The sequence below is a fragment of the Hemiscyllium ocellatum genome, chromosome 37 (genome assembly GCF_020745735.1).
Source record: "Hemiscyllium ocellatum isolate sHemOce1 chromosome 37, sHemOce1.pat.X.cur, whole genome shotgun sequence".
In the NCBI taxonomy this organism is placed as follows: Eukaryota; Metazoa; Chordata; class Chondrichthyes; order Orectolobiformes; family Hemiscylliidae; genus Hemiscyllium; species Hemiscyllium ocellatum.
In genome coordinates, this window is record NC_083437.1 from 27,831,771 (window position 1) to 27,903,289 (window position 71,519).

General features: G+C 45.6%; 2 protein-coding genes across 3 annotated transcripts in view; one reads left to right on the forward strand and one right to left on the reverse strand.

The window, feature by feature from the left end:
• The first annotated feature begins 6,600 nt into the window (after positions 1-6,600).
• Positions 6,601-50,671, forward strand: ccdc187 (coiled-coil domain containing 187). Of its 2 annotated transcripts, none has more exons than XM_060852318.1 (12): positions 6,601-6,636; positions 8,217-8,318; positions 24,672-24,734; positions 25,647-25,776; positions 29,898-29,988; positions 39,439-39,544; positions 42,271-42,431; positions 43,644-43,706; positions 44,897-45,025; positions 45,714-45,829; positions 46,466-46,563; positions 46,737-50,671. In XM_060852318.1, exons 2-12 carry the CDS (start codon positions 8,270-8,272, stop codon positions 46,889-46,891), a joined length of 1,161 nt encoding a protein of 386 aa, XP_060708301.1. In that variant the 5' UTR covers positions 6,601-6,636; positions 8,217-8,269; the 3' UTR covers positions 46,892-50,671. The 2 variants fall into 2 exon arrangements, with proteins under 2 accessions (XP_060708301.1, XP_060708300.1); XM_060852317.1 differs by having other exon boundaries at positions 6,625-7,077.
• A 4,011-nt stretch (positions 50,672-54,682) lies between these two features.
• Positions 54,683-71,519, reverse strand: part of LOC132833778 (tumor necrosis factor receptor superfamily member 9-like) — a 19,245-nt gene continuing 2,408 nt past the window's right edge. The window contains exons 2-7 of the mRNA XM_060852329.1: positions 68,963-69,073; positions 66,948-67,091; positions 62,168-62,255; positions 59,959-60,110; positions 57,305-57,442; positions 54,683-55,367 (exon numbers count right to left, since the gene is read on the reverse strand). Coding sequence (XP_060708312.1) covers positions 55,249-55,367; positions 57,305-57,442; positions 59,959-60,110; positions 62,168-62,255; positions 66,948-67,091; positions 68,963-69,073 — 752 coding nt within the window. The 3' untranslated portion in view covers positions 54,683-55,248. The remainder of the gene's footprint in view (positions 55,368-57,304; positions 57,443-59,958; positions 60,111-62,167; positions 62,256-66,947; positions 67,092-68,962; positions 69,074-71,519) is intronic.

Genomic DNA, 71,519 nt, shown 5'->3' on the forward strand with positions numbered 1-71,519 from the left:
CTCGAAGGTAGAAGATAGAGGGTGGTGGTGGAGAGTTACTTTTCAGACTGGAAGCCTGTGACCAGTGGAGTGCCACGAGGATCAGTGCTGGGTCCACTGCTTTTCATCATTTATATAAATGATTTGGATGTGAACATAGGAGGCACTGTTAGTAAGTTTGTATATGAAACCAAAATTGGAGGCGTAGTGGACAGCGAAGAAGGTTACCTCAGAGTACAATGGGATCTTGATCAGTAAAATAGGCCAATGGGCTGAGGAGTGGCAGATGGAGTTTAATTTAGATGTGAGGTGCTGCATTTTGTAAAGGCAAATCAGGGCAGGACGAATAAACTTAATGGTAAGGTCCTGGGGAGTGTTGCTCAACAAAGAGACCTTGGAGTGCAGGTTCGTAGTTCCTTGAAAGTGGAGTCACTGGTAGATAGGATGGTGAAGAAGGTGATTGGTTTGCTTTCCTTTATTGGTCAGAGTATTAAGTACAGGTGTTGGGAGGTCATGTTGTAGCTGTACAGGACATTGGTTAGGCCACTTTTGGAATATTGTGTGCAATTCTGGTCTCCTTCCTATCAAAAGGATTTGTGAAACTTGAAAGGGCTCAAAAAGATTTACAAGGATGTTGCCAGGGTTGGAAGGTTTCAGCTATCAGAAGAGGCTGAACAGGCTGGCGCTGTTTTCCCTGGAGCATCAGAGGCTGACGGGTGACTTTATAAAGGTTTATAAAATCATGAAGGGCATGGATAGGGTGAACAGACAAGGTCTTTTCCCTGGGGTGGGGGAGTCCAGAACAAGAAGAATAGGTTCAGGGTGACAGGGGAAAGGTTTAAAAGAGACCTAAGGTGCAACCTTTTCATGCAGAGGATAGTGCTTGTATGGAATGTGCTGCCAGTGGAAGTGTTGGAGGCTGGTAGAATTACAACATTTAAAAGGCATCTGAATGGGTATATGAATAGGAAGGGTGTAGAAGGATATGGGCCAAGTACTAGCAAATGGGAATAAATTAATTGAGGATACTGATTGGGGTGGAAGAATTGGATCGAAGGACCTGTTTCCTTGCTGTACATCTCTCTGACTCTACGAAGAACACTTTCCAAGCTTTTCAAAATTTGGAGGAAGCTCCATCACCATCAATCAAACACCATCAATCAATACATTAATCAAACACCATCAATCAATACATCAATCAAACACCATCAATCAATACCATCAATCAGACACCATTAATCAATGCCATCAATCAAACACCATCAATCAATACATCAATCAGACACCATTAATCAATACCATCAATCAAACACCATTAATCAATACATCAACCAAACACCATTAATCAATACCATCAATCAGACACCATCAATCAAACACCATCAATCAGACACCACTAATCAATACCATCAATCAATACATCAATCAGACACCATTAATCAATACCATCAATCAAACACCATTAATCAATACATCAACCAAACACCATTAATCAATACCATCAATCAGACACCATCAATCAAACACCATCAATCAGACACCACTAATCAATACCATCAATCAAACACTATTTCCTTTCCTCAGCAAATTCCACAGAAGTCCAATTATGTCACTTCCTAAGATTTCTAAATATTGTCTGTAATTTTCTGGGTGGAACACTTTTGTATTATGTAATACTACCTTAACTGTATTACAAGCTGCAGACTAGTTATCTGAAAAAATTGAATAAGTCTCCAATAATTTTCCTACCAAAACACTTTGAATTGATTTGCCCAATTGTTGATGCCACTGTAATTCATAAAAACGTTTTATTTGAAATAAAATAAATATCAACTACATCCTGACTGAAATTAGCCACTGGGTGAATAATTCAGGAGGTAAACCTGACAAAGTTAAAAATCACACTACACCAGGTTATAGTCCAACAGGTTTATTTGGAAGCACTAGCTTTCGAAGCGCTGCTCCTTCAGGTGTTTGTGGAGTATAAGATTGAAAGACACGGAATTTATAGCAAACGTTTACAGTGTGAGATAACTTAAATTATATAATGAAAAAGACCTGGATTGTTTGCTAAGTCTCTCATCTTTTAGAATGAACATGTTGGTTTCAGTTCTTTCATATAAAAAATGAGGTCTGCAGATGCTGGAGATCACAGCTGCAAATGTGTTGCTGGTCAAAGCACAGCAGGTTAGGCAGCATCTCAGGAATAGAGAATTCGACGTTTCGAGCATAAGCCCTTCATCAGGAATAAGAGAGAGAGAGCCAAGCCGGCTGAGATAAAAGGTAGGGAGGAGGGACTAGGGGGAGGGGCGATGGAGGTGGGATAGGTGGAAGGAGAGAGGGACTCACTGAAATCCTTGTAGAGGGAGGAAGAGAGCTTCTTCAAGGAAGGCATCCTTGTAAGAGGATTCGCAGTAGGTTAAAATCTTCGAGTAAAAAATGAGGTCTGCAGATGCTGGAGATCACAGCTGCAAATGTGTTGCTGGTCAAAGCACAGCAGGTTAGGCAGCATCTCAGGAATAGAGAATTCGACGTTTCGAGCATAAGCCCTTCATCAGGAATAAGAGAGAGAGAGCCAAGCCGGCTGAGATAAAAGGTAGGGAGGAGGGACTAGGGGGAGGGGCGATGGAGGTGGGATAGGTGGAAGGAGAGAGGGACTCACTGAAATCCTTGTAGAGGGAGGAAGAGAGCTTCTTCAAGGAAGGCATCCTTGTAAGAGGATTCGCAGTAGGTTAAAATCTTCGAGTAAAAAATGAGGTCTGCAGATGCTGGAGATCACAGCTGCAAATGTGTTGCTGGTCAAAGCACAGCAGGTTAGGCAGCATCTCAGGAATAGAGAATTCGACGTTTCGAGCATAAGCCCTTCATCAGGAATAAGAGAGAGAGAGCCAAGCCGGCTGAGATAAAAGGTAGGGAGGAGGGACTAGGGGGAGGGGCGATGGAGGTGGGATAGGTGGAAGGAGAGAGGGACTCACTGAAATCACTGAACTGAACTGAACTGAACTGAACTGAAACCAACATGCCCATTCTAAAAGATGAGAGACTTAACAAACAATCCAGGTCTTTTTCATTATATAATTTCAGTTGCCTCACATTGTAAACTTTTGCTATAAATTCCATGCCTTACAATCTTATACTCCACAACTACCTGATGAAGGAGCAGCGCTCCAAAAGCTAGTGCTTCCAAATAAACCTGTTGGGCTATAACCTGGTGTGGTGTGATTTTTAACTTTGTACTCCCCAGTCCAACACCGGCATCTCCAAATCATAAACCTGACAGATTGTCAAATCTGTCACCTCCTCCCTGCTTTTGTGATTAAGTATCCTTACATGCAGTTCAAAATCCCTCTCTTTTGCATTGAAAAGCCTACCCTTCCCCTTACTCTTTGAAATTCTAATTCAAGTTTTCACATTTCCTTTATTCTTCTTGCTTTCCCTTACTCTTTCAAGTTCAACTTAGTATTTCTTTTCTATCTTTTTCGAGTTCAGATATTTCATTTGTGACTGAATTGTAGCCAGTTATCTAGATTACCCTTGACTTCCTCAAGATTAAAATGTTAACACCTTAATTATTTTCAGCTTTTTAGTACAAACATTTAAATCCTTTTCTATTTTTCTGCCACCGCCTTTAAATTCCTATTATTAAATGTTGAAAAACAACCACAGACAACTCCTGTCTTTCAAGGCAGCTTCAGCAATAGATATAGGTATGTTAATGTTTCTAAACTAAAGGTCACTGTGAAATCTTGTTTGCTATGAATCCCTATAGAGACTGATAACTTTTAAAACGGTGTAGCTGAACGGACAACATGATCAAAGTTACACATTTTAAGATTTTTACTGCAACAAGTAGATTGATAACACTATTGACTCAACATTTTTTGGACAACCAATTATCCAACTATCTAAAATCTCACTATCAGATATGTCTTGCACTGTCCTTTAAATTGGCATTCAGTTCTTCGAGAATCAGTCCAAAATGCTTCTTAGCTCCCAAGGATTTATTTTGATCTTTTCCCTTCCCAGCGTAGTAACTTCTAACCCCAGAACTGTATTCCATGTTGAAAGTTTTACCGGAGATCCTTTGTCTAGCTCAAGCTAAGCCAATCAACCTGATTTTAACTCCTCACAGATTATCAATATGAATGTGAGTTTATAGTACAGTGAACTATAGCCAAATTATCCAGTGGCTGAAGTGATCCAGTAATGATCATTAGCCTATTTCATGATGAGGAGGTGCCAGTGTTGGACTGGGGTGGACAAAGTTAAAAATCACACAACACCAGGTTATAGTCCCACAGGTTTATTTGGAAACATTAGCTTTTGGAGTGCTGCTCCTTCATCAGGTGGTTAGTGGGGCAGGATCATAAGAATCAAACTTGGATTGCTGTAGGTTCTGTGTCATATCCCACTGTGTCTGATCCCTCCCCAATAGCTACCTAATGAAGGAGGAGCGCTCAGAAAGCTAGTACTTCCAATTAAACCTGTTGGACTATAATCTGGCATTGTGTGATTTTTAACTTAGCCTATTTCAGACAGGGTGGTATTACAACTGAGTCCAACATCTACCTATGAGCATTTCTAGGAAGAAACATTCGAGGACTGGAAATTGAACCCAGTGATATTAGGTCAGCAACAACAATAGCTTATATATTGTATTGCATGTTTTTTTTATTCTTTCATGGGACTTAATCTCTAGCCAGATGTCAATTGTGACCCAATAGTGACAGAAAAGAAATGGTGACACACTTCCAAGTCAAGATGCTGGATGACTTGCAGGGGAGTTCAGCAAATGTCTCAAGAAACTTTTCATGAGTGTTATTGTACAAGATTTGACAGTGGGATATGAGGACTGGTGACTATAAACTTTATCAAAGAGGTAGGCTTTAAAAGATGGTTATGAAGGATGAGGCTGAGAAGTTTAGGCAGGGAATTCTAGGGCATTGAGTCTCTGTCTTCAGCTGCTAAAAGCAAAGTGATTAAAATCAGAGGTATCCAGGAAGTTAGAACTGGAGAATCACAGAGACCTCAGCCAGTTTCAGAGATGGGCAGAAGCAAGGCCATTAAAATCAAGCAATGAGAAATTTAAAATAGAATTGTTGCTGGATTGAATGTCGAAGTAGGTCACTGAGCATGGGGTAATATCCTGGGTTAACGGGACTTAGTGTTATTAGAATATGGATAATACTGGTTTGGATGAGCTCAGATTCATGGAGGATGTATTGGAGGACAATAGCATCTGAGATGCTGAGGAGAAAGGTCATTAATCAGAGTCAGAGTCACTGAGGGTATAACCTGCAACTTTCATAAAGTCCATTTCATCCTTTAAAGCTTACCTCTTTGTCCAAGTTTATGGCAGAAGAGGAAGCTTGATTGAAAGAGTTCACACATGGAGATGTGGGAAAGATGTGCACAGATTTTTAAGAATTTGTTTGATGGATGTCCCACATGAGAACAGGGAATGCTGTGTAAGAACAAAATTATAGAAGTTTTCCTGCTCTTTCCAAAACTCAACTGTTCACGATTCTGCTCATTGGGGAAGTAACAATTGTCACATTATTGAATCTGAGTCCAACATCAGGATGGAATGGGCACAAGATGGTGCTGTTCACTCTTTCTGAAAACGCAACTGAATATTAAGATTTAACACCTCTCAATGCAGGTTTGTTCATGTTTCAATGTACCATAAATCAGGGAATGGCTGTCATTTTTCTCAGGGCCACATGTCTGTCTTTTTGAGGCTTTAAGGCTTTGGAAAGGACTGTTCCTAAAACAGTTGCCTCATTGAAGAAATGGAGTTTAAAGAGAATGTCAATGTAATTTTCATTGTTGAATCAAGATGTACAGTGGGGCCCAAGCCCTTCCTTTCCCATCACAGGAGCTGTCTATTTTAAACTGACAGGATCATTTTTAAAAAATTGTCATAGTTGCTACCAAACTTATTCCCAGAGCCAGACAATCCAGATATTGTGAAAATCTCTCTTTTCTTCCTAGCTGACCTGGAACCTTCTCCATTCTGGAAATTTGAGCTCATTCACTCTGACTGCCTGATTTCTAATTCACACCAAGTCCTATTCACACATCAACGGTGTGCTCGCTATCCTACACTGGTTCAAGTGTAAAATTCTCATCTTTATTTTCAAATTTTTCCCTGGTCTTGACCACTTCACTGTAACCTCTTCGAGCTCTACAGACCCTCATGATCTGCAGATCTCCGATACTGACCTCCTTTCCATCTCACACTTTGGGAATCTCCCGTGAAACATCTCCTTTCAGCTTTTCACCGATTCATTGCCTGCTCTAAGGTCACCGTACATAGTTTGTTGTCACTTTCTGTAGGGAATTTTACTACTCTCATGGTATTGCGTTAATTTTAAGTTGGGACTGCTGTCGAACATTGGGCAGGTTTCAAAAGACCTTTATGTCTGTTTAGCAGTCTGGCCAGGCCAGGCCTCAGATGTGTAGCTGTTTGTGAAGCTGACAGTCAGCCTTGTGTTCATACTCTCTGGCCTTGCTCCCTCCCATCGCCATGTGCAGATGTGTGGACAGGATTTTGACTGTGGTTTGGCAGTGCCTGCGCTCCGTAGTTCCAAAAACAACAGCTGCTGGAATCAGAGGTGGAGCATCAACAGAGACAGAGAGAAAGAAAGAGGCAGGGTGAGGAACAAACAGAGAGAGAAACACAGGGAGAGTGAGGAACAAACAGAGAGAGAGAGAGAGAGAGAAAGAAAGAAACAGGGAGGGTGAGGAACAAAGAGACACAAATAACAGGGAGGGGGGAGAGAGACAGAACAGAGAGGGGAAAGAACTAACAAAATAACGGAGAGAGGAGGTGAGGAACTAAGAGACAATATCAGGGAGAGAGTGAGAGACAAAAACGGAGGGGGTAAGGAGCTAACAGAGTGACAGGGAGGGAGAGACAGAAACAGAGGCTGAGAAACTAAGTGAGAAAGTAATAAAGAGAAGACATTGATGAACTAACAGAGAGACAATGTAACAGAGACAGAAACAGGAGGTTAGGAACCAACAGTCAACAGAGAGAACAAACCGAGGGAAAACCCGAGAGAAGAGAGAAACAACGAGAAAAATAACAGAAGGGTGAGAGAAACTTAGAGAAATACCAAGAGAGACAGAAACGGAGAGGAACTAACAGGGAAAAGAGAAAACAGAGGGAGGAAAATGAAGATGTGTTAAACTAGCAGGGAGAGAGAGAGAGATGTAAAGAAGTTGCGCGGAGTGAGGGGAAGGGGTGGGGGCGGTGGGAAGGAAGGAGGAGAAAGAGTCTGTGTATGTGAAGGAATAAAGAGGGAAACGGATTGAGTGAAGGGGTGAATTCAGAGAGGGGGGGGACACAGAGCCAGGATTGGTGACAGAGGCAAGTTCGGCTCCTGAACCCTTCAGCAGAAACACTCCGGGAGTTAACATAGAGAGAGAGAGTGAAGAGACCGGACTGGGAGCCGCCGGCGTTACTGTTCCAGACGGAGCGAAAACCGGACTCGATCCGAGAGTCAGCCCGTGACCAAACAGCGTGGGCCAGGGGAGGGGGATTTGAGGGGGGTGGGGGGTGTTCTGAATTTACGCTTATTGCTAATGTTGTAGAGGAAGGTGGAATGGAAAATGTGGGTGTACTTGGAGCCTATGTCCTGCACTGTGTACACAGGGCAATGCAGTGAGCTGACTCACTGGCTCAGCCTGGACATTGTCACACATTACAGTTCATCCTCCCCACTGTGGAGTGCCACATCAGGACTAGGTGAGGGGCATTGTGCCTCCTCGTCACCTGAATCCTTGCTGCCTCTGGTGTCAGTGCATAGTTGCTGTCAATACCCCACCCCAGTTGGTTTCCCTAATTTGAGATTTTGAGCTGCAGGTATTAGCAAGCGCCACACTCTGTCCCAGACATTTATTCCTTACTGTCTCAAAGTGAAGATTTGTTTATGAAGCCTCCGCCCTGAACATTCTTTTCCGCACCTCAGATTTGTGGTACACCACCCATTTTTCCCTGCTTCCTCCAGTCTGACTTTTTAAAAAAGCCATTCGTTATTTCACCTGGCCAGATGTGATCTAGCTCTGCTCATTTACAACTCTTCAATCTTTGGCTTCTTCCTTCTCCTCTCTGGGTTTATCAGTTTAATGTTAAAGTTTATCATTTAAAATTTTCTAGTGAGCTGCAAAACTTATCCCTGAACAGTTTGTCCATCATCCAAGACATTTTTGTGTGTCTTTATTTTAAACAGCTAATTTATTTGGATGATCCTAATCCAGATTTGAAGGTCAAGTCTAAGCAACAATGACTGAAATCGCAATCGATCAATCCAATTTACCTCGAGTACGAGAAGGTGAGAAAGAGTTGAACTTTTCTGCATAGTTTAATATACATTCCACATGTGTCTGTGTTTTTCTGTAATTGCTTTAGCACCTTCAATTTGATTTATTGCCAAGTGCATCAATAACTTGTATTTATATAGTGCCTTTAATGCAATAAAGTGTCTCAACTGCTTTATGAGATTGGAGATTACACAAAAACTGGCACCCACCCAGAATGATTAAGGCGAATGGACCAGGTTTTAGGACAAGAGACTCAAGGATGAACCTTGAGGAGATGAGACTTAGGAAAGGAATTCCAGAGTGAAGGGTTGAGCTGGATTGAGGTAGTTTGGAGATTAAGACAGGGAGGATTGAAAACATGTAAACAACCTCAGGAAAGTTGGATGCAGAAGTGTCGAACTTGTAGCTCATGTGGACAATTGTGGTGTGCGTTGTGCAAATGAATAATGTATAGGATATACAGTGTTGACAAAAGCTGAAATGGCCAACTGTCCCTAGCACCTTGTAAATGTTGGATGTAACTGAGTGAACAATTCATCGTTCTAATAAATAATTAAAGAGGCTACACTGCTGAATCCTCCTGAATTTGAGCTGTTGTCCTGTCAGTTCCCCTTTTTTATTCTCGGTCACAAATAGTATAGAGTAGTTTAACTGTACAGACCAAACCAAACCAGAGATATCAAGAAAACTTCACTCTCTCTAACGGTGTGCTGTACCTCTTCTAGGGTGTGTTTGTTGACAATTGCAGCTGGATTTGGACGACAGTGAAATTTGGATTAAATTATGCCAACTGGAGCAGTCACCCTCTCGCTTCTGCATGTTTTATTTTCACTGGAAATCTCATAAGGAAAAAAGGTCTGCAAAGCGAATAAAATATTTAATGTACTGCTTCTCAGTTCGAGAGTGGGGTCCAGAATAAATAGATTCTGAATTGGCTCTAACTGCAGCCTTTTGTGCCCTGTTCTCGGAGTTGGGCTGTTTATCCAACACCAGGCAGGGGATGTAAACATCAATAAATAGTCAGCAAATGTTCTTCTGCAACAGCTATTTTATTTATAATGTCAAAACTCCACAGTTATTCACAATCCATTCTCCTAAAGATCGTCTCTTAAGAGGATCAGAAGGAAAGGCTGATGCAAGAATTCTTTCTTGAAGCAGGAAAGCTGTCAGTGCGATGGGAAACTTGGACTGTCCTTTTGAATTTATCCCTTGGGCCAGCTGTTCTGATTTGCAAATGAAGGAAGCAGTTTTGATTTTGTGTCAGACTGTCTACCTTGAAATCTGGTCTCCTTTATGCTTAACTCCCACATTCTTTGGGGATGGTGCATGCAGCCACCTTGGCTGTTTCTGCCTTCAACACTTACCCCACACACTCCCTATCGTGTCTTTTTACATCCTTCCTGCCCTCCCGATTTCCTAGAATCGCTCTGCCCTTGGTATTCCTGTGACCCCTAAACCTGTTCTGACCTTGTCTCCTCCTCTTCCCCACCCCACCCCGTCGCCCGTAAGGCCTCTTTATCCTAACATAACATTTTCCCTCTTTCAAGACCTATCTGATTAAACAGGCTGTACTAACCCCTGTGGTCACATTGATATTGGAAATGGTAACTGTCACCACTGCTGGGTGAGTACGGGGCAGTGGGGCATAACCTTAAAATTAGATTTGGGCCACTCACAATGATAGTGAGAAACACTTCAAGCAAAGGTGAATGAAAATCTGGCTGTCTCTCCTCGAAAATGCTGCTGACATTGGACAGGGTCAATTGAAAACAGTGCATTTTTGTTCAGTGAAGGATAAAGGGAAACTAAAAGGAGTTGTTGCAGTTAAGATACAGATCTGTCATGAATGAATTGGATTGCTGCCTTTTGCATCAGTAGTTCTTCACACGCTCCAGGTTGTCTCCTGTGAAACTGGAATATAGCAAAATATTAGACATTATATTAGACTCGATATTAGACACGGTGGTGCCATTGTTTAAGAAGGGTGGTAAGGGAACTGTAGACCAGTGACCCTGACCTCGGTGGTGGGCAAATTGTTGGAGGGAATCCTGACAGACAGGATCTACGTGTATTTGGAAAGGCAAGGACTCATTAGGGATAGTCAACATGGCTTTGTGCTTGGGAAATCATGTCTCACAAACGTGATTGAGTTTTTTGAGCAAGCAACAAAGAGGATTGATGAGGGCAGAGCAGTAGATGTGATCTATATGGACTTCAGTAAGGCGTTCGACAAGGTTCCCCATGGGAGACTGATTAGCAAGGTTAGATCTCATGGAATACAGGGAGAACTAGTCATTTGGATACAGAACTGGCTCAAAGGTAGAAGACAGAGGGTGGTGGTGGAGGGTTGTTTTTCAGACTGGAGGCCCGTGACTAGTGGAGTGTGACAAGGATCAGTGCTGGGTCCTCTACTTTTTATCATTTACATAAATGATTTGGATGCGAGCATAAGAGGTACAGTTAATAAGTTTGCAGATGACACCAAAATTGGAGGTGTGGTGGACAGCGAAGAGGGTTACCTCAGATTACAACAGGATCTGGACCAGATGGGCCAATGGGCTGAGAAGTGGCAGATGGAGTTTAATTCAGATAAATGTGAGGTGCTGCATTTTGGGAAAGCAAATCTTAGCAGGACTTATATACTTAATGATAAGGTCCTAGGGAGTGTTACTCAATAAAGAGACCTTGGAGTGCAGGTTCATAGCTCCTTGAAAGTGGAGTTGCAGGTAGATAGGATAGTGAAGAAGGTGTTTGATATGCTTTCCTTCATTGATCAGAGTATTGAGTACAGGAGTTGGGAGGTCGTGTTGCGGCTGTACAGGACATTGGTTAGGCCACTGTTGGAATATTGCGAGCAATTCTGGTCTCCTTCCTATCGGAAAGATGTTGTGAAACTTGAAAGGGCTCAGAAAAGATTTAGAAGGATGTTGCCAGGATTGGAGGATTTGAGCTACAGGGAGAGGCTGAACAGGCTGGGGCTGTTTCTCCTGGAGAGTTGGAGGCTGAGGGGTGACCTTATAGAGGTTTACAAAATCATGAGGGGCATGGATAGGATAAATAGACAAAGTCTTTTCCCTGGAGTCGGGGAGTCTAGAACTAGAGGGCATGGTTTAGGGTGAGGGGGAGGAAAAGATATAAAAGAGAGCTAAGGGACAACCTTTTCATGCAGAGGATGGTACATGTATGGAATGAGCTGCCAGAGGATGTGGTGGAGGCTGGTACAATTTAAGAGGCATGTGGATGGGTATATGAATAGGAAGGGTTTAGAGGGATATGGGCTGGGTGCTGGCAGGTGGGACTAGATTGGGTGGGGATAATGATCAGCATGGACAGGTTGGACTGTAGGGTCTCTTTCCATGATGTACATCTCTATGACTCTACCTATGACTATCACACGAAACAACAAAGGAGTAGGCCATTCAGTCCATTGGGCCTGGCTAACTCTTTGAAAGTATGATCCAATCAGCCTCATCTCTCTGCTCTTTCGCAATGGGTCTGATGAAATTTACCCTTTCCCATTTGTGCAGTTTCAACTTAAACAATACAGTTGAATTTGTTTCCAGCCACCCTTATAAATTTGCATTGTTTGTTGGGGGTCACAAATGGAATTCTCCTTCAAGGGGTATATGCACCCTACTGTTGGACATGTACCCGTGTGCTCACGGGAGTTGATACAGGTCAGTATCGTCGTCCCATGTCAATGCTAGTGTACCTCCCCACTCCATATGGCTGTGTTTGGGGAGTAGGGAAGCCTGTGTGTGCCTTCCTCTGGCAGAATAAAGCCATTCTATATCCTACTGTAACATAACGTGAAGAATAGGCCTAAGTGACTCAGTTGTCTTCTTCCTCAGTATCTGTGCGCTTGGGCTTCAGCCTGGGTTATGTTATTGGTCATGGTAAGCAATCAAATGGAAGTTCACATCATAACCTAGCAGGTTGAAATTTAAAGTTCAGCTTTAAAAGTAAGTTATTAGAGAGAGAGAGAGACGACCAGTGTGATGGTTTTACCTGAGGATCACCAAGCCTCAGCTGAGGGGAGAGGTCGAGAAGCAGCGTCCTTCGTGGTAACCTTAGCTGGAGTAAGAATTCAACCCACGCATCATTCTGCAAAGCAAACCAGCCATCCAGCGAACTGAGCTAACTGACGTTGTAAAATCCATCATGCTCACAAATGTTCTCACGGATAATCCCCGCCACCCTCACTAAGTCTGGGCCCGTATATGATCCTGTTCCCACATCGCACCCACGTATTTGACAGTTAACTGCACCCTGAGGTGAGCGTTTAAGGCATGTGCTTGTATCAAACTTTCTCAGGGAAATTGGGAATGGACAGTTATTGCCAGTAATGCCCACATCCTGGGAATGGTTAACATTTTAAAAACATTCCCAGCTCCAAGTGAAGGTCTCTTTAATTCTCTTGGTGGACATTGGGGCCTGATTATAGATTACAGCTGCACTATCCCTTGTTTACTCATAATCCAAAACCAACATGTTTGTATCCAAAGCTTATTGACAGCTGCATACTCACCTTCCAGCATCTAAAGGAGTGGCTGTACCTCACCTACTAATTCAGGTCCCAGAACCAACTTCAAAATAGTTGTTGAGGAAGCTTTGTCTCTTTAAATTGTTTTCTTTGCTCTCCTTGTGAATGAGGTTCAACGTGGGGATTTTGCACAGCTCTCCACCTCTTCAAATTCAGTCCATCCCCTAGAATCTGTCTTGCCGATTTGCTGGTGTCACTGGAAAGAACCTGGATATCCTTGTTCTGAAGAAGACTCCCCAGATTCTGAAGTCGGTCCACACATCTGCCTGGACCCTAGTACCCCTCTTACAGATCTCTGCATCCTGTCTAAGTGCTTGACATCTTTTCTACAGTGTGGTGCCCAGGGTTGAACATAAATCACCAGTTCGTCCCCAGCTGGAGAATCAAGGAAGTTTGATTTAACGTCCTTTCTAGAGCCATGGAAAAGCTCCAGCGCCTGAATGGCTGTTCCATTCACTGCTCCTGTAGCTTTTTCCCCTGTTTATAACATCCCTCAGACCCATTGATTTAATGTGTGTGTATGTGAGACTTTAATTCTGGACCCTGACAACTCGGGACCACCATGGCTTGGGGGATGTTGAAGTTAGCTAGTGAATCCTCTCCGGCTGCTACAGTCAACATCGGAGCGAATATATTTGTAATAACCTGGGCAGCTCATCCTGCCCATGGTCCTGTGTGTGCACGGGGCTTCTGCATGGAATTTTGTGAATAACTTGTTGCTAATGTCAAACCTTCTGCAATCACAAGTCTCCCCACCCCCCATTTCACAGAGTTTGCATGTAGCTGTGCTTACAGCCCCATCTGTGAGGCATTAACATCTGAATGAGTTGCTGCACTCAGCCTGACATTCTCTGCTCCAAGATCAGCCATCTCTGTATCAAAGGGGGCTGAAGGAGGAGAGCTTATTTCTGTTTGCAAAGGGATGGTCTGTTCCCATCTGTTCTTTTCGCAGCTGCAGAGTTCCTAAGCACACCGACTTTTTTTTCAATTGAGATGTGTTCTTGGAGTTTTCTTTAAAAAAAGGTGCAAGAACAATCTTGATTTCTGAAGATTAATGGGAGATGTAGAGTTTTTTTTACATCGTCAGTCTAACACTGGATTCTGCTGTAAACCAGACACCTATTAGCTTTCTGTCACATGTGCCGGTAAGAATTAGGTGCTCTCTTAAGAGAGGTTGATGCTGCTTTACATTTTCAGGCAGCTGGCTTCAGCATTGAGTATTCCCAGCTGAGATCAGAAAAAGTGGAAGACTTGAATTTCTGTAGCACCTGTTGCAATTTTAGGGTATCCCAAAGAGCTTTAGAGACACTGTCAAACTTCCTCATGCTGGGTCAGCCTCATACACACACAGCAGGATCTTACAGGGGCATGAATGACGTGGACTATGGTGAAAAACGTGGTAAAATCCTGAGAGATGTCCAGTGAGGCTATACCCAATCTCAACATCAGGAACAACCTGCTACATCTTTTAACAATGTTCCAGGCGACGAGGTGAGATTCTCACCAGGCAGCAGTAATTTAAGGTGATTATGGTTTGCTAAAGTAACTGCAGGTATCACCTCATTAATGTATACTTAACTTGGGTTTATTGTAGTCACATGCATCTAAGTACAGTGAAAGGTTTTGCTTTGTAAGCAGTGCAGACAGGTCATAGCAAACGAGGGCATACTTTCTGTCATATCATCCACCGCAGGTAAACTAGAGGATTCTCAACATGGACGTCAGTGTGGGTCACCAGAGGACCTCCATGTTGGATACCTGTCATCAGTATCTCTGGGCATGTTCCATATGCACGCACAATACACATCCCATGTTCATGGCCAACAGCATCTGACTAATGTGAGCCTTGAAGAGCCCTCCTGGCTTTTCTCTGACCCACTTACAGTATGTTTCTGCACTTCAGTGCTAAACCTGAGCACTGTAATACCATTGTCATGGTGCAGCAAAGATATTGTGCACTCCAGGGACACACAGCCAGCTCATGGACTGGACCAGGCTGCATTGCTGGGCTATTCACTTCCTCTCTCAGCACTTGCTTTGAACTTACCTGGATGCTCACAGCATTCCTGCCTTGTCCCTCAGGTAGACTCTCTGTGCTGCTGCGTTGCCATGCTGACACAAAGCCAGGAATTCCGTCATGGTTGTCAGCAGGCCTCGGTCACATCAAGGGGAGTACCTTCTGGTCCCTGGGTCCTGGCATAGGAAGCCAAGGGCAGCCTCTGATACCAGTCCAGGAGCTTGGACACTAAGTCAGTCAGCTGCTTAGAGTGACCAGAGTAAGAATGTGAAAGGTAAGGAGCTAACAGTAGACTGGACACAAGCCGTCTTTACTCTTCCTGCCCTGTTGTGGGCTGTTTTCCTCCTGGAATAAGAGAGAGGCAATGGGTGATACAGCTGTTAGTGTTGGTGCAGGTGGCGTGCTGTCCTGAGTGAGTTAGGAGGCAGCACACAGTTGGGGTAGGTGACAGTGAGTGAGAATGGTAGGCCATGGGCCTTGGTGGGAGGTGAGTGCAGGAGTAGATGGAGAGTGAGTGAGTGTGGGGTATCAGAGAGGAGGTGCTCATGGACTTTCCTCCCCCACCGCTGTGCATTCTGCAGGTGGCTGAGACCCGGACGGCACTGGTGCTGCTTTTCAGAAGAAGCTTGCTGCTACTTGATGGATGGCAAAGTCATTTCCGAGGGCAGTTAAGCATCACCCACATTGATGTGGGACTGGAGTCACATAGGGCTACACTGGCTCCTTCGCATTAGCAGCTGCTGAGTTTTTAATAACAAACTGGCAGTAATACCAGTTATTCTTATATTTTTAACGGAATTTGATTTCTCATTGTCATGGTGGGAATTGGGAATGCCTTCTCTGTATATTATTTAACATCCATTCAGAGGATGTGGGTGTCGTAGGCTGGACCAGCATTTATTGCCCATCCCTAGTTGAGAATGTGTGGTGAGCTGCCTCTTGCACCCCCTGAATCAGGGACACCCACAATGTTGTTAATGACGCAGTTCCAGGATTTTGACCCAGCGACACTGATGGAACGGTGATATATTTCCAAGTCAGGATGGTGAGTGACTTAGTGGGGATCTTGTAGGTGCTGATGTTCCTATCTATCTGCTGTCTTTGTTGTTCTAGATAGTGGTTACCGTGGGTTAGGATGATGTTGTCTAAGGGACCTCAATAAATTTTGACAGTGCATCTTGTAGTTGGTGCACACTGCTCGTGCTGAGCATTGGTGCTCAAGGGTGTGACTGACTGTGGATATGGTGTCAGGCCTCTTGTGTGTTGTTAGAGCTATACTCACCAAATGTGTAGACAGTGTTCTGTCATGGTCTTGACTTCTACCATGTAGATGGTGGACAGGTTTTGGGGAGTCAAGAGGCAAGTTACTTGCTACAGGAGTCTTAGCCTCTGACTTGCTCTTGTAGCCACAGTATGGCTAGTCTAGTTCAGTTCCTGGTCAGTGGTAACCCTGGGGTGTTGATAACGGAAGATTCAGTGATGGTGATGCTATTGAATGTCAAGGGAGGATGGTTAGATTCTCTCTTAGTGGTTGCCCACTATTTCTCTGGATTAGCAGAACCATTACACACTGTAACCACACCTTCCTGGTTGGGGTTGATAATTTACTGATCAGTAATAAATAGGTTGAAGCAACATACTGAATGGGAACCTGAGTGATAGCTATCTAAATCTTCTCTTCTATCGTATCTAACACCCATCAGTTAGCTCAAGTTCCTTGGGCCATTTATAACCGTACAAGACAACACCCCTTCTTGGGTTCCCATTCATCTTGATATTTATGCAACCATTTCCAGTGGCTCCTGTACCACTCTGAGACAGTATCTGTAACCTACAAGGTAGCACTACAACTAACTGCTTGCTGATGGATTCCAGATTATGTAGGAGATTCAGAGCATAAGAAATGGGTGCAGTGTCACAATATTGTAAATAATGTGCATGCTTCATTCAAATATTCACTCATCTAATCGATGGCTGTTCTGAGTCTTGATGGGAGTGAGACTTCACTTGGACTTCTGAAAACTGAGTTGTTTTCAAACTTTCCATCAACATCGTGTCCCTTGGCAGAGACCAGAGCTCCTAAACGTCTCCATCTGTCTGTGTGGCTTGATTTTCCTCTGTTCTTTATCCATCTTTTCCGATGTGGTGGATGTACAGTATGTATTTACAAGCAGCAATTACAGCACTGCACAGCTCCAGGAGAGAATAGTTTGAGGCTGTGGTTTGCTGACATATATTTTGAGTGACTGGCTGCAATATGTTGGGGAAGAATGGTTTTGAACACCTCGGGGCACTTCCTCCTTTCCATGGCTCATTTCCTTAACCCTATCCACTTGTCTCATCTCCCCATTATCTCCAACATCGTCCCAACCCTGGCTAATATTTTCTTTCCTCCCCAACCACACCACCCCATCTCCCCCTGTCTCCATTCCCAGTCTTGAGTCGCCATGTTGTTTGAGGTTTGGTCAGATGCTCACTCGCTTGCTGCCCTGCTCCCACACACTCTTGCAGTTGAGTCTCCCAGAGTTTGGCTGGAATTTACAGGCATTGAGATTCCTCTTTTCTTCCAATTTCCCTTTTTCCCTCCTTCCCTCCCTCTCAAAGCTGTTCCATGAGTTGAGGTCTCTTCTGCTTATCCATGTTCCTAGTCCATTCCTCACAGGCCAGGGTGAGACCATCCAGCCTCGTGGCACTCATTGCTATAGAGGGCTGTGGAGGCCAACTCATTGAGTGTCTAAGAGAGAAACAGATCGGTTCCCAATTGTTAAAGGGATCACGGGTAATGGGGAAAAGGCAGGAGAATGGGATTGAGAAACATTATCAGCCATGATCAGATGGTGGAGCAGACACAATGGGCTGAATGGCCTATTCTGTACTTCACCAGTGGCCCCACACATTTCCTGGCAACAGTCTGTGATCAGAAGCCAGGAATCTGGCAGTTTATTTTTGTTGTGGGGTTTGCTGGGACGGTGAGCAGTGAGGGAATCTCCCGCCCTCTGCTCATTTAAACCTGGACACTTCAGTCTGCAGGGTCTGAGGCGAAGTTGGGATCTTTCTGTCCCATGAGGCCTGTTGTGTGTATTGGAAAATACACATGCATTCTGTTCCTGGGCCGGGAGCCAGGATTCCATTGTCGGACTAACTCTGACGTCTCCTTGGCAACATGTACAATCCGGCCCCCACTGCCAGTCGTTCCCTTGACCTGTCTGGGTAGTGGGGTGGGATCTGGACTGCACAGTCCCAAGTCTCGGACTGGCACAAGTTGTTTTCTCAAGGGAGTGACCTTTGGCCTCGTGCTTCCAGTGGCTGCCTCCTGTTTGGCAGTTGCCGTGGGAGCAGGCGGATTACATTGGGAACGTCCTCCAGTCTTATCCTGCAGCTGACTGAACTGTGTTTCCAGTGAATGAACAACTACCTCCGTCCTCACTGCATTAAAACAGTGGGCAGCTGAGTTGTTGATGCCATAGGAACAAGAAGGGGGCCATTCAGCCCTTTGAGTGTGTTCTACCATCCAATTAGGTTATGGTTCCATCTGCCAATCATATTCCTTAATAGCTTTGTCAACAAAAGTCTCTCTCAATCTCCTGCTTTAAATTATTCGAGGTACTCCCCTCCTCCACCGCACCCCACCACCCCTGAAAAAAAGACACAAGTCTCTGCAGCTTTAAGGGAATGAGGCCTCAGGATTGATTCCTTGCTTTGTGCTGTGTACATCGTCATGGCGATAGGGCTGCAATTCAGACTCAACACCCAATGGGCTGCGATTCAGACTCCACACCCAATGGGGTGAAAACAGGACCTGCATTTTTATAGCTCCTTTCATAATCTCAAGACGTTCCAAATGCCTTGCAGTTGGTGGAGTACATTTACAGCCAAAGAGGAGGCAGCAAGATCCCACTGACTGTAAGGTGGTCATGATCAGATCAACTGTTTTAATGATGCTGTCGTTTATTGTGGACTGTGGCTAATTTCTTCAGGAAAGATAAGTATTAGCTGGGTCAGCCTGTTGTTTCACAGAATTATTACGGTGTAGAAGGAGACTATTCGGCCCATCGTGCCAGAGTCTATTATCTACTGCCAAACTCTTGCCTCTTCCCCATATCCCTGGACACAACAACTATCCAAAAAAAAGTCCAATACACTCTTGAATTCCTCAATTGAACCAGCCTCCTCCTCATTTACATAACACTTTAAAACTAACCCCTCTCATTTGTGCTACTTTTACAAGTTGGAACAGCTTCATCTGATCTCCTGGGCAGAGCGGTAGACATTGTCTATGTAGACTTCAGTAAAGCATTGGATGAGGTTCTGCATGGCAGAGCAGTTAGATCACTTGGGATTCAGGGCGAGTTTGGCCGTTGGATACAAAATTGGTTTGAAGATCAGAGACAGAGGATGGTAGTAGAGGGTTGCTTTTTGGACTAGAGTCCCAGGACCAGCGGTGTGACACACACATCAGGGCTGGGTCTACTGCTTTAGTCAGTTTGTAGGTGACACTGAAGGTTATCTCGGTACAATGGGACCTTAATCTGATGGGCCATCGGGCTGAGGAGTGGCAGATGGAGTTTAATTTAGATAAATATGAGGTGCTGCATTTTGGTGAAACAAACCAAGACAGGACTTGTACACTCAGTGGGAAGGGCCTGGGGAGTGTTGCCGAACAGAGACCTAGGGGTACAGGTGCACTGTTCCTTGAAAGTGGAGTTGCAGGTAGATAGGGTGGTGAAGAAGGTGCATGGCTTCGTTGGTCAGAACATCAGAGACTGAGAGGTGACTTTTAATATAAAATCATGAGGGGTGTGAATGGGGTGAAGGGCTAAGGACTTTTTCCCAGGGTGGGGATGTCCAAAACTAGAGGGTGTGGGTTTAAGGGGAGAGATTTAAAAAGGACCAGAGGGGTAACCTTTTCACGCATGAGCTGGTGCGTGTACGGAATGAGCTGCCAGAGGAGGTGGTGGAGGTTGGTGCAATTACAACATTTAAAAGGCATCTGGATGAGTATATAAATAGGAAGGGTTTAGAGAGGGATATGGGCCAGGTGCTTGCAAATGGGACTGGGTCAGATTGGGATATCTGGTTGGCATGGATGAGTTGGGCCAAAGGGTCTGTTTCCATGCTGTATAACTCCATGACCCTACTGTGTTCAGCCTATTCATGAAAATCTCAATCACATCTCCTTTCACATACCTTCTCTCCAGGGAGAACAGTCCCAATGTCTTCAATCTGTCCTCCTAGCTGCACTTTCTCATGTCTGGAACCATTCTCATATTTTGTTTCTGCACTCTCTCCAATGCCTCCACATCTTTCCTGTTGTACAGTACCCATGACTGCACACAAGTCTCCTGTCCAAGTTCAGCATCTCCTTGCTGTCATACTGTATGCCCCTTTTGAAAAAGTCAAGAGCACTGTGAGCTTTACTCTCTTAGATTACTTACAGTGTGGAAACAGGCCCTTCGGCCCAACAAGTCCACACCGACCCACCCAGACCCATTCCCCTCCATTTACCCCTTCACCTAACACTATGGGCAATTTAGCATGGCCAATCCACCTAACCTGTACATTTTTGGATTGTGGGAGGAAACCGGAGCACCCAGAGGAAACCCACGCAGTCACGGGGAGAATGTACAAACTCCACACAGAGAATTGAACCTGGGTCTCTGGCGCTTTGAGGCAGCAGTGCTAACCACTGTGCCACCATGCTGTCTCTTCCCTCTGTCCTTCGATGATCTGTGCACAGATACACCCAGAGCCCTCTTCTGCTGTCCCCCTTTAGAAGGGAAACACTATTTTATGTCATCTTTCCGTGTTCTTCCAATCAAAGTGCATCACCTCACCCTTCTCTGCATTCAGCGTCATCTGCCAGCAAGCCACTTCCTCCACTGACTTTTCACTGACCTGTTGGGAGTTCCACACTAACCCCTTCACACTTTACAATTCTTCCACGTTTAGTGTCATCCGTGAACTCTGCAAGATCCAGATCATTAATACTTGTCATGGGTTAACATCTCATCAAAAAGGTGATGTATCTGGCTGTGCAGCATTCCCTAGTGACTGCACTGGGAATTTCTGCTGGGGGGATGGGATCCATCCCTGGGGTAGCTCACTAGATTCCAGCTGTTTGATGTTGAAAAGGGCTCTTTAACACCATAAGACATAGGAGTGGAAGTAAGGCCATTCGGCCCATCGAGTCCACTCCGCCATTCAATCATGGCTGATGGGCATTTCAACTCCACTTACCTGCATTCTCCCCGTAGCCCTTAATTCCTCGAGACGACAAGAATCTATCAATCTCTGCCTTGAAGGCATTTAGCGTCTCGGCCTCCACTGCTCCGTGGCAATGAATTCCACAGGCTCACCACCCTCTGGCTGAAGAAATGTCTCCGCATTTCTGTTCTGAATTGACCCCCTCTAATTCTTAACCACAGGCAGAGCAAAGGGCCTGCTGTCCTTTTCTGTGGGATTTCCAATTTCTACCAGTTCAACAAAGACGGCTGGGCAGTGAAATCCTGGCTTCAGTATCTGATTCGTGTTGAGTTACTGCATCCTGCTGAGGGAGCAGTCGGTGTGTTTTAATGGAATGTGGTACTTCTGGGCTTAAGATAGTAAAGAGATCGGGGAGAACAGAAATGGACCCAGCCACTGGATCTGTTAATTTGTGATATGTGAAGCGTAATCAGGAAATTTGATCCTAAGTTGATTAAGAGCTGAGGCCACACTGGTGCTGCTGCATGGGGCTCTGGCTGCAGCCTCTCCACTGGGCCCTGCGTTGTTTGTGGATGGGGTAAGGTGCACGCCTACCTCAGGGCAAAACCTGATTGGACTTGCCCTTCTAAGACCAGAAACACCCGTGAGATTTAAATGAGCACCTGATTGGAGCTCCCTGTGCTAAAATTACTTACCAGCAAAATGTGCATTTTTAAAAGAAATCAGTCCGAAAGATTCTGGCGCGCTTAACAGCAGATACCAGGTGAGGATTGCCCCATTTCCAACATATCCGGTTTTTGTTGCTAAGTGAAGGGTATGATTCAATGTGGGAGGAAAACCCCAAACTCAGCAGGAATTCTTTCCAGGTTCAAGCTGATCTCATTGTGAGTGTAATAAGGGCTATAACCTGCAGAATGGGAGTTGGGAATTGGTGAAACAGATATAAACATTCTTAAACTGCAAATGGAATCGAGACCTGACTTTTAATTAAGTCCCTCGGTCTTTTTAGATTTCAAGGGAAACAGGCTGTTTTGCTGTTCCTGAGAGTTTTAATAAAAGAACTCCACTGGACTGCTTTGACCGGTCATCTGCAGGGTTTTATAGATTAGAAAAGTACGTGGTTGTATTGTTCCAACAGATTTCTGTCACATTTTCCCAAGGGGGAAATTTTACGATATCATTATGAATGCTTGGTTGTGTATCAAAGGCTGTGAATATTTCTGATTGGGCTTCTGAGTTTGAGGTTTAATTGACAGTTTCAATAGGCTATGAAAGGTTGAGAAGTCGTTGTGGTGTCTAAAAGGAAGTTTGTTTTATAAAAGATTAATCACTTGAGATTTAAAAGCTTTGAATGGGTTTCATGAATGGAAGATTTCATTTCACATTCAAATGTATGTGAGCGGGAACTGTATTAGATTGTGATAGGTTTATCACACTCTCATCTTCACATGGAGCCTGAAGTCTTTCTGTGTTGGTATTGAGGAGAAAGTGAGGTCTGCAGATGCTGGAGATCAGAGCTGAAAATGTGTTGCTAGAAAAGCGCAGCAGGTCGGGCAGCATCAAAGGAGCAGGAAATTCGACGTTTCGGGCATAAGCCCTTCAGGAATTCCTGATGAAGGGCTTATGCCCGAAACATCGAATTTCCTGTTCCTTGGATGCTGCCTGACCTGCTGCGCTTTTCCAGCAACACATTTTCAGCTTTGTTGGTATTGGATGAGTTTCTGTGGTGACATGGGTAGGGTATGAAGGAGCATGGAGGGTGGGTTATAGTGAGAGCTGGCATCAGGTTGGTATGTAGTTGGGTATGAGAGGTCATGTGGAGTGGTTGGCAGAGAGTCTAAAGGGCCAAAGGACGAGTTCCAGAGAACTGAGGTGGGCCCTCCAAGCAGTCCACCTGAGTACTCGCCTTCCCCACTCCCATGGATGCCTTGGAGCTGCCTCTGGGTTCCCAGGCCTGACTCCATCCTGGATGTGCCCATCACCCCCACCCCCAGAGTGGGAATGGCATGGTTCGGATACTCCGTATTGAGGTGGGTTTGGCAATTCGAGAAGATCCTTGACCGACTTGCCTTGCTGGTGAGAAAACAGCGCTGTGTCTGCTTTAAAGCTCCCAAATCCAGTAGATTACAACTCTCGCTATAACTTAATTTAGCCCAGGTTGCCTGCTGAGGAGCCAGGTTTGCTGGCATATCTGGGGCACACAGTAGGGAGGGGAGGCAGAGAGTACAGGAGGCGTACAGTTCCCATTGCCCGTCTCTATCCAATGTCCCTGTTATAAAGTGTGACTACATTGAGCCAGATTGAAGGATAAAACTGGGCTGGTTTGCGATGCTGCACATGGTAGAATAGTGCTTGATGCTGCATGGGGCAGGGATACATGGGGCTTCTGGCTGTGTGCTGGGGGAGGGGGTGGTGAGGGAGGACACTGGAGGGGGTGGCTGGGGGTGGGGGGAGGGGGTTATTGTTTCCAGTCCCACTTGCACCCTCCCAGTCATTGGGATGGTGCGGCCACAGCTGAGCAGAAAACAATGTGTCAGGTGGAGAGAGCAGGTACTGCCCTTCACTCCTGCTGCTGCCTGAGGGATTTAGGTCCCAGTCACAAATCACTTTGACTGGTCACTGTGAGCAGCTTTCACTGAGGTCTGAGCCAGACTAAAAATAGCTGTTCCAGTCAAGCGAGCCTTTTGTCTGACTGGGATGTTTAAACGGATACATTTCTTCTGACGTCATTGACAATAACGTCAGAAGTGTCTGCTTTTAATGACAGGAGCCATGTTTCATGTAGCAGTATCAATGCTCAAAAGGGGAATATTTATATCCAGGAGACCTTTCCGTTAAGAGCTTTCAAAATTTTTGAATTTTATAGAATACAAGGTCATTCAGTGTTTGTGTTGTATTTTGTAATTATTGCAATGTAGATTACGGTGCCCCCTCCACATTGTTGCCTTCCCTCAGTACTGCACTGGACTGTCAAGCTGTGATTATGTACTTGAATCTGAGACTGGGGATGGACAACCTTCTGGCTCAGGTAGAGGCTGGGTTGCACTGAGCTGATGCCGTGTTTATCCTAGCTCAGCTCTTTTGTGCCACACCGTGTAACTCAACTGTTCAATTATACCCTCTGGGAAAATGCTGTCATTAGTGGCTGTGGTTCAGCTGTCTGGGCCTTGAGCTCTGCGGGAGCCTCCCTAAGTGTCTCCAACCCTCTCCTCCCACAAGATACTCCCTGCCTCCTCACCCAAGCTCTCAGTTAACTGACTGGATATCTTGTCCATCCATACTGTGAAGCACCTTGTGAGATTTCACGCCATCGAAGCTGTTGTTGATTGTTTGTGGAAGTCATCAACTACAGACTAAACATAGTTCCTAGGGGATGTTGCCTTTGTAAAACAGAGCACATGCTGTTTGTTTTGCTTGCGACATACTGCAGAGGCACAGGGTGTTGTAGTGTGCAGGGGAATGGCTCTTGGGTAAGAGGTTGCTTGGCCCTTTGGGCGGTTTATGTTCCCAGTTATTGGCGCCTGTTTAGTGGGCGTTTTTTTTTTAACCAACGATGTCTGCTGTGCCCAAAACCATTTTAATTGCCCTCTTGTGTTGCAGTGTGCCGTGGGTTTGCTGTCTTGGAGGATGGGGCGTTAGCACACAACCTTCAGGAAAAAGAGAGTAAGTGGAAGCTGACCTTAGGGCCTCAATCAAACACCTGAGCCTGGTTCGGTCACAGACGGGCAAATTGTTTACATCCAATTGGTCCTTGGCTGTCTTTTCGAGAGGCAGTGGGGTCAGGGCAAGGCCAAGCTGCAAGATTGACGTAGTCGGTGACGAATTCTAACCTCATCCAAAATGGGGGCTTGTGCCCCTGTCTGGGGGAGCTCAGAGGGAGCAGGGCTTCAGGTTGCACTCACTACCCTTGGGCTCGGATCACTGACACAACTGGCAGAGATTCGGACTCAGGAATTCACTCTTGTTACGGTCGGAGTGTCTCAATGCTCATGGAGAAGGTTTGAAGCCATGAGGAAATTGAGGAGCATGTTAGGGAGGAGGGTATTTGAGGGGCAAAGGGGAAGGGGCAGGAAGGAGAGGGCACTGGCTAGGAATATAGCTGAAGGCTGGTATCTTTTGGAGTGGCTGGGGGTAGGTGGTAGTCAGGGCTGGGTGGAGGGGAGGAGGTGCGGGAGAGGGGCATGAGGAGCTGGGGCTGGATCAGCTTCCAGACTTGAGCAGTAGGATTGAGTTGGTGATTGGGACGGTGCAGACAGAGGGACAAGGTTGGCCAGGGAGGGATTCATTAAAGGAGCAGGCGAGTGGGTGGTGGAGAGGGAAGGGGATGTGTGACTGAGGACATTAGGTGAAATATCCTAATCGCCGTGAAATCCCCATAACCCCAGGTGATGCAGGAATGTAAAACATGTTGACCACTGAGATTAGGACCCGTGTGCACGAAGGAAGGCAGAGTTTTCTAGAGTCAGCTTCTTTGGAGTAAAGACGAAACCAAAGTTACTGTTACTGTGTAACTCCCCAGCGATGGGGAGAGTTGTATGTTGCTAACGAACGATGTCCTGTGTTGGTGCTCCCCAGTTGAACAGCACTACGCTTCAAACATTGAGAAGAACAAGTTGGTTCGGCAGGATGTCTGTGTGGCCAAAAAGCTGCAGGACCAAGAGGAGTTGGAGGCCAAACACTACAGCCGGGAGCACCAGCAAGAGATGTACGTAAATCAGAGGGGGGGGGGGGGAGGAGGGGAGTGAATACAGGAAGAGTGGGGTTTGGGGGTGTGGAGGAGCCAGTACAGGAAGGATTGGGTTTGAGGGGCGGGGGGAGCGAGTAGAGGAGGAGTAGGGTTTGGGGGCTGGGGGAGTGAGTAGTGATAGGATAGGGTTTGAGGGGTGGGTGGGAGCGAGGAGGGGTAGGGTTTGGGGGGGTGGGGGGAGTGAGTAGAGGAGGGGTAGGGTTTGGGGGGGTGGGGGGAGTGAGTAGAGGAGGGGTAGGCTTTGTGGGGTGGGGGGAGTGAGTAGAGGAGGGGTAGGCTTTGTGGGGTGGGGGGAGTGAGTAGAGGAGGGGTAGGCTTTGTGGGGTGGGGGGAGTGAGTAGAGGAGGGGTAGGGTTTGTGGGGTGGGGGGAGTGAGTAGAGGAGGGGTAGGGTTTGAGGGGTGGGGAGGGCGACCGAGTAGAGGAGGGGTAGGGTTTGAGGGGTGGGGGGGCGACCGAGTAGAGGAGGGGTAGGGTTTGAGGGGTGGGGGGGGGGCGACCGAGTAGAGGAGGGGTAGGGTTTGTGGGGTGGGGGGGGGCGACCGAGTAGAGGAGGGGTAGGGTTTGTGGGGTGGGGGGAGTGAGTAGAGGAGGGGTAGGGTTTGAGGGGTGGGGGGGGCGACCGAGTAGAGGAGGGGTAGGGTTTGAGGGGTGGGGGGGGCGACCGAGTAGAGGAGGGGTAGGGTTTGTGGGGTGGGGGGAGTGAGTAGAGGAGGGGTAGGGTTTGGGGGGTGGGGGGGGCGACCGAGTAGAGGAGGGGTAGGGTTTGAGGGGTGGGGGGGGCGACCGAGTAGAGGAGGGGTAGGGTTTGTGGGGTGGGGGGAGTGAGTAGAGGAGGGGTAGGCTTTGTGGGGTGGGGGGAGTGAGTAGTGATAGGATAGGGTTTGAGGGGTGGGTGGGAGCGAGGAGGGATAGGATAGCGTTTGAGGGGTGGGTGGGAGCGAGGAGGGATAGGGTTTGTGGGTGGGGGGACCAAGTAGAGGAGGGGTAGGGTTTGAGGGGTGGGGGGGGCGACCGAGTAGAGGAGGGGTAGGGTTTGGGGGCTGGGGGAGTGAGTAGTGATAGGATAGGGTTTGAGGGGTGGGTGGGAGCGAGGAGGGATAGGATAGCGTTTGAGGGGTGGGTGGGAGCGAGGAGGGATAGGGTTTGAGGGGTGGGGGAGGCGACCGAGTAGAGGAGGGGTAGGGTTTGGGGGCTGGGGGAGTGAGTAGTGATAGGATAGGGTTTGAGGGGTGGGTGGGAGTGAGGAGGGATAGGGTTTGGGGGGTGGGGGGACCGAGTAGAGGAGGGGTTGGGTTTGAGGGGTGGGGGGGGCGACCGAGTAGAGGAGGGGTTGGGTTTGAGGGGTGGGGGAGTGAGTAGTGATAGGATAGGGTTTGAGGGGTGGGGGAGTGAGTAGTGATAGGATAGGGTTTGAGGGGTGGGTGGGAGCGAGGAGGGATAGGGTTTGGGGGTGGGGGGACCGAGTAGAGGAGGGGTAGGGTTTGAGGGGTGGGGGGGGCGACCGAGTAGAGGAGGGGTAGGGCTTGGGGGCTGGAGGAGTGAGTAGTGATAGGATAGGGTTTGAGGGGTGGGTGGGAGCGAGGAGGGATAGGGTTTGGGGGTGGGGGGACCGAGTAGAGGAGGGGTAGGGTTTGAGGGGTGGGGGGGGGCGACCGAGTAGAGGAGGGGCAGGGTTTGAGGGGTGGGGGGGACCGAGTAGAGGAGGGGTAGGGTTTGAGGCGTGGGGGGGACCGAGTAGAGGAGGGGTAGGGTTTGAGGCGTGGGGAGGACCGAGTAGAGGAGGGGTAGGGTTTGAGGGGGAAGCAGGGGAGACCGAGTAGAGGAGGGGTAGGGTTTGAGGGGGAAGCAGGGGAGACCGAGTAGAGGAGGGGTAGGGTTTGAGGGGGAAGCAGGGGAGACCGAGTAGAGGAGGGGTAGGGTTTGAGGGGGAAGCAGGGGAGACCGAGTAGAGGAGGGGTAGGGTTTGAGGGGGAAGCAGGGGAGACCGAGTAGAGGAGGGGTAGGGTTTGAGGGGGAAGCAGGGGAATAAGGGGGCACAGATTTTGAGGGTTGGAGCAGGATAGAGTGACGGAGCAAACTCCAACAATGGAGCTGTGCGGAGGGGCCTTTTTGGGAGGTGGGGAGTGTCGCGAGTAGCAAGGAGCAGCTCCCCAATAGGAGTGAGCAGGATGGGGAAGGGGGAGCTGAGGATACAAGGGGCAATGATCCAACTGAAATGTGTGGAAAAACCATGTTCAGGTGGCTTTTTACTTAAGGAGAATAATCTGTGAAATGATTTACTGAGAGCAGTATGAGGAACACCGTGATCTCCCCTTTGAGCCCTGGCTTTACCTGAGTCATTGGGCCCGGTTCCCAGCCGAGACCAACATTACCCTCCTGCAGCTCATGGGCAGTGTAACTAATGCAGAATGATCAACTTCTGAATGCTCCATCCTCTGGAGCTGAAACCATGCCCTGTTCTCTCCCTCAGGATCCAGTCAGTCTCTCTGTCTCCAGTCACACTCAACACCCCATCCTACCCTTCTGGTGATACTCCTTCACATCTGATCTGAGCAATGTCCAGACTTGGCAGCTTGCTCCATTACAGTGGAGCTACCAGAACACCCCCTTCACCTGCCCTGGACTCCTACATGTACAAACCCAGTGCCCAAAACGTGTCTGTGTGTGTTGTCTTTAGTGACTGGAACCTGTCAGTACAAAGTGCGTGCGTCCAACAGCAGACACAGCCTGGGGTGGGTATGTCAATTAGGGAGCAGCTTAAACAAGAGGTGAGTTTACGTACATCACATACATAGCAGTGAAAGTGGCTGTGATCTGTTTCTCTCATCCTCATTATTAACCTGGAGAGACAGTGGCGTCGTCAAGATTAGAGTGGTGCTGGAAAAGCACAGCAGGTCAGGCAGCATCCGAGGAGCGGGAGAATCGACATTTTGGGCAAATGCTGTTCGTCAGGAAGTTTAGATTAGATTAGATTAGATTAGATTACTTACAGTGTGGAAACAGGCCCTTTGGCCCAACAAGTCCACACCGACCCTCCGAAGAGCAACCCACCCAGACCCATTCCCCTACATTTACCCCTTCACCTAACACTACGGGCAATTTAGCATGGCCAATTCACCTAACCTGCACATTTTTGGATTGTGGGGGGAACCAGAGCAGCCGGAGGAAACCCACACAGACACTGGGAGAATGTGCAAACTCCACACAAGACAGTTGTCTGAGGCAGGAATTGAACCCGGGTCTCTGGTGCTGTGAGGCAGCAGTGCTAACCACTGTGCCACCATGCTACCTGAAACATCGATTTCCCTGCTCCTTGGATGCAGTCTGACCTGCTGTGTTTTTCCAGCGCCACTCTAATCTCCAGCATCTGTAGTTCTCACTTTCTGACAGTGGAGTAATGCCAATGGGTTAGGAACTCAGAGGGCAAGGCCAATGCCACAGGTTCAAATAGCACCACAGCAGCTGGCAGAACTTGGAACTTATTAATAAATCTGGAATATGAAGCTAGTATTCAGTAACGGTGACCATGACAACAATCCTCAATTGTGAGAAAAGCCTATCGGGTTCACTAACCAGCCACCTTTACCTACATGGCTGCAGACACACAGGCGTGTGGTTCACTCTGAATCGACTGAGTGAACCACAGCACAGTTCCAAGGGCTGAGCAAGGCCCCAATTCCATGCACAAGAATAGAGAGAAACTTAGTGCAAGCTGGAAATTGTTCCCATGTTATCGACCTGTAGGGTCCAGTCTATTGAGGGGGGGTGCTGGGGAAAGAGGTGCAGCAGTGCTGGGGAGGGGGGATGCTTTCCAGGTGAGACTTGAGACCAAGGCACCATCTACTCCCTCCCATGACACTGTAAGATCCCAGGATAATTTCCTGCTCATTGTCAGTTGCTGATGGTGAGACCTTGCTCTGTATAAATTAGCGGACACCTTTCTTCCATTACAATAGGAGCCAGGCTTTACGTGTATTTACTTGGCTGGACAGCACTTTGGGCCATGCTGAGGATGTGAAAGGTGCTATTTAAGTGCAAGTCTTTCTTTTGTGAGGTAACTGTGTTGTTTTTGGGCAGTGAGGAGCTGGATTCACAATACGCCAAAGTTGTGCAAGAGGAGATTGAGAAGCACATGGCAGAGAGTCTACAGCGGGAGGAGCAGGACAAGGTAGGCCTTATCTTCGGAATATGGTGCACGTTTCCCATTTGCGGTTCCACTGGGCCTGAAACCGGTAACTGTGCTGGAACTCCCACTCCCAGGTGTTTCTGAAATGCTAGCGTGTATCCAGGGGGACATGTTTACTCCCTCTTTATTCCCAGCCAAGCCTCCTCCTTGAGCAAACGTAATGCTCTTCCCTTTCTGAACGTGGTGACTCTTTCTGGCGCTCAGTGCCATAAGCATCAATAGCCCTTTCCCTTCAGTCAAGTCAGGGATCTACAGCGTGGAAACTGGCCCTATGGCCCAACTTGCTCATGCAGCCTGGTTTTCACAGTTTTAACTGGTCCTGCCTGCCTGCCAGGAGCTGGTCTTCATGTTTAAGCCCAGGTAGACTCTGCAAGCTGTTGAAACAGTGATGTATGGTTGAATCCAGTGACCATTTCCCTGATCATCCTTCAAAGTCCATGTATGCACACTCAGCTGCAGTTACTGAATAGTCACGGACTGGGCCCCCTGCTCCCTGGGCCTTGAGCTCAGTGCCCCACGGGGCCTGTTAAATGTTCAGCAATTTAAGTCTCCACCACCTACTCCACCCTGTTAGAATCCATGGCATATCATGGCAACAGTTTGAAGGAATGCGGTTAGTGCAAATCTACTGCTTTTGCCCAGTTCCTTAGAGTCAAACCTATCTCCTTATGTCACAAACTGGCCGTATTAGCCCTAACTAGTCTAGACATGACTGAAATCCCATGAAAGTGGGATGAGCGACATGCGATGTAGTCACCTGTTCTTAGAGTTAAGTTATTCACTAATCAGTGGCTAGATGGAGTATCCAAAACTGAATGTCTGTCTTTCTGTCTCTGTCCAGCATTGACTTAAGTCCTGTCTGTTTTCACCAGTGAGTGATGAGCTGACTGGACTGAAATCGAACTCCCTGAGCTCATTCCTTCACACACTTGCTGCCACCAGGTACAACTGTGCTGTATATTTGGGCCAGAGTTGGACAGGTTTGGAGTAGGGAAGGAGAACTAAAGCAGACTGGTGTTTTCAGCTTTCAGACAGGCCAGGCTGCTCAGTGTTTAACTGCAACATGGGCTTTCAGCCGCAGGCAGGAAGCTTTAGTGCCGTGAGACACTGTTCTGATGAAATTTTAGACCATTGATTTGGATTTGTTAAATAATGGATGAAGCTCTGGTCTGTTTTGCAGCGAGAGGGCAGTTTCCCTTGAGAGCTCAGTAGTGCAATTTAGTACAACACTTCTTCATCACTGTTTCTGCTAAAAACCCCTTGGCTAACTTCTGAATGAATTGAGAGAGACATACAAATCATCCAATCTGTCTATGAATGAAGTTGCTAAAATTCAGGGTATTCCTCTGATTTTGTTCGAGTTGTTGAACTGGCTGATACAGAATTAAACTCCGGCTCAGGTTTGTTTGATCCCTGGCCTGCTCGAGGGTTTTATGGAGGCTCTACCTTTGCCTTGCCCTGGGAAATGTGCTCCATGAGCCTTCTAACCAACTGTCTAGTCTGTCTATTGGAGAAATATGCGAGCTCATTACCTATCTGTGCACCTACAGTGGGTGTGTCAGTGTGAGTGTGATTGCTTTACTGGTGTAAATGATAACAACTGTACTGCAACACTAGGTACAGAATCAGTGAGGAATCCAGTCCCTGAAGCACAACTCCTTCCTTTTTCTGCTTCTTGTGAAAGAGGGAGCTTGCAGTGAGTGCATGTGCCTTGTTTGTCAGTGGGAAGCTCAACGAAACAGAGTGGTGATAGCCCAAGAGAGTTGGCAAAGGCTCAACTTAGAGTTTCATGTTCAGCGGAAATAGGGACAATGTATGATTGTAAAATGGGATTGAATTACATCCAAACGTCCTATTTGAATTGCCCACTACACTCGAATCCCAGATTGCCTGGAGTGTATTTTGTCTTCACACCCTTGGGAGACAGACAAACACATGAAAATGATGCTTGCCACATCGAGAAGGAGTGACTGTTGAAATGGTCAGGTTGTATCGGAGGTTCTGTCTGTCTACCCGTGCTGGCAGTGACTGTGGCATTTATTCCACCTTAATCACATGAAGCAGTGAGTCTTTGTTCCCGCCCCCGCTGTTGTTCCCTTCTCTCTGCCTGCGTTTGTTTTCACTAGAGATGGTTCTGAAGTTCACCTTAGGAAGTGGCTTTCTTGTGTTTATAGCCAGACCTGGTTCAGCAGATCAATTCCAGCTCCATAAAGAAGGCTGCTTTTGATTTTTGATTTTACTGAGGCTACTACCCGTGTCTGGTTTCTGAGCTATTGGCCTCCTACAGTTGCCAGCCTGTGCTCAGTCTCTCTGAGTCAGTACCTGGGGAAATGGGCCAACACGCTGAACATAGGACAAAGTGTTTCCACTTGTGGGCGAGTGCAGAACAAGGCCCATAAACACAAATACAGCATTAACGAGTTGTTTTGCAGCAGTGAGAGGTTCTGGACTGCAGGCCGGCACCAACACAAACTGCTGAAGAGGCTCAGCAGGTCAGCAGCACCTGTGGAGAGAAACAGACTCTTCTCCAGAAATGTCAGCTTGGGAAGAAGACTTGCATTGGATAGGGAACGTGTGCTCTGTTTCTGTCTCAACCCCCTGAGTGTCCCCAGCGTTCTCGGTGATTACTTCCAATTTCACAAAAGAAAGTGCCTGTCAGAGTGCTGCAAACCCCCACCCCCCCACCCCCCGCCTCCCCCCGTGTCTAATACACTGTGACAGTGCTGTACCCCCCCCCGTGTCTAATACACTGTGACAGTGCTGTACCCCCCCCCGTGTCTAATACACTGTGACAGTGCTGTACCCCCCCGTGTCTAATACACTGTGACAGTGCTGTACCCCCCCCGTGTCTAATACACTGTGACAGTGCTGTACCCCCCCCGTGTCTAATACACTGTGCCAGTGCTGTACCCCCCGCCCCGTGTCTAATACCCTGCCTCTCCCCTACACACACAGACACACACACTCCCTGCCTCACCCACACTCTCTGCTTCCCCCTTCCCATTCGTACCCACCTCCACCTCACAGGGGATGTTGGTGGATGGTTCGGATGGCCTCGGAGGGGTTTGGGCTGGGAGGAGCGAACGGGGTGTCTCTGTGGAAGGCGTCAGGGCTGGGAGCCAGGGGGGCGTGGGGTGTGTAACGACAGACAGAGCTGTATCGATGTGCCTGGGGCTGAGGGGCTCATTGAACACTCGGTCTGTGCGATGATGCTGACATTGCAGTTCCATAGAAATACGGAGACTTGATAGATATACAACTCCTCATCCTGACTCTATCCCATCACACCCTCACTCAGACCCTTTCCCCTCTTGGTGCTGATGCTGCTGGGCCACTCAATGCAACTCCAGGATTCAGTGACAAAATGAATCCCGTCTCTCTCAGCTTGGCTCTTTTGAGATTATCTCTGGCTGCAGTATGCCCTTGTCCTCTGAGGGGGAATTGGTCCTGACCTTGCCTTAAATGGACCTCTTCCTCTTCTCTTGCTGAATGTCCTCTAATTGAACCCCCGTCCCTTTCCCTTTCTGAAGGTGCTGACTCTCGCTGAGGCTCCCTATTTATTTCCCCAGACTCTGTGCAGACAGAGCCCGAAAGCTGCTTTACACACCAGCTCGTTTCTGATCTCTCTTGATGTCTATATTCGGGAACATTGATCAGGAGCAGCTGCTCTGAGAATCAGGGTGAGAACCCAAAGTCTTTTAGCTCCACGCTGCACAGTCAGCAACTGGGTTTGAAAAGGCTGACCATTTTATTTTCATATCGGAGCGTAGGTGTGGGAGGAAATACTGAAAGGAACTTGGCATGTCCAGTCTACCCAGAAACCCAATAAAATGTCTATCGTTTTGAGTAAAAGTGATTTAAGATGCGGAGGATGGAGTCATGGTAATGGTTTGAACCTGTTTTAAGCTTCCATTCTGAACTGGTAACTGTTTCTAATTGTAGAACAGCTGTAAAACAACCCCAGCCCCCCCGCCCCGATCTGCACTTTAAACAACATGCCTCAGCATGAGGAATATTTCCAACAGGCCATGGATTTGCCACAATTAAATCTTTAAAAATCAATATGAAATGATGGCGCGCAGAGAGGGCGATATCAGCACAGGCTGCAGACAGGATCTAGTTTCCAACTAAATTCCTTCATTTTGTTACTTCTTGACGTGACTATTCCAACATTTTCCTGGCCAGCCTCCCATTTTCCAATCTCCATGAGCTGGGCTCATGCACAAGCTAACTCAGAACAAGCCCCATTCACGTTACCCCGTGCTCAATCTTTCACATTGACTCTGAATTTTTAAAATTCACAACCTCAAGCCTCGTCCTAACTCTGCGGTCCTTCCATTCCAGCCCCAGCTTTATTGGGAGGCCCTGTCTTCAACTGTCAAAAGGCTTTAAGCTCTGGAATCCTCTCCTTCTATTTCTTCATTTCTCTACGTCTCCTCTCATCTCTGTTAAGGTGCTCTTAAAAATAACTCCCATCTGGTCCTCAATCTCTTGGTGGCAATTGTTTGACATTCATGAGAAGAGTTTTGGGACATTTTACGGAGGTAAGGATGCTATATAAATGGAAGTGTTAGTTGTACGCACTATATCACACAGACTGATGCCGATACAGCATGTGTGAAAGACTGAGATTGTTCTCTAGGAAATAAATTTCCCCTGAATTCTGTTGGCTCTCCCCGTGTTCTAACCGTTATTGAACCTTTAGAATTATGAAGCGATGTTGGCCAGGAAGAGTCCATTTCGCCCGTGTGTCTGTACTGACTCTCCAAATGGTGCTGCGGCACTGCAACTTTCTCTTATTGGAAGTTCTAATGTGGCTGCCTCTGAATTCTGCTGCTCCGTTTTCCAGATTGTGGCAACTTGTGTGAAATATTCTGCCCAATTACCTTAACTGCTCTGACTTGTCGATGTAGCCCCAAGCTCCCCATTCCTCAGTGGTCTCTTTGAAGGTGTGAAACTTGCTGTGAAGGTTTGAAGAGTTGGATTTACCATGGGCACGCTGGCAGGGGCTCGCATTGCAGTGTCCAATCAGGCTGCTGGAAGCTAGCCAGATGCTGGAGCCAGATGTTTGTGTCGGGACGGTTCCTGTCTCCAAGCAGGGACCCTGGAGCCAAGAAACCCCCTGCTGTCTGTCTGACAAATAATCCGTATCCTGTAAACATTCCAAACACATGATGGTTACACTTGAGTTAACCTTTAAAAGAGCAATAGTGGGACTGGTTAGTGCAATGAGCAACTCGTGTATTAGCTCAGATGCCAGGTTAGTGGAATGAGCACTTTGATTTGATCTAGCCTTTGATTTGATTTATTAATGTCTGATACTTAGGGACAGTAAAACGTTTCCTCTTGCGTGCACTACAGGCAGATCATGCCGTACGAAGTGAACGTTGGGGTGGTGTTCGGTTGGTAGAATGATGAACTTGTGTATCTAATTAGATGATTAGTTAGTGTAATAATGAGCTAGTGTATCAGGTTAGATCCCAGGCGAATGGAATTAAACATCAGGGGGATAGCAGTGTAATTAGCTGGTGACCCCGGTGACACTCAATGCAGAGAATTGTAAAGGAGGAGCTGAGCTCTGCCATCCCATAATTATTTGTGACTGAAGCTCTCTGTGTCTTGACCAGCAACTGGCCATTAATCAGAAATATCTGATTCTCAAACTGGGTTCAGGGTACCTGCAGTTCACGCCTGTATTTTGGCTGCTGAACATAAATTCGGAAGGTGAATGATTGACTGCTCCGAAGAGAGTTTAAAGGATGTGATGCCCTTGTTAGGCCAATACTTTGCTGATTCTCACACACTGATGGGCTCTCAGGAGAGTCACTGAACAAGAAGCAGAGATCTAGGATCTAACCACAGCAAGGAAGAGTTAGTGTCATTTTGGAGAGGATCTTGTGGTGGCTGTGGAGTTTCAGCACCCCCCTGTGGTAGAAAACCTAACTACAGAAATGAAATTAAAGGAGAGTCTTTACGGTCCACTCAAAAATATCCAGTGTGTCTTGATGGAATATATTTAAAAAGCTGGAACAGTCCAGAGTTTTCAGTTGCATGACACTGAAATCTTTTGCTATAAATTCTGTGTCTTATGGTCTTGCTTCACAGCTCCCTGATGAAGGAGCTGCGCTCCCAAAGCTAGTGCTTCTAAATATAAACCTGTTGGACTATAATCTGGTGTTATGTGATTTTTAACTTAGTCCACCCCAGTCCAACACCGGCTCCTCCTCATCAGAATTTTGGAGGCATTCCTCAACATATTGTGTGGTGTAGTCAGGTTCAGCCTATATCTGTGCAGTTCCTTGCAGTAATTCAGTGCCTGATCGGGGAATATTTTCGTTTCTCCCCTTAGTTTCAATCCCTCTCCAGGGACTTGAACAAAGTCCAAGCTCAGACTCCCAGTTACAGGGTGCTGTACAGGAGTGCGACACCACCATGTCTGAGCTGCTAACTGAGGCCCTCTGCTGGACTGAAAAGATTCCACTGCCTTATTGATGAGGCTGGTGGTAGCGGGTTCTCTGTGATGCCCTTAGCCATTTTTAATCAATGTCCCTGAAACATGTTATCTGGTCAACACTGTATTGCTTCTTCTGAGAGATTGTTGAGTGAACATTGGCTGCTGTTGTTCCCACACAATAAACATATTTTGAAAGTACTTAATTGGCTTCAGGACGCATGAGGTTGTGGATGGTGCTATATAAATGCCAGTCTATTTGTTTCCTTGCTTTTGTTCCAACAATTTCCTGCTGTCCTTGCCCCTTCACTTCCTTTATACTCTCTCTCTCTCTCTCTCTCTCTCTCTCTCTCTCTCTCTCTCTCTCTCTCTCTCTCTCTCTCTCTCTCTCTCCTCACCCCCGGCCCTGCCTCTCCATCTCTGTTCCTCCTCCAACCCTAACTGATTGTTTTCTCTCTCCAAGGAAGCTGGGGATGTTTTCAGGCAAATGACCTGATCATCATCTGCCCAAGCACTGTGCTGTTTCCCTGGGCTGTACTGAGGCTGATGGCAGTTTCTGTTGGTAACTGAAATACTCTTTCTCTGAGCTGGGACTGGGAAGAGAGATTCAGCCTTTCCTGTGCTTTCTGACCCGCACGAACACTCCTCTGTCAGCACGGGGCTTCAGCTGAGAGGCCCCTTACAGTTGAATATCACACTGGCCAGCACTTTCTTCCTGTTGACACAGCCTGCCTCTGGTCAGAGCCTGTGTTTGGTGCTGAAAAAGCACAACAGGTCAGGCAGCATCCGAGGGGCAGGAGAATCGACGCTTGAATCATCCTGATGAAGGGCGTATGCCCGAAATGTCAATTCTTCTGCGTGTGGATGCTGCCTGACCTACTGTGCTTTTCCAACGCCACACTCTCGACTCTGATCTGCAGTGCTCACCTTCTCCTGTCTGTGTCAGCAGAAAGTCCAGGGGTGAGCCAACTGTCTATTTTAACTTTAACTTTAATTTCATTTCTTTTAATGTGGCACAGAGATATTTGCCGTGCAGGTTGTTGCTGGGCCTATTCCTCCACAGGAGGACAGTATCCTGGCTAAGTCCTCACTTCCCAGTGCTTTCCAGCCCAGTTCATTATCGAGAGATGAAAAGCAAAAGGTTTCAGCTTCATTACCTCCTCCCACCTGGACCCAGTGGTGAAGCTACTTATTACACCTACTGAGACTGAGATTGACCTACTGCACAGAGACTGGGGGGGTCAGATTTGGACCTTTGTGTTCCGTGAAGCTCTTCCGAGACTATCTCTGCCTTAATCTGCCTCTTGAGCCCCCACCAGCCTCTTGTGGTGTTGGACATTGTACAGAGCGTTGTTGTGAAGACCTGCTCCCTTTTCTGGTCACAGAAGAGGTCTCTTTTAAACATCTGTTGATCAAGCTTGGTTTATGGTCAAGGATAGCTCATTAGCCATGGATATTCATCACTTTCTGTCAGTTACTTGTAGCATATCAAGTCAAAACACAAACCCAGACATTTGCCATGTACTCTTGTAGCTTGGAGTTCAACAGTTTCAGTGTCACAATTGGGTCAGATGTTGGAAGCTTTGCCTCTTCCTAATGTAGTGGGCACTGAGGCTATGTATCTGCACAGACTGATGATTCAACAACAACTTGCATTTATATGCCTCCTTCAACATAGGAATTCATCCTGGGGAGCTACACAGGACTGTTAGCAAAATGTTTGAAGATTGTAACACCGAGAGGTTGATCAAAGAGTTTTAAGGAGGAGAGAATGCAGAGTTTTCTGAAAATAACTATGATCAATTGCATTTATATAGCAATTTTCATGAAGTGAAATGGCTCAAGATGTTCCAACACAGTGATTTCTCCCAACAAAGTTGGTGACAGTAGATGTTAGAACAGGGACCCATGGGAGTTTGACCAAAGCGGGTGGGTTTAAATTAATTTCTTTTAAAGGTGGAGGAGTGAGGCAGAAGGACTGGGGGGAGTTCCAGAGGGGAGTGCATGGGCAGCTGGGGTCATCGCTGCCACTGGCAGGGAGACGGACACTGGGAAGGTACAAGAGGAGGGGAAACCTGGCAGAGGGTAACAGGGTTGGGGGAGGTTACAGAATTCTGGAAGGTCAATAAGGGCGGCTTTAATTCCTGTGATTTCCTCCTGCACACCCCGAATCCTGTAGGTATCAGGGAGGGAGAGGACTGTATCTATATATACTTGAAACAAGTAATTTATTTCTAAGCTTTTGGTAAACCGTGGCGCTGATCAGAAATGCAATGCCTCAGTCCTGGCTGTAATGTAAAGCCCCTGGCTGTGGGGGAACGCTGGTCTATTCTAATCTCACCTCCTAGTTTTGGTTTGACTCTGATTAACATTGAGCTGTCTGATTTTTACCGGTTTCTAACCTTGGCTTCCTGGATTTGGTCAGTGTTTTAATTTCCTGTCAAAACACTCGAGAGAATTGCCGTGAAAATTCCCCACCAACACTGGCTCTGTTGTGATCACCCTCCGTTGTGATCAGCCAATCGGCCTTGTTCTCTTTCGTTCTCCTCCTACAGATTTGATTTAAAATCACAACACTGTCATGGTGCAGCAGGCAGCCAATCAGCCCACTCTGTCTGAGCTATTGTTCATGACCCCTCTGTATTCCTATCTCAATTACACTGAACGCTTTCATCATTTTCTGGTTGTTTAACCCCTTCCCTCCTCCCCTGAAGATGCTGCTTCTCCTTGGAGCGGGTCAGGTTAACCTGACTGTGTGCTCTCACAACGTCTCAGACTGAATATTGAGCCAGGGCATGTGCAGCCAAGGAAGGATTTGGTTTCCTTTGATCATCTTTCCTCCACGTTGGGTCTATGCACAATTTATTTCTCTTTGCACAGAGATTATGTCATGCAATAAGTGTTTCTGGTTTTGAAAGCTCAAGGGGATGCGAAGTGAATGTTTTCCTCTGACTAATCTTCTACCTCCAATGGAATTGCAGGAGGTGGCCAGGAGGTTACAGCAGGACGAGGAGTTGAGGGACCAGAGGAGGCTGGTGCTGGAGGCCGAGATGTACGCGGCTGGAGATGAAATGCACAGACCACCAGGTAAAGGACGCTGCACCAACTTGGGGCAGGCACGGTGGCTCAGTGGTTAGCACGGCTGCCACACACAGCGCCAGGGACCCAGGTTCAATTCCAGCCTCAGGTGACTGTCTGTCTGTGTGGAGTTTGCTCGTTCTCCCTGTGTCTGTGTGGGTGTCCTCCAGGTGCCTCAGTTTCCTCCCACAATCTAACGATGTGCAGGCTGGATGAATTGACCTTGCTAAATTGCCCATAGTGTTCAAAGATGTGTAGGTTAGGTGTTGAAAAGTGTGGTGCTGGTAAAACACAGCAGGCCAGGCAACATCCAAGGAGCAGGAGAATTGACATTTTGGGCATAAGCCCTTCTTCAGGAATGAGGCTGGTGTGCCAAGCAGGCTAAGATAAAAGGTAGGGGGTAGGGAATTTGGGGGAGGGGCACTGGGAATATGATAGATGTGTAGGTTAGGTTCATTAGTTAGGGGTAAATGTAGAGTAATGGGTTCGGGGAATAGGTCTGGGTTACTTTTCGGAGGGTTGGTATGGACTTGTTGGGCCGAAGGGCCTGTTTCCACACTATAGCGATTCTATGATTCTTGTCCCAATGGCACCATGTCAGGACAGATCCAAATGCCAGAGAATCCACCTAATACTATCAGAACCGTCTGAAATGCAGAGGGAGCTTCCTCGAGCAGAGCTGAAATATTGTGAGGGGCAATTTTGGTCTCACCACTGTAAGAGAAGGGTATTTTCCCTGGCTGCTTTTTCCTCCTAGTGTGGCCCCAGCAACTTTGATCCCCCTCAATCTCTCGACTGGGCTGTGAATCCATGATCTTGCCTCTTGGAAGCGAGTCTCTCCTTCCCATTGCGCCTCAGTTGCTGGATGGGGCAAGGGCTAGTATTTGAAATGGTGATTACGAGACCTTTTCCCAATCCAATGTTACAATCCAGGAGGAAGCCATTCAGCCCATTGCAGCTGAGCTGACTTTCCCAGAATCCCTTAGCCCCTCAGTCCCATTCTCCTGCCCGTCCCTTAAACCATGTTCAATTTTCTTATTTTATTTAAAAATCACTTTAATTTTCAAAAGCTATTAACAATTCTGGTTCCACTATATTTGATGATGCAGTGTTCCCTGTCCCACTTAAAATTCCCTTTTGTTATTTTGTGATCTTTAAGATTATACCATCTACTTACCTATTAGTGTTTCTCAATTTACCTTCTGACAATACATTCAAAATTTGATCAGATCTCCTTCACTGAAGTATTTGGTGTGGATAACTATTGGCTTCCTCAGTGCTATAAAGGGACTATAATTGACCAGATACAAGGTTTTGAAACACGATGAATGAGTTTGAAGCTGCAGGTCAGACCGCAGTGTTTCTAGACAGTGCTTTACATAATGGGCACAGTGTTGGCAGTGCCAGTGCTGGTGAGCTGGAGGCAGAGAGACACACACACAATGGGTGATACAGGTTCCAGTGTCATTAGACACTGTAACACCTCAACTTACTGAGTGAGGACTGAAAGCCCCCCCACAATTCTTGCCCTCCTTGCTCTTCCCCCTTATTTCCCTTTGCCCCACTGGACATTGGCTGGGTTGTGATGCCCCTGGAGTCGACTTGCCAGTGCCAGCTGGTGCGTGAAGATGAGACAGTCAGGTTGGGATAGAGTTATACAGCACAGAAACAGAACATTCGGCCCAACCAGTCCATGCTGACCATGTTCCCAAACCCAACTAGTCTGACTTGCTTGTGCTTGGCCCATATTCCTCCAAACCTTTCCTATTCGTAAACTAATCCAAATGTCTTTTAAATCTTATAACTGTACCTATATCCATCACTTTCTCTGACAGTTCATTCCACACACACCCCCCTTTCTGTGTAAACAAAAAGTTGCCCCTCATGTCCTTTTTAAATCTTGCTCCTCCCACCTTAAACATATGCCCCCTAGTTTTGAAACCCTACCCTAGGGAAAAGACCCTTTTAGCTTATCAATGCCCCTCCTGATTTTATAAACCTCTACAAGCTCACCCTTCAACCTCCCATGCTCCAGTGAAAAAGGTCCCAGCCTGTCCAGGCTATTTTTATATCTCAAACCCTCTAGTCCCAACAACATCTGACTAAATGTTTTCAGAACCCTCTACAGTTTAATAATAACCTTCTACAACAGGGTCACCTGAGCTGCAGACAGTATTCCAGACGAGGCCTCACCAATACCCTGTATAACCTCAACGTGACACCCCAAGTCCGATTCTCCACGGTCTGAGCAGTGCAGGCAAGTGTGCTAAACGTATTCAAAGCCATCCTTGTTTACCTGTGACACCATTTTCAAAGTGCCTGAACCCCGAGGGGTCTCTGTTTGACAACACATCCCATGGCTCTGCCATTAACTCTAAGTCCTGCCTTTAATTGTTTTACCAAAACACAATCCCTCACATTTATCCAAATGAAACTCCATCTGCCACTCCTCAGCCCATTGACCGAGTTGATCAAGATTTTGTTGTAATCTTAGATAACCTTCTTCGCTGTCCACTGTAAGACCGATTTTGGATCTCTGGTCCTGTAGACTCTCTGAGTTGGCTGGTGAAGGAGGAGAGATAGAACATAGAACATAGAAGGATACAGCGCAGTACAGGCCCTCCGGCCCTCGATGTTGCGCCGACCGAATCCTACCTAACCTATACTAGCCCAATAACTTCCAAATGATCCACGTTTTTTTTTCACGTTTTTTTTTGTACCTTTTTTGTTTCCAGGGAGGAGGTTGTGGCATGGACATGAGCAGAACTCCTTAGAGAGCGAGGTGGCCCAGCTGAATCTCAGTGATTCCTACGATAGTGACCAGGAGCAGCTACAACGGGATGAAGCTCTGGCCCGCCTCTTACAGGAGGAGGAGGAAGTGAGGATGGTGCAGATGGTAAGTGAGGCTGGGAGACCTGGGCAGTGCCAGGGACACTTGTCTCCCATCATTAAACTGTTCAGGTACCTGTTATCTTGTCACTAAAGTTTCACTCAGACCTCCATCTCTGCTGTCTCCTTCAGCCCCGTAAACCCTGCCCAGCTCTTTCCTGGTTCAGACCGCCTGTGCGTTCCCTGACTGTCATCACATCGACGTCAGTGGCAGTACCTTCAGCTGCCCTGGAATTCTCTTTAAACTTCTCAATCTCTCTCTTTCCTTCTTTAAGATGTTGTTTATGATATGCCCTTACAGTCATGCAGCATGGAAACAGACCCTTCGGCCCAATCAGTCCGTGCCGAACATATCCCCAAACTAAACCAGTCCCACCTGCCTGCTCCTGGCCCACATCCCTCCAAACCTTTCCCAGTTGTGCATCTATCCAAATGTCTTTTAAACATTGTAACTGTACCCACATCCACCACTTCCTTAAGAAGTTCATTCCACACGTGAACCACCCTCCGTGTAAGAAAAAAAATTTGACCCTCATCTTTTTTAAACCCCACTGCTCCCATTTTTAAAAAGTGCCCCCTAGTCTTGAAATTCCCCATTCGAGGGAAAAGCCAGCTACCATTAATTTTACAAAGCTTTTAATCATCTGTCCTCGTTTGTGGCTCGGTGTTTTAACTGATAATATTCTGGGTGAGGTTCCCTGGAACCTTCCCCAGAGTGAAAGTGCTACGTAAATACAAGTTGTTAATCAGGTCCTTCATTATTATCTGTGGCATCTCCACACTAACCTGATCTAACGTTGAGCTTTTACTGTGGTTCAGTTTGGAGATAGTTCATGTTATTGACGGGTGAATTGGGAACTCCGTCAAAAGGAAGTGTCATCCAGTTTGAGTCTGTAATTGGAAACGTGTCTGGCCATAGAACTGGAGTTTAGCGATGAACTAACTGGCGTTTCATTTTCTGTCTCGGAGTGGGGTTAAAGTTTCATTTTAAGGTGAACTGGTTAATAGGAAGCGAGATGGTGTGTGCTTGAGGACAGGTCTAGATGTTCACCACTCCGCCTCCCTAGTTATGGAATGTGACTTTGCTTTGCTGACTTTTTCCTGTTGCATTCCCTGAAACAAACAAGTCTGAGTTTGACCCCAAATATTGTGATATTTTTCCCTCTTGTCTTGCTTCTCCTGTAAAGCTGTCCTTACGTTGTGAATAAATCTCTTACAGAGATCGAGGAGCCAGAGAAACCAAGAGGAGGATTTCCGGGCAGCTCAGGTGGCACAGGATGAGGTACCATCCAGGCAATGGGCACCACAAGGTGGGGGGAGCGTTGAGGTTTGATCAAGGCTTGTACACCAGACCAGGGAGCCGTCAGTCATAGCTCACTGGTGCTCTCCAGCCATTATTACCCAGTATTTGAGTCAGTGTATGAAGCTGAGGAGATCAGAGACTGTCAAAACAGGGAGAACTCCCTGGATGGACCAGACACGCTCCCGAGATTCTGTCCACGTGGATAGGTGGAAACTCTGGATAAGTAGTCGGGGTGGGGGGTGTGTGATACCTGGGTCGGCGGGGAAGGGATACAGGTTGTTCTGCTATAACATTACAGTTATGTTCCTCTTCAACCTCGCACCATGGAAAACCCGCTAGACCTGTTCAGCTGAAAGTTAATGTTACACAGACAAGGCCACAGTTAATCAATTGTGTTATAGCCAATTTGTGGCGACGAGACACGCATTATACAAGAACTACCTGGACCTGTGTTGGTGGGGATTGATGCCTGTGCTTTTGGATGGCCATCCCAAAGCTGAACAATGGGATATCACCCAGACCCTGAATATCAGGTTAAGTTTTGCTAATGAGATCCAATATCTGTTGATGTGAAGATGAGAAAGCATTGATTGAAGCAGCTGGGATGAAGGCAGGCTGAGGGAAACCTGGATGATACTCACTAACGGTGTTGGCTGTTGGATCTCTGATACTGATGCTCGTGGTTTATAGGGACCTGAGTGGGTAATCCCTTCTGCTGTTCCCAGGGCAGTATCTGAGGGAGTCCTTGTGCTGTTTTCAACACAAGATATTAACTAGGCCCTGGCCGCAATTGCAGGTGTTAAAAAAGAGATCCAATGGCAGTGTTTTGACAAAAAGCAGGCAAGATACCCTCAATATCTAAACCAACATTTACCCTTTAATCAATGTCACATAACATGATCTGGTCATTATCTCGTTGCTGTGAATGGGAGCTTTTAGTGTGTATGCTGGTGTCGTGTTTCCCAGATTACAAAAGCAGTTAGGTTTTAGTTTGAAAGTACTCAGTTGGCTAGAAACCATTTGGAACATCTTCCGATTGTGAATGGTGTATTATAAAAGAATTTTTAAAAGAAAACTTACATAAATATTGCTTAAATGAATCATCCTGTCCATTTTTCTTGACTTGATAAAAGCTAAAGCCTATCTAAGACCAAGTCTATTTCTGCCAGGAAATAGCCAAATACATTCAAAGACAAGAATTAAAAGCCCACAAACAGTCCAAGCGACTGGAACAGAGGTTGGCGAGGAGAGAGCATTCAGGAGAAAGCAGCGAATGCTCAGAGATACCGAAGAGGCGGGTAAGGAACAGTTCAATCAGGATGTGAAACATTTGTTTTGAGCACAGTTCACGCAGTTTGTTTGATTTAACCATGTGGGTAACTGTATAAAATATCAGTGCAATAGTTGATTCTGATGTAATTTGTCAGTTTGGAGTTTTCTACCAATGTTTGTCCATATGGCCAAATCCCAGTCCCAGAATATAATTACAAAATGAGGCCATTCAGCCCATTGTAACAACTACTGTGCTGTCATTGCAGAGTGATGGAATTCCCAGCAATGCTACTAGTAACAGACTCGGATTATTAACAAGAGGATCAGAAAGCCTCTATCCGTCTCTCTCCTGGGCCATTGTGTCTGACTTCAGCTGTTGTTTTCCCTTTATTTTCCTAAATGGAATTTTCTCCAGTTCCTCACTGGATTGATTAATGGTTTTCTGATACCTTGCTCATCCTTCATGTGTTTATCATGAGTTAACAGGAAATTCAACTTGGTTTACCTTGTCCACACTGTTGCTTAAAGCTGCAACTAGTGAATAAATCTTCCTCATAGCTAACATTGGCTGAACTCTATAATGACTGACATAGAGTCAAGCTAAAGCCACCCATGGTCTTGTGAAACTCTATGACTGAGTTCGCTGCTGGGTTGGAGGTGGAGGTCAGGGACTGTAGATTGGGCCAGGTTTAATCTCATCTTTCCTTTTTCCAGAATCAGCCAGCCTCCGCTCGACAAGAGCGATTAAACTCGGAAGGGTTTCCATCTCCGCGTGGTGAGCAGCCTCCCGAGAGAGGACAATCTCCCACAGAGCAGCTCCAGCGATCAAGGTACCCACTCCCAGTGATGTCACTCACTGGTACCAGGGATGGGGTCAGAGGGTGAGGGCTGTGTGCGCGTGTGAGACTGTCTTGACAGTCTAGTGCTGTCTTCAGCTGAACCTGTCTCCCACCTTTTCAAGGGGGTTTTTCAGGATGTTTCCATGTGTTATCAGGAAAGAGAGGCGACCTCTTGTCGAAGTTATTGTGAAGTAATTAGGGGCACTGATTGCAATGTTACCCAGAGCACTCGATATCTTCCACACATTACCCCACAACACCCTGCAACTCCCTCCTTAAGATCGTTGCAGCCCCATAAAGCACCAAGGCAAATACAGCAACGTATGTGGTGGGTGTGCCTGTGATCTGGGAGTTAAAGCTGTGGCCAGGCATTTTCCACTGCGCTGGTGGACAGGGGTCCCTTTAACTCTCGTTATTGATTGAAACAAGAAACCAAACTCAATCTTTCCACCCCGAAAGTTAAATGAGAAACCTGCCCACCCAAACATATAGATTGTGTCAGGGACTGTCCTCAAGAGTCAAAGTTTCCATGTGTTTGCAGACTAAGTCATTGCTGTGGTGGATGTCAAAGTGACCTTTCTTCTGTGTGTTTTATGGGTTTTTTTTTCATGTGTTTCTTTGCTGAAGGCACCTATTCCCCAGAAACATAGCAGAGGAGCTGGATCCTACTTTTAAATCCAAACATCTGGAGCACACCTCTGACCGGTTTCCTGCAGTTCCACCAGGTAGCACGTTCATGTTCACCATCATGGGCAGTGACTTGATTTATCACCCACCCCCCACCCCCGAGCCTGTCAACGAAATTGTAGCCAATAGTTCTCCCCAGTGTATCTGTTATACTCTGTATAATGGTGCTGTCTCCCTGTTGGCTGGTAATGTGTTACTCTCCCTCCTGCAGCCTTGCCTCAGCCCTGTGCTGTACCACCAGACGGTTTCCATGACTACCTGGACAAATCCTCCAAGCCAGCGTATGTCTCACCAACCAGGCGGCAGGAAGAGAAACTGGTGAGGCAGAAATCGAAGGAGAAAAAGGAAGGTTGCAAGCAGCAATGAGGATGATAGGGCTGTGGACCGGCCCTGATGGTGCTCGCCCAGTCCCAGGAAGCCTCTGTCTACACACACGCACACATTTACTTCTCATTATTGTAGACTCCAGGTTTCCACTTGAGACGCCAGTAATATATTGCCCCAGTGTTCCACCCCACTGTAGCTGGGGCCCCTGCATTGCGAGGGCTGCAGCTATGATTTGAGTCTGGTCCAGGCAGCTGGATTATCTGCCCAGTTCTGAACTTGGTGAAAGCCCACACTTTCCTACAGTTAGCTGCCACTGCAGTGATTGGAAGGAGTGGGAGTGGGAGCGATGAGGAGGAATCACCAACTTCAGGTCTGGGTTGAATGACCAACTCACTCTAAGATTATTTCACTGTTGAAAGTGACAGGTTGGAATTGAAGATCTTCTCTCCCCTCCCCCCCCTTTTCTGGACGTCCCAAGACTTGGCCAAAGAGCAGTGACCAATCAGACACCGAGTAGGTGACCAGGTTGTGTGACTGCCTGTCACATCTGTTTCTCACTTGTTGTTAATTCTTTAAATTCTGTCTTGCCGGGTGTGAGAGATGTCAGTGCCTGGGAATGACATCTCCCACCTCCCAGTTCCAAAGTGACCCCGCTGCAGTTACACAGTGATGCTTCTTTAACTCTGACCCTAACTAAAACCTTTGGTCACTGTTCAGTACTCCATCCTGAGACTGTGCTAAAATCCGTGATCTTACTGGTTGTGATCTGTAACTCCACTCATCAATCTACAGTCACTGTGGGGGAATCAGTCAGAAATCAGTCATAGCACATTGTAATCTAAAGATACCAGCCAGAGGTGAGAACATGGAGTTACATCCTGAACATTTCTGTAGTTTTAGCTTTAAACATTTTCAATTATTTAATGGATAGAATTGAAAGAATTTCATTTTCAATCATTGCTTGGGATTATTTGTAGAGCAACATTGATGTAGCTGCCTCCCCATGTAGAGAGAGCTTTACGCTCTGTATCTAACCCCATGCCGTACGTGCACTGGAAGTATTTGACTGGGATAGTGTAGAGGGAGTTTTACTCTGGATCTAACCCCATGCTGTATGTGCACTGGAAGTGTTTGACAGGGATAGTGTAGAGGGAGTTTTACTCTGGATCTAACCCCATGCTGTGCAGTTTTTTTGTGCAGGGAGAGATTCCAAGAGCGGGGACTTTCTGGTCTTCGGTGAACAGCCTGTAATTTCAGGCTTTTGATTAATTACAGGCCTAAGTACAACTTCCTTTTTTTCGAAAAATGGGTTTAATTTTGTAACTGGGCCATTTTGTGTTGGGCTTTGAGAAAATTGCACCTCCAGAAATGTAATGCTTATCATAACTGCTGCCAAAAAAAGATTCTGTTTATCGAAGCATAACTGATATATTAAAAAAATTACAGGAAGGTTCCTCAGATTAGAATGTCTTGCTGCTTGTGGTGGAAGGGGCAGTTTCACACTGTGATGGCCAAAGGGGCTTTGCTTCAGTTGCGTATTGTTTAATGGCCCTTGCAGACCCAGGGAAGGTGGGCAGTGAATTGCCTGGCTGCTGGGTATCACTGCAGCGAGAGTCTGATACAGAGTTACCGCAGGCAGTGTCTCCAGCTGACTCAAGGCCCACCCTCCACCTATCACGGAGGGAGAGGGGGAAGGGGCACTTGGAGGTTGAGATACGTGACAAGACAGCAAACCCCTTGAATCTGTCTGCTTTTAAACTTTCTCCCTGCTCCTTGCTGTCTCAGACCTCAGTAACAACTAAGGCCACCGTTTCTGATCCGTCTGTCTCCTGCTATTTCCCTGCTGCGTGTCACTGTGCGATACTCCTGTCAGTTGATGCAAAAGATTTCAAACAAGACCCAATCCAGACCCCAGGGCTGTTAGTTATAAACTGTGTCATTTTCAGGAAATGCTTTTTATTAACATAACAGAAAATGTGCTGACCAGTCAGCAGCTCCAGAGTTCTGACCCTGACACTCAGCAATCCTAGCTTGGATAGCTGGCATCTCTCTGAGCAACCCCCACTTCAAGTCCTGCTGCCCCTGATCTTTCTCCTGCGCTCTCCCTCCCCCTCTCTCACACACATGCGCACACCCTCACACACTGACATTCACTCATTCGCACACCATCTCTCACACTCGTCCTCTCTCACACCCGCCCTCTCTCTCTCTCTCTCTCTCTCTCTCTCTCAAACCACCACAATCTGGCAGAACTTCCAAGTTGACATGTTTCTTTCCTTGGCTGCTATGTGGAGCTAAGTGCCCTGGTGGAGAAGGATCCAGTGGATGTAACAACTGGAAGCTGCTGGCAAAGAGTGGGGGAGATGGGTGGTGGAGGGGGAATGTTGTTTAGGTTAGTTGGTGTCAGTGACTGTGTAAAAAGCAGTTGTAAAAACACAAGGGAAAGTTTCTGGGGAAAGTTTGCTGCTTGTTTTAACTCCTGAAGAAATAATACTCATCTGTTTTTGTTTTCTTTTCATAAAGTTATCTATTTAGACTCAAACTAGGGATAAATTGGAAATCCCCCAATCTGAGGTCTGGCTACATTAGTCATTTCAGTCAGAAATTTTCCCCAGTCTCTGCAGAGATTTGGAACCCATTGAATTGTCTTCCTTTGGTACTTTTAAATCTCATCCTTCCTCTCTGCCCTCTGCAATTTGAAGAAGGACAAAAATGACAAGATTTTGTGGAGCTCTATTTCTCTCTCTCTCTCTGTCTCTCGCTCTTCCTCCCCCTGTCTCTGTCTCATCCTAATCAGCCAGTCGTATGGTAACTCAATGGCAAGGTCCAAATCAGTAGGACTCCTCCAAAAGCAAGGTCCAAATCAATATGACTCTCCCTTTTTGAAACCTGAATGGGGAGTGAATGATCAAGTAAGTGATCATTCTGGGACTGGGACTAGTGACCTCCCACCCTGTAGAGGGCAGGAGTATCCACCCAGTGATCTTCAACCCTGCTCAGGAGAGAATAGGGGCAGCAACCTTACCCTTGTCCTCCTGGGGAAAACGTAAGTCTTCCAATGGTTTCAGAATGACCAATAGAAACACCACTGAGGGTGAGGGTCAAATCCATAATTTTCACTTGGGAAATCAATGTGTTGTCCAGTATGGCTGTGGCCAATAAATAGTTAATACCTACTGATCACAGCAACTGTTCTGGGTCAGATGGGTGTTCCTCAACTGTGTGCTTTGGCAATGAGTTCTTATGTTAATCATTCCAGCTACAATCACCAGCTATGGTATGCTTTCTGGGGGATTCCCTGGTCTTGTGACTGTCACGTGATGGGTAATCCATTGAACCAACACATTTCCTAACTCATGATCTGATATCATTTGCTGGTTTCTATCCCGCAATCCTGATGCACACCATGGACTTTACCCAACCCCTGGTTTCAGGTTCCAGTTCTGGAAAGGTGGCTTGACTATCAGTTGATCCCAGACTGAGAGACAGAGTTAAGGAAATTAAAGATAAATCCTGCCCCATTCTCAGCATCCCTGACCAGTTAACTACAAAGGTGAAACTGTACTGATCCAATTACCTTCAAATAACAAAATATTTTTCTTGTTGGCTTCACTGTAGAGGTTGGGAAGCAAGAAAACTAACTTTGTCAAAATGATCCATTGAAAGATTTATTAATGGTTCCTCCCCACCTCCACAAAAAACAAATTGTTATCCTGTCATGAGGATTCCGTGTGTCAACTTGCCCACTCCTTTTCTTGAGGCAATTATTTAATTTTTTGATAGCTTTGGATCAGATGGTAACTGATTTGCCTCAGTCTGAATCAGCAGTTTTGTATTTCTTTGACTGTGTATATGTTAGTCTGTCCAGAAAAATAAAGTACTATTCATCAAAGCTTAGACTCTGCAGTCTTTTGAGTTTCAGAACTGATTTATAAACCCTGCCTTTACAGGAGTTAAAATCTGGTCTCTCTATGCCGAACCAGTGGACATGATGTAAAGAGTACAGTAATCTGACTCCAAATCAGAAACCAGGGAATAAAGGTTAAAGGTAATTACTTAGACTGGCAACTGGTGGAACTGGATTTCTCCAAAGGTCAATATTTGTGCCAGTGTTATTCATCATTTGCTTGAATGATTTAGAATTTGGGATCTGGATGTGTAATTTCAAAATTTCCTGTTGGGTTTGGTAGTCAGTACAGAAATTAGAAAGTGGAGAGACTTTCAGATTTGCTGAACTGATATGTAATTGTCGAAGAACATCGAGTATAGATGTGTGAGATAATACAGTTGTTGTTTTGATCAGAAGAATAAGAAGGAAGCCCAGCAATTGGAAATATAAAAGAAAATCCAGGTTGTTTGAAACAAATCATTGAGGCCATATCCCTATTGCAATACTTTAGTTTTAAAGACAGCATTGGGTTTTCAGGAGGAAAGATTTGTAAAGCAGAGAAGTTATATTAAACCTGCATTGATCACACAAGCTCTGAGCTGCACTTCATAAACAGGATATCGAGTTTCTGAAAAAACTGCAAAGGAGATTTCTTAAAATGATACCAGAGCCAACAGATTATACTTGGAGGGACAGGTTGAATAAACGGGGACTCTTCTGTAGAAAACTGACTTGAGGGGTGACCTAATAAGGTCTTCAAGATTAAGAGTAAATTTTAGCCATAGAGATGATGTTTCCACTTACAGTTGAGACCACGTTAGGGATCATAAATGTAAAATGATAATGAAGACATCTAAAAGAATGTCAGGAGAAACTTCTTTACTCAGAGTAATTAAAATGTGGAAACTGCCATCATGAGGAGTGGTTAAGGGGATCAGAACAGATGTGTTTAAAAGCAAGCTGGGGAATAATTAAGAGAAAATACGTTGAAGTGTGGTAAAAAGAGCTAGTGGGAGCATGTGTGACACACAAACAATGTCAGGAACATTTGAATGGAGTTCTCTCTCTCTTCAGCAAATATTTTCTAATAGTTTTGTATTTTTAAAGTATTTATTAATCACCACACACTGTCCTGGCCCAAACATACACCAAATTACAGGAGCAGAGTTAGATACTTATATTTCACAATATATTCAGCGACTTCGTTTAAAGTGACAGTAAAAAGAGAGCAACGTAAACAGTGGTTATACACTGCTGTACACTGGGTCTGTACACTGAAAGTAGCTTTACTCATTAAATATTTAAAAAGAATCTGTACAGATCAGCAACGAGAGCTTTTCCCACTGAATTCCAATGAATTCCTTATAAAAACCAAGCCTTTTGTTTGATTCATAGACTCAACTTTACAGACTGCTTTAAAGTTTGACAAGAGATTTTGATTCAATGAAGTTCTGTTCCTGATAAGTGACTATCGACTATTTACTAATAAACAATTTTACAATATTTTCTGGTTACATTTAGGAATCAAGTGTAACATTATTTGATGCATCCAACACATTCGCCTGTGAAGTACAGATGATGGTTTTTTTTTGGAAGAGCTTCTGGATCTTACTTGCTCTTCCTGCCTCAAACTCAGAGAACAGATCATCCGTCCTTCATCCTATCTTTGGTCATTGATATTCCAGCTCAGGATAGGTTGCATTTCTACTATTTTATTCCCATCCATTTCCAGCTTCCCACTTATCATCCACTCTTCCTTATCAAAGCTATCATGTGACTGTGTCTCTGGCTTTCATGTATTTTGATTCACACTCCAGCCCCAAGCCTATCACTCCATCTGCACTTTTGCTGTTTGTTTTACTTGTAGACCTCTGTCTTCTATTGTCACACCCCTTTTCACTCTCATGTACTTTGCCTCCTCTAATCCTTATCCCAATGAATCAGTCCTCCTTCCATCTCCTGTCACCTCCAGCCCAGGCTTAACTCCCTGTTGAATGAGTCTACAGCATCTCCCATGGTATCCTCCAGAGGGCTCATCAATGCAATTAGCACTAGCCCATTAGGGGCAGTAACACCAATTATCCAATCCCACTTTCATGAACCTTCCTGACCATTGCGTCAAATGGGGGCTGATCACTTACCCCTTCATTGCTAACCCTGTGCATGTTGTCAGGGGACTTGCTTGTGCCATCCCTCGCAATATCTTCCCCCTAGAATGTCCATTGACTTCAAAACCAGGCCCTTGCCATCCATGAGTTTACTGTGGCTGATTGCATCAATATTGTGGACCCCTGACCTGATTTGGGCTTGATGACCCCTTTCTCCTTAGTGGTGCCTCTCCACTCATTGAGACCTTCCTCCACTTGCTGCTCAAACCAGTTGCAGTGAGTGTGTGGAGCTCCTCACCTGATCACACCTTAGCTTGTTCACACCATTTCCCCAGGCACTTTCTTTCAAGCGTCACATTTTATTCCATCCTCCTCTCACTCTAAAATCTCTTCCAGCCACACAATTCTCTATGATGTAGACTCAGCGATGTACAGCACGGAAACTGACCCTTGGGTCCAGCTTGTCCATGCCAACCAGATATCCTAACCAAACCTAGTCCCATTTCCCAGCACTCGGCCCATATCCCTCCAAACCCTCCCTATTCATATACCCAACCAAATGCCTTTTAAATGTTGTAATTGTACCAGCCTCCTTCACTTCCTCTGGCATCTCATTCCATTCCACCCTCTGTGTGAACAAGTTGCCCCTTAGGTCCCTTTTATATCTTACCCTTGCCAAACTAAACCTATGTCCTCTAGTTCCGGACTCGCCCACCCCAGGAAAAAGACTTTGTCTATTTATCCTATCCATGCTCCTCATGATTTTCTCAACCCTTATAAGGTCACCCCTCAGCTTCTGATGCTCCAGAGAAAATAGCTCCTGTCAGTTCAGCCTCTTGCCTATAGCCCAAATCCTCCAACCCTGGTAATATCATCATAAATCTTTTCTGAATCCTTTCAGGTTTCACAACATCCTTCTGATAGGAAGGAGACATGACCTCCCAACTCATCTATTCAACGCTCTGGCCAATAAAGGAAAGCATGCCAAATGCCTTCTTCACTACCCATTCTACTGCAACTCTACTTTCAAGGAATTATGAACCTGCACTCCAAGATCTCTTTGTTCACCAACACTCCTCAGGACCTTACCATTAAGTGTATAAGCCCTGCACTGATTTGCTTGTCCAAAATGCAGCAGATCACATTTATTGAAATTAATCTCCATCTACCACTCCTCAGCCCATTGACCCAAGTGATTAAGATCCTGTTGTAATCTAGGGTAACCTTCACTGTCCACTACACCTCCAATTTTAATGTCATCTGCAAACTATACCTCCTACGTTCACATCCAAATCATTTATATAAATGAAAAATAGTGGACTCCACCAATCCTTGTGGCACACCGCTGGTCCATATAGATCACATCTACCACTCTGCCCGCATCAATCCTCTTTGTTACTTCTTCAAAAAAACTCACTCAAATTTATGAGATGTGATTTCCTACACACCAAGCCATTCTGATTATCCTAAATCAATCCTTGCCTTTCCAAATACATGTAAATCCTGCCACTCAGGATTCCCTCCAACAACTTGCCTACTACTGGCATCAGGCTTACTGGTCTATAGTTCCCTGGCTTTTCCTTACCACCTTTCTTCCAACACGATAGCCAACCTCTCGTCATCCAACACCTCACCTGTGTACTCATCTCATTTTATATTACTGATTATCCCATCTGTAAATTATTCACCACAGTGGCTATGCCTTAAAGTTCAATGGGCTCAACTCTGGAATTGCCCTCAATAGGAACAGGAATCTGGTTGATTACTGACCCCTTCCCCCTCCCTCCCCCCTGCACCTCCCCCCACTCCACCTCCCACCCCTGATTCTGCTCATTGTGTCTGTACCAGCTGTTTTAAAGTGCTGCACCTTGTTTCTCTTGTCAAGTCCTTATCAATTCTCTTTTCCAACGTTCTTATTGTATCTGTTTCTCACCCTCCTATGGAGTGCATGTTTATCGTGTAAACTGAAGCAAATTTTACCCTCTCTGCCCTTTTGCTGATTAGTTTGAATATGAGATTTTGCAGATCTGCTAGACTCAAGTTATTAAAGCTTCAACTGAATCAGAAAAGAGTTGCAGGGTCCTGGTCTTAACACCTGACCGAAATGTGTCTGGTTACACAGAAATAGAAGCAAAAAGGGTGGTGATCTGTGATTCTTAATGTGACCATGTGATTATCACGGACTGGCTGTTCCACAAGACATACATTCATCTATTTACTAGAAAGGAAAAAGGCCAGGTTCTTGAAATAAATCCAGTTCTTTCTGGACAGTTACTTTGACTTTCTAGAAATTAATCACTGAAAAGTTGTTGACCTCATGCTTCTTCCACCATTTCACAATGAACTGATCACAAGGGCAGCGAGGGTTAGTGTCTGGTCAGACTGGAGGAGGCACCACCTCATTCTGGAGGTTTGGGGTTGGTCTCCTGCCGCAGCTGCCAGTCTCCCACCTCCTCTTCTGGACAGTGATAGCTGCACCGATCATCCGCTGCCGTCACCAGGGCCACAGGAAGATCGTCTAAAAACCAGAAGTAGAGGAGCATTAGGAATGTTGCAAATTGAGTCATTCTGCTTTATCACACTTCATCTCTTTTTTTTTAAAAAAAATCTCGCTGTAATTTCTCTGGAGCAGAGCAGTTCAGATCATTTTGTTTCTTGTCAATCTTCGATTATCGGTGAGTAATACTTCAGTAATCCTGGTCCCATGCTCTGGAATTACCTTTAAACTTCTCTCCCATTCTACCTTCCTTTGAGTCGCTTTTCAAAACCTAAACTTTCGAGCAGACTTTAGTTACCTGTCTCCTTCACACAGCCACAGTTTATCTGATGAGGCCCCTACAAAGCACCTCTGGGGGTGGGGGATATTTACCACCTTCAATAGTGCACGGCCCAGTGACTAAGTGGTTAGCACTGGCCAGGTACCCGGGTTCGATTCCAACCTCGGGCAACTGTCTGTGTGGAGTTTGCACATTATCCCTGTGTCTGTGCGCATTTCCTCCGGGTGCTCAGGTTTCCTCCCACAATCCAAAGCTGTGCAGGTCAGGGGAATCGCCTATAGTGTTAGGTGCATTAGTCAAGGGTAACTATAAGGTAGGGGAATGGTTCTGAGTGGGTTACTCTTCGGAGGGTCGGTTTGGACTTGTTGGAACGAAGGGCCTGTTTCCATACTGTAGGGAATCTAATCTAATGCAACTCATTGTTAACATAGAATTTAAGAGCACATAGACAGTCCATTCGGCCCTGCAGGTCTCTGCTGATTTGCTCCTCCCATTAAATCTGTCAGGTGTTTTTATTCCCTCCTTCTTTAAAGGACAAACCTAGTTTTGCCTGAATTGCCTGTTTCGTTACATAACAACGACCACTACATCATGTTTTACGTATATTTACAATACGCGCAGAAAGACAGGAATGCAGCTATTGCTGTAACAATAGCACCATAAGACATAGGAGTGGAAGTAAGGCCATTCGGCCCATCGAGTCCACTCCGCCATTCAATCATGGCTGATGGGCATTTCAACTCCATTTACCAGCGTTCTCCCCGTAGCCCTTAATTCCTCGAGACAACAAGAATCTATCAATCTTCTGCCTCGAAGACATTTAGCGTCCCGGCCTCCACTGCACTCTGTGGCAATGAATTCCACAGGCCCACCACTCTCTGGCTGAAGAAATGTCTCTGCATTTCTGTTCTGAATTGACCCCCTCTAATTCTAAGGCTGTGTCCACGGGTCCTAGTCTCCTCGCCTAATGGAAACAATTTCCTAGTGTCCACCCTTTCCGAGCCATATATTATCTTGTACGTCTCTATTAAGTCTCCCCTTAACCTTCTAAACTCCAATGAATACAATCCCAGGATCCTCAGCCGTTCCTCATATGTTAGACCAACCATTCCAGGGATCATCCGTGTGAATCTCCGCTGGACACATCCCGGTGCCAGTATGTCCTTCCTGAGGTGTGGGGACCAAAACTGGACACAGTACTCCAAATGGGGCCTAACCAGAGCTTTATAAAGTCTCAGTAGCACATCGCTGCTTTTATATTCCAACACTCTTGAGATAAGTGACAACATTGCATTTGCTTTCTTAATCACGGACTCAACCTGCATGTTTACCGTTAGAGAATCCTCGACTAGCACTCCCAGATCCCTTTGTACTTTGGCTTTACGAATTTTCTCACCATTTAGAAAGTAGTCTATGCTTTTATTCTTTTTGCCAAAGTGCAAGACCTCGCATTTGCTCACGTTGAATTCCATCAGCCATTTCCTGGACCATTCTCCCAATTTTGAATGGAATTAAACATCATACAGACCAAGATAACATTCTCACAAGAGCTAAAAAGTGAAATACTGCAGCCTTCAACTCAACAACAGTGACAAGCCAAGACAGCTGAGTTGTGGGTAACCATGGTTTCGTGTGATGGTGCTGTAGGTGATAGCGTGACTGTGAGACACGTACTCACCGTGATTTGTTACATCCAGTGGCAGATGCTTCTGTTTCTTTCTATTCTGTACAACAAAGTACAAAGTGAACGGGATGAAGGTGCATGAGAGCAATATTAAAGCGACAATCCCAACAATGCCCTCGTTCTTTGTTGCATCTAAACAGGGAAAAGTGAAAAAGATTGAGAATAAAAGATCTTGAGCTGTTAATTCTCACCATTTCGCAATCAACAATGGAAGAGTTATTCTGCTGTTCTTAACAAGTGGACAACAAACAGGACGATGAACGGAAATGATTAAACAATTCCACTGTCAATCGTGCCCATAGTCAAAAGACCAGAATTGAAGCTCGAATTTGTGATGCCATGTGATACTGTCAGTCTGAATTCAATTCCCACACTTGCTAAACTCAGCACGAAGTCCCTATCTTCTTAATCTCACCAGGAGGTGTAATGACCCTCAGGTTAAACTCACTACGAGTCAGAGAGGGTAGCCCATGGACCTCTGGGACAAGATAGCTTTCACTTTAGTCACATTGTGTAACCATCTCCTGACTGGCATAGTAGGAATTTCACTAGATTAGAAAAATCTGAGACCCAGCTAACGGGCACAGTCAACGTGGTTTCAAAACCAACTATAGCAGTTTGGTTCAATTTAGCTTCAGCCAATAAATTTGGAATGGAACGTCTCAGTAATGGTGACCATGAAACAGCATTGCTTTCACATACAAAATTCTTAGGGGCCTAGACAGGTGTTTCCCGTTGTGGGAGAGTCTGGAACCAGAGATTATTATCTCAGAGAAAGGGGTCACACAGTTAAGACAGAAATGAAAGGAGATTTCTTCTCTCGAGGATAGTGAATCTGCGGAGCTCTTTACCACGGAGGGTCTTTGAACATATTTGTTGGCTGTAGGTCGTTAAGTAGATTCAAGACTGAGGTAGATTTTTTTAATCAGTGAGGGAATCCAGGGTTATGGGGACAAGGCAGGAAAGTGGAGCTGAGGATTATCAAAAATACCAGAGCCAGAGAGTGGTGGGCCTGTGGAATTCATTGCCACAGAGTGCAGTGGAGGCCGGGATGCAAAATGCTTCAAGGCAGAGATTGATAAATTCTTGATGTCACAAGGAATTAAGGGCTACGGGGAGAATGCGGGTAAGTGGAGTTGAAATGCCCATCAGCCATGATTGAATGGCGAAGTGGACTCGATGGGCCGAATGGCCTTACTTCCACTCCTATGTCTTATGTCTTAAAAGGCCATAGTTCCATTGGATGGCAGAGCAGGCTTAATGGACTGAATGGCCTCCTGCATCTATTTCTTATGGTGTTATGGATTGCATTTGCTGGAACACTTTCCTTGCTTTTATTGGGAGACTGTAATTTTGGTCACGAGTTGTGTTTGCTGTAGATCACAGACTCTGAAGAAACTCTGATGCCCTCAGTCCCATCCACTTCCAAATTGCTAGCTGGTGTCAAAACCCACTTCACCAAACCGGTTACTAACTAAGCCATAGCTGGCTTAGGCAGCCACTGACTGAGCAGCATGCACCAGTTAGTTTTTATTCTCAGAACTGCGCAGAGTTAGTTGGTGTCAGATGAGTTATTACAGTTAGTTGAACAGGAGAAAGAGCCTGAAGGGGTGAATTCAGTCTTTATTCCTGCTCACTACCCAGAGCTGCATCCCAACATCAGTGGAGAGACATTTGGCGTCATCAGTGCGAATAGCATTGACTGTCTTGACTGTCCCTGTGGTGCCAATCAGTGGTCTTCACCACGCAGGTCAGCCCAACCATCACTGGCACACACTGGCAGATATGTGAATGCCCAGGCATCTTCCAGTTACCCCCAAACTCACCATCTCGGTTTCGATGGCAGAGGTTTAAAACAGAGACCAGGAGAAAGAGCTGTACTGACACAAGCTGACCCTAGCTGTTTTGGTCTTGTCACTCTTATGCATTTCCCTAATCTGAATTTATGAATTCTTGGCTTCTTTCACATTATCTAAAATACAGAAAAAAACATCATTAGGAAGTGGCTAACTTCCTCATCTTTATATACTTCTCGTTCATGACATATATCCGTCGCTAGCAAGTTCAGCATGTACTGCCCTTGAGAAGGTGTGGCTCAGCTGGCTTTGTGATCTACTGCAGTCCTGGAGAGTAGGGTACACTCACAGTGCTATCAGGAAGGAGTCCCAGCTCTTTAATCAACAGTGAAGGAATAGCTACACGTTTCCAAGTCAGAATGGTGTGTAACTTGGAGAAAGTGTTAAGAAAGAAGGCCTGGCAAATTTTGTACAAAGGACCCGCTGCTGCTAGTAAAAGTAGAGGGACTGAATGTTGACAGTGATCGATGGGGTGATAATGGTGTGAGATGATGCTCAGCTTCCTGAAGGGATTTGGGAACCCTCGTATATTTTTGCTGAGCCTGAGTGGATCCTTTCCAATGGTACCTGAAATGTTCCTGAGACTGGCTCACCACCCGGTGTAATCCCAGCACTCCCTCTTTACTCTTTCAGGATTCTCTAATTCTGAGATACATTAGAACAGGCTCTTACAGTCCACAAGGATGCCATTCCGCCCATGTGATTTGACAACTCTGAAAAAATACTATCAGCAAGCCATTCCTCCCTTTGGTAACGGGATTTCAGACTGAGATGATGACCCACATGACCTACCTTCGATCAACGGATTGTCTGGGTGCCTGGGGTTTCTGATTGTAGGTCGGACTGAGGTGGTCAGAAGCTGTGGGGTTGTCATTGGATCTCCACACTTTACATCCTCCGTCTGTGAACCATTCCTCAGAATTTGGAGACCTTTTGCCAAGCAGCTATTATAAGAAAGATAAAAGAATGATTAGATACAAACTGTACAAACCTACTCATTCGGCTTTCTGTAGCTGAGATATTTTTAGAAAGTTGCGCAATGACTGGTCTGATCTGTGGGAGGTATTTAAAGTGGTTTTGTTTTATCATCGCCTGTGAACCCCAGCTGGAGAGCATTATGCATCTAACTTTATCATTCTGAAATAAGTACCGCCAGCCCTTACAGTTACAGTATTGTGAGCGAGCCAGATCTGCAAAGAAGGGAAACCGCTCCATCACCTGCTTTCCACAATATTTTAAAGCTCCTTGCTTTGCTGAGGGATGCTGGAAGGATTTTGGAAAGCCCTTCATTGCTGCTCCCTGTGGTTATAAGTGAAGCCGTTAAGTTTCCACTAGCTGCCCAGGCTCTGGACTCTACTTTCAGAAATGAGTAGTACAGTCCATGGACGCTCTCATCAAGGGACACTGCTGTGTGATTGTTACAAAGAGGCAAATTCTTAAAGGGCATTGCTATCAGTACAACTCCTCTTAAAGGGGGATTCTCCACTCAGTGCGTTTGGCCATTTCATTAACAGGAGACTTCAGAGGAACATTATGACCTTGACATACAGACAGCCTACAAGGTACCTCTGTTTCAAATAGAGTCATAGAGCTGGACAGCCCGTCCATGCCGACCAGATATCCCAACCCAATCTAGTCCCACCTGCCAGCACCTGGCCCATATCCCTCCAAACCCTTCCTATTCATATGCCCATCCAAATGCCTCTTAAATGTTGCAATTGTACCAGCCTCCACCACTTCCTCTGGCAGCTCATTCCATACACATACTACCCTCTACGTGAAAAAGTTGCCCCTTAGGTCTCTTTCATATCTTTCCCCTCTCACCCTAAACTTATTCCCTCTTGTTCTGGACTCCCCGACTGCCTATTTACCCTGTCCATGCCCCTCAATTTTGTAAACCTCTATAAGGTCACTCCTCAGTCTCCGACACTCCAGGGAAAACAGTCCCAGCCTGTTCAGCCTCTCCCTATAGCTCAAATCCTCCAACCCTGGCAACATCCTTGTAAATCTTTTCTGAACCCTTTCAAGTTTCACAACATCAAATACTTTCTGCAAAGATGTTATTCCCAAAATTCTTGTCCTCCTGAACAGGCTTTCACTGGGTTCATTGTTATAGCCACTTGCTCTCTGCCTAAGTGGCCTTTGCACATGTATGAGCTTTGACATCATGAACATAGAAATTCATCTACAGGGGCATCACACACACAGACACACACACACCTCCCTGAGAATTCAGTATAGACTCAGGTCAAGACCAAGCTCATTGTTCTTTAAGGATTTTTAAGATACCACAGATTGACTCAGAATCATAAAACACAGAAGCAGGAGTAGGCCATTCGGCTCCTTGTGTCCTGAGCTCTTCATTATGATCATCTCACTCAGTACCCTGTTACCCTGTTCCCTCTTTCTCCCCATACCCTCTGATCCATTTATTTCTAAGAACTCAATCTAACTCCTTCTTAAAGACTAACAATAGTCTTGACTGGTCCCAAGCCTAATATCGTTTTATCACTTAGCTTTATTTCCAATTCCACAATCCTCCCTGCCTCACACTCCCGCCTTCCCAACGTGTCCCTCTGGTCCCACTTCCCCACATCATACAGGTGCGACCACTCCCTATCTCTGTAACTTTGTCCGGATCTTCCAGATGTCTTCCTTCCTCCGTTTCTGTGCATTGATGGTTTCTGCTGGTAGTCATAGCTCCAGCTGCCTGGGCCCTAATTGTTTTTAATTCCCAGTGGGCCATGGGAAGATGGTGGTGAGCTGCTGGAATTCCTTCCTAAACCTCTCTGACTTTTCATCTTCCTCTTCCAATGTCACCTTTTGTGGTTCAGTGTTCAACATTGTTTGAGCCAATGTGGCATGTTTTACATTGATGTGTCATCTTAAACATTGTGTATTGCACCGATGAAAGTTTCCCTCAGAAATATTTCCCCTCAGTCTAAACATAAAGCTCTCTGCTGCTTCCCACGCCCTGATACAGCTCTGATTGACAACTCACTCAGTCCAGGGTTTACAGACTCCACCCTCTGTGTTGGAATATGTACCATTCCTACAGTTACTGCAGACTGTGTCCCTGAAGGAGTCACCTAGGAGGGAACAAAAATGAACAATTATTTTGTAATTCTAACCTCTCAAAGACCTGCTAACCCTTATTTCATCCTGAACACTCCTGCCCATATCATTGTGAGATGCTGTGAAAGGAATATCATTTGGGAAAACCAGTCATTCAGATACACAAAGAGAAATTGGAGACAGCTATTGAGAGGATTCTGTTTGTAACACACACCACCAAGTGAGATACAGTGGGTACAGGATGACTAGGGTCTCAGAGTGGGGTCACACATCGCGGGTACGGGAGAGTGGGGTCACAGAGAGTGGGCGCAGGGTGACAAGGGTCTCAGAGTGGGTACAGAGGGAGAGGGGTCACACAGGGCGAGCACGGGAGAGTGGGGTCACACAGAATGGGTACAGAGGGAGTGGGTCACACAGAGTGGGTATGGGGGAGTCAGTCACACAGAGTGGGTACAGGAGAGTGGGGTCACAGAGTGGGTACAAGAAATGGAGTCACACAGAGTGGGTACAGGACGACTAGTGTCTCAGAATGGGTACGGGAGAGTGGGGTCACAGAGAGTGGGTACAGGGTGACAAGGGTCTCAGAGTGGGTACAGGGTGGAGTGGGTCACACAGGGCAGGTACAGAGGGAGTAAGGTCACACAGAGCAGGTATGGGGGGGTGGGTCACACACAGGGGGTACGGGAGAGTGAGGTCACAGAGAATGGGTACAGGGGAGTGGGGTCATACAGAGAGGGTACAGGGGGAATGGGGTCACACAGAGTGGGTACAAGGGGAATGGGGTTGTATAGAGCAAGTATAAGACACTGAGTTGGCACAGGGTGAGTGGGATCACTCAAGCATGTAATGTGGAGGGAGTGGCCAAGCCAGGCAGATTGTTTGCAGTGCCGTTGAGTTTGCTGATCTGAGGTATGGAATCAACAGCAAAACAGAGAGACCTTTCTCACAAGTAGCTCATCTCTCTAACAATCAACTGTATACTTCCTCTGGGGAGAATCGGAACCTAAGGGCAAGTTCTGTAAACAAGGATACAGGCAAAATACCAGAATCCAGTCTCCAAACAATGGAATCCAGATCAGGGGAAGCAGGAAGAAGCTTTCATTGTGATCATTGCCATTGGTTAAGTCATGGCATTCCTATTTAATGGAGGCCATAAAAAGAGAACACGAAACAAAAGTGGAACATTGTTACCCGAGTCATGCTGACCACAGGATGTGGTTCTGTAATAATCAGTTTTCAGCCAAATCTCGCACTGAGTGACTCAACAAGTTGTGATGCTAAACGTCAAACAGATCCTTTCCACTTCACAAGTTTGGGGGTGGAGGTGAAAGACAAAGGTGCATTGCCCTCAGTTCCTGCAGGTTATGATCTATCTGATCTTATATTTCCAGATACACATGGGAGTCTGAGCCATTGTGACCTGACTTGTCAGGTAATTAGTCAGAGAAACATTTTTGTGTTTCTTTTCTCCTAAGAAGTTACTAATGGGAATATAACTTTGCCGTGTGAATACTTAGCAAGGGTCCAAGATTGACACCAGAAGAGAGAGTCTGAGACCACCTCGAGTTAGGATTCAAGGATTTGAGACAAACTGCTTCAACCATAGTGTGGATAAGTGTGAGATTATCTGCTTCAGTAGCAGGAATGAAGGTGCAGAATACTTCTTTAGACTGGAAAGAGAGACAGTCCAAAGAGAGACAGTTGTTGATAAGCCACTGAAAGCTAGCATTCAGGTGCAGTAAGAAACTTTTTAAAAATTGTACATAGCCTTTATTGCAAAAGGGTTTGAGTTCAGTCTTGCTTCAGTTGTACAGAACATCAACTGGACCACACTGAATCTGAAATCACATATGTATTTCTGGCCTCCTTGCCTATGGAAAGAGTATTTGCAGTAGTGTTTCACCAGACTGGTTTCTGTAATGGTGGCACTGTCCTATAAAGAGAGATAGAGGAGATAGCAACTATATTCACAAGAGTTTGGAAGAATGGAGGATTATTTTATAGAAAATTACAAAATTCTTAAATGGATAGACAGTGTAGATATAGAAAGGATATTTTCTCTGGCTCTGGTTAAGGGTCTAGAACTAAGGACACCGTCTCAGAATAAAAGGCAAACCATTTATGACAGAGATGACAAGGACAGAGGGTGGTGAGCTTTTGAACTTCTCTCCCCCAGAGGGCAGTAAGAGCTCAGTCGCTGAGTAAGTCAAAAAGAGAGTTTATAGATTGCTAGTTACTAATGATATCAAGGGATATGGGAAACGAATGAGAATATGATGCTGTGGTACAACACAACTCATGGCAGGACAGGCTTGAGGGGCTGAATGGCTTACTTTGCTCCTAGTTCCTATATCCCCACAAGCTTAAACAACACAATGGACAGTGTTATCTCTGGTTGGTGTTCTTCATATAAGAAACCATTCATAACAACAGCAGGAGATTTGGGCTAGGCCTTGTATAAATTATTGGATCAGAGCTGTGTGAGTTTCATAGTATTATCCTGCTCATTATGTTTCACCAGTACAGTAACTTTATTAAAGTAGGTGACCTCACTTTAGAAATAATTGTGAAAAAACGTTTGAAAGAATTGGGATACTGGCCCTTTCTAATAATGGATAAGGGTTCACTATTCACAGTGTTTGCCAAGACTTGAGCATGCGGCACCTTCAGCTTTCAGCCCAATGGCAAAGCATGATCTTCATGACTCTTCAAAAAAATGCACAGAGTCCAGTTAGCTGGGAGTCCTTGGCTCAGTTGGATGGGTACCGCGCACTAAGTGAAGATGGAGATTCACTTCCCAGACAAAGATTCATGGGTCAATGGTGCAAGACACCACGTCCTCTTGAGGGAACACTCTCACAGCTAAGATATTTAAATGACAAAACACTCAGACACAGGTTGAGTGAAGGCACGTACATGCCACCATATTATCCAGAAGCAAGACACCGGAGGTTGGGAACTTCTCTGAAATGCAGTTAATCAGTGGTCCTTTGCTTTTTTTACTCCCTTCCAAAAGAAATTGTAAAAACTACAAGACTTGAAACGATTGCCAGTCCGACACAATCACAGGTCAGAACATCTGCCTAAATAAAAGTGTTACAGTAGCTGCCTGTTTGTGATTGAATTTTGGTTAAGTTTCTGAATTCCTCTACCTATCAGGAAATAGATAGGTCTTGATTTTCTTTGAAGGGAGAGATGTGACATGATGTGTGATGGTGTCAGAGTCTTCATTGTATAATTTATCAGGTAATTACTTGATTTTCATCCTTTATCTCTTTCTCTCTGCTCTATGTGGCCCAGTAAAGCACCAGAGATGTGGAGCACCTGAAACTACGGTGAACAACTTGTTATTTTATGCACTTAATAAAACACCGGTGCCCTAATAAATGAAGAGCCACAAAATGTAAAAAAATAATTTTGTAAAGGTAAGCGGTAGGTACAGACTTGTACTGAACTGCAAGTAAATAGAAGCAAGTTATAAGAATCAATTTAACTATCTAGGAAGTGCAGTAATATCCAATATCAAAAGCAGCATTGAAACTCAAGAAAGGATTGGACAAGCCAGAAGTAATTCTGTAAAATTCAGCAATGTTCTAAAAAGGTCAGAAAGAAGAATCTGAATCAGGAAAGTGTTATGTCTAGTCAATAACGAATATGGATGTGAAACTTAGAATATTGCAAAGACAATGTAAAGAAAATCAACAACTTAGGTATGTGCTTAAGAAGAATTTTTGGGTTAAGAGAAAAGAACTAACAAAGGTGGACAGAACAGGATGGGTTCAGCCAGAGAACTCTTCAGTAATTCCAAAAGAAAACAAATAGAGTTTTTCAAACATTTATTTGTGCAGAGGTGGAGAGTAATCAACTCAGAAGGATTCATGGAGGAACAATAAGAGGCTAATAATGAAGGAAATAACTACACAGCGTTAAAGATTGACTTTGTCCCAACAACGAGTTCATCTAGTGTTGCCATAAACAAAGTCTGGGAGACAATGGTCTCTGATGTTCCCAGCATAGCACTAAATTAAAACGCCTCATTTTAACAACTCAGCATTATGTCCACTATTTAAAAAGGAATTGGCAGAGACCATACCAAAACCAGGTAAGGAAATGGATTCAGCAGTTCATGCAGGTCCCAGTGTGGAACTGAGCCACACTAACCAGGGCCCAGTTTTATTCCCCAGTCTGATGTGGCATGAAACAATGGCAGAGGTTCCAGTTGACCTCAACATCATTGTAATAGTCTGAATCTGACCTACGTCACAGGTCGAGATTGATATTTTCCAATCAAACTGTTTAGAGAAGTTGGGGCAAGTAGGATTTGAACTCAGGCCTCCTGTTTCAGAGATAGGGACATGACCATGTGAGCCCCTACCTGCATGTGGATATTGGGGTCAGGACAAAATTGGACTCAGCCATGAAAACTCTCAGGATATAATAGAAAGGGATGTGTGGCTTCTATTTATCCCAAAATTCTGACATGAAAGATTTGTAAGAACTGGAGAGAAGGAGAAGAGTAGGATTGAGACAGAGGCATTTTGGAGAGTTGAAAGGTGACATGAAACAGCAATGACCAGGCAATATGCTGATTATAAAGAACTGTACTGATGTAATACTCAAACTATATCCTGACAATGTTCAGATAGTTATTAAATAGGAATAAAACAAACATTTTAAATAAAGCTAGTCTCTTCAGGACCCCTTACCTTTCTGTTGCACTTGTTGTCCTTTCTTGCACACTTTATGGGCTTGACAGGAGCTGCACTCTTTATTTGCACACATGAAACCCTCGACACATCGACACTTGGTGTTGGAGGTCGATGTACAGTGTACGAAGGTCAAAAATTTCCCTGTCAAAAACAGAAAAACTCATGTCATTGAGAGGACTAGCATTGAGAGGACATGGATGGATAGAAGGAAGAGTAGAGAAGGGAGAGAGGATAAAACATTGGCAAAAAGAGAAACATAGGAACATGACATAGGAACAAGAGTAGGCCATTCAACTCTTCAAGCCCATTCAGGAGCGACCTTCTCTTTCAACACCACTCTCCCACACTATCCTTGTATCATGGATGATTTTTCTTTAGATTAGACTTACAGTGTGGAAACAGGCCCTTCGGCCCAATAAGTCCACACCAACCCGCCGAAGCACAACCCACCCATACCCCTACATTTACCCCTTACCTAATACTACGGGCAATTTAGCATGGCCAATTCACCTGACCTGCACATCTTTGGACTGTGGGAGGAAACTGGTGCATCCGGAGGAAACCCACACAGACACGGGGAGAACGTGCAAACTCCACACAGTCAGTCGCCTGAGTCGGGAATTGAACCCGGGTCTCAGGCGCTGTGAGGCAGCAGTGCTAACCACTGTGCCACCGTGCCGCCCACTAATATTCCATATTTTAATACATGGAAACTTATAAACCTCAGTGTTGGACATATATATAGCCCCCTGGAGTAGAGAGTTCAAAAGATTTGTCACCCTCTGTGTGAAGAAATTCCTCCTCAGCTCAGTTCTGTATGACCTGCACCTTATTCTGACACAGTGTTCCCTGCTTCTACACCCTCCAGCCAAGGGAAGCATCCTGCAGTAATCCATAGATCCCTATACAAATTACATATGTTCGAATGATAGCACTTCTCTTTCTTCTAAGCTTCTGATCTGCTTGTCATCTCCACTTGACCTTCTTGTAACCCTGGACTCCTTCGTTTATCAACAATCTCTCTCACTCAATCTTGAATTAATTCAATGACACAGCCTCCACAGCTTTCAGGGGACAAACATTTCACAGACTAATAACTGTAAGAAAAAAATCTAATCTGTCATAAAAGGAAGATCTCGCACTCTTAAATTATGTTCCTTAATGTAATTCTAGTCTCCTCACAAAAAGTAACATCCTCAGTATCCACCCTGACCAGTGCCCTTAAGACATTGTATCTCAATAGATCATCTCTCATGCCGTGGGTGGCACAGTGGTTAGCACTGCTGCCTCACAGCGCCAGAGACCCGGGTTCAATTCCCACCTCAGGCGACTGCGTGGGGTTCCTCTGGGTGCTCCGGTTTCCTTCCAAAGACCTGCAGGTCAGGTGAATTGGCCATGCTAAATTGCCCGTGGTCTTAGGTAAGAGGGGAATGGGTCTGGGTGGGTTGCGCTTCAGCGGGTTGGTGTGGACTTGTTGGGCCGAAGGGCCTGTTTCCACACTGTAAGTAATCTAAACTCCAACTGGGTAAAGTTCAGCCTTTCTTCACAAAATAATGCTTTCATTTTAAGAATGAGTCAAGTGGATCTTCTCTGAATTGCTTTGAACCCAATTATATCCTTTATCAAATAATAAGACCAAAGATGTACACAGTATGGTGGATGTGATCTCTCCAAGATCCTGTACAGTTGTAGGAAAACTTCCCTATTTTCACAGTCTGCTCCTCTTGCCTTCCTAATCACTGACTGTATCTGCAAAGTAACTTTGTGATTCATGTACCAGGACACTCAGTTCCACGCTCCCGCCCCCCCCCCCCCCCCACCTCCCCCCCACCTCGTACACCAAGGTTCTGGAATCTCTCTCTCTCTCTTTAATTAAAATGTGTTTGTAATTCTTGCTGATGTTGACAATATACTTTTGCCAACCCACTAGGTGTCCTTTTTCAGATCCCTCAGGACCTGACAGTAAATGCACAGCAAGACAGCGCCAGCTCCTGTTTGTAGAAGGCACCTACCTCCAATACACTGTTGGCACCTGTTGCAAAAATGGCCTTGATTTGGGTTCTCTGTGTATGATCCTGCTGGACAGGGGGTGCACGCATGCTCCTTAGAATTCAAGTACCAGCCTGTTGACAAGAAAAATGGTCACTATTTTAATCACTAAATAGTCAAAATAATTGACAGCGAGCGCAGTTCTCCTCCATTCCTCCTCGAAACTCTTGTCTTATGTTTAGTTCCTCAAACAGCATTCAATCTCCAGGACCTTACCATTCCCAGAATGTGTTAGTGAGCTTGAAAGGATCAAACCAGATTTGAGAGCAGGAGACTGGGACTAACTGAATAGTTAATTTCAATTTCAGAATCAGAATGTGCATGATGAGCCAAATGGCCACTTTCTAGTTTGCGTCTAAACTTGTTCTTGTCTGATAACCCGCCAGAACTCCCAGCATTGGATAAGGTCAATACCAGGTGGATGTTTCCTCATAATGGGAGTCTAGAATCAAAGAATACAATTGGATAACAATAGGACAGATGAGATCTTTGTTCTTTCTCTGAGCGTTGTTAGTCTGTGGAATTCTCATGGTAATAACTGGGGCAGTTTAATACACGTGAGACAAAAAAAACCCCAAAGAACCGCTGATGCTGGAAATCAGAAACAAAAAAGTATGAAATGTTAATTCTGCTTTCTCTCCATGGACCTGCTGAGTTTTTCCAGCAGTTTTTGTTTTAAAACCAATTAGGTTTGTGTTCTAAGGCACTGTCTTTCCACATCTGGGAATTGACATTGAATTTCCCTTGGCAGGGGCTGGCTGGAAGGAAAACACCCAATATTCCCAATTTGCTTTCAACAGCTCAGCTGAGTCACTCAGAATCAATGAAATTAAATTTAATCCAAACCATTTCATTCACTGTCCTTCTCTTTCCTTGCTTCCCTTTCTCTTTCTTTTGCTCCATCTCTCCCCATTTCTCTTTGAGCAGGGCCAGTCACCAGGGAGACAAAATATCTCTTCATCTTGTAAAGTACTCCAATGAGATTTCCCGCAGGATCATTTAGTCTACTGGCTGGGGGAAAGAGAGGTGGGTAGATTTATGCACAAAATCCAGGCTGACAGTCCAGAGCAGTTTGGAGGGAGTGCTGCATTGTTAGAGGTACTTTCTATCAGGGCAGATGCTAAACTTAGGCTTTCTTGAATGGATGTAGATAATCCTTGGCATTATTAGAAACAGGAGCAAAGGGGATATTCTTGGTAATCTAGCCAATATATGTCCCTCAATCAATATCAGTACAAATCATTATCACATTGCTGTTAGAGAGAACTTGTTCTGAGTCAAACAGCTGCCACCACTCTCACAGTGACTATATTTGAAAACGTTGCTGGACAGAGCTTTGACACTTCCTGTAGTTGTGAAAGACTCTATATAAATGCAAATATATTCTTCCTTTGAATTAAACACTGATCCTTCAAACAGACATTGAGCAGCTTTAAACTTGTACTAAATTGTTTGAAGGGTGATTCTTAAACTACTTAATTAACCATGTCATATTTGCATCAGTTATTTATAAACATGAAAATTCCCAGTTAGTAATTGCATCTGAATGTTACCGCGGTATTCTATCTGATGACTCACCTTATCACCTTCTCTTTTGCATCTCTTTTATCATCATACAAGTAGTAAGTCTGCTTCTTCATAACTGCCCCTTAGTTCTGCATCACCTCAGCCCCTGAGTCAGTACCTCACCCTACCTTCTTTCATTCTCTCAGACCCTCATTCCTCAGACATTAGGAACAGGAATAAGCTATTCAGTCTATCAAGCCTATTCCAGTATGTAATATGATCATGGCTGACTGGACCTTCAATATCTTTTACTCATAACATCCCCAAAACTTGTTATGCCATTGATAATCAGAAATCTATCAAACTGTAATTTTTAAACATACTGAAAGACTGAGCTTCCACAGCCCACGGCATAGACAATCCAAAGATACACACCCTCTTATTTCTTCCCATCTCAGTCCTAAATGGCAAGCCCCTTATTTTCAAATCGTGTCACTTTATCCTAGACTCTCCCATCAAGGGAAAGATTTGACCTACATCTACCTGGTGTATCCCGTCAGGTACTTTGTAGGTTTCAATTAGATCAACACTCATTCACTACATCTGCATCCAAGCACTGCTTGATATTTGGTTCTTAATTTCAATGTGATTATATGGACCAGTTGGTCTGAAATTTAATTCCTGATCCATTCTGAGTTAGACAGGATGGTACAACTGATCTAAATCAACTCCAGGCTAAAGAGGGGAGAGACTATCAGTGAACATCTTACACATTTATGGGTTTCAATTGGAGAACACCTTCTAGCCAAGGGCACTGAGGTTAATGACTGACTGAAATTGCTACCTCAGCATAGGCTGGAGATTGTACCTAGCATTGTCTTGGACTTGGATGATGAGACCAGAGACAGAATAACTATCTATTAAACCATTTGAGAGTTCTCCCTGTAACTGTGGGGGAGGCTGGTGCTCATCTTAGATTTCCAAGATGGCACTGGCATGGGTAGGGCTTTTGCC

Coding starts and splice junctions, on each gene's coding strand:
- ccdc187 (XM_060852318.1), top strand. CDS start 8,270: ATGACTGAAATCGCAATCGATCAATCCAATTTACCTCGAGTACGAGAA. Junction 25,777..29,897: donor CGGGAGCACCAGCAAGAGAT/GTACGTAAATCA, acceptor GTTTTTGGGCAG/TGAGGAGCTGGATTCACAAT. Junction 39,545..42,270: donor TGAAATGCACAGACCACCAG/GTAAAGGACGCT, acceptor TTTTGTTTCCAG/GGAGGAGGTTGTGGCATGGA.